Below are 60,123 nucleotides of genomic sequence, written 5' to 3'. Positions count from 1 at the left end.
GCCACCAAAAGAAAGCTCTGTTTGTGGGAAAAAAGGACGTCAATTTCATTTGGGTACAGCGTCGCACGACCGCGCAATTGTCAGTGAAAGTCACGCAGTGCTGAATCGCAAAATAAGCCCTGGTCTTTGAGCACCTAAATCCTCTGGGGCTTAAGTGGTTAAATAGCTAAGGGACGGTGTCATCCAATGACGTCAGCGTCAGTGCATGTGACCTAGTATGGTTCAAGAGGGGGCGACTGGCTCGTCCCCCCCCCCTTTCCTGGCCTGTTGGGCTGCATGCTCAGATAAGGGACTGGTATGGATTTTAGGGGACCCCACGTCATTCTTTTTTTTACATTTTGGTATGGGGCTTCCCCCACTAAAATCCATACCAGACCCTTATCTGAGAGTATTCCGCCCGGCAGTCCAGGCATGGGGGGCGAGCAAACTGCCCCCTCTTGAACCATACCAGGTCACATGCACTGACGCTGACGTCATCCGGTGACACTGGCCCTTAGCTATTTAAGAGATGTCAGACGGCAGAGCAGACAGTTCGACCAGACCGTCAGTTACTTTTTATTGTTTCGGGCGCGGCAGTGCGACGGGCATCATGATTGACGATGGATCTATTTCGGGGGACTTTTTAAAAAAAATGTTATTAAAGGAAATGTCAAAAACTTGTGCACTGTCTTTATTCACTTTTTACACTTTTTTAGTGAATGGGTAGGGGTGCTATGTACCCCATACTCTTTCACATGGGGGGGGGGGAGGATTTGGAGGCCCCCTTGGTAAAGGGGGCTTCCAGATTCTGATAAGCCCCCACCTGCAGACCCCCACAACCAATGGCCAGGGTTGTGGGGAAGAGGTCCTTGTCCCCCATCAACATGGGGACAAGGTGCTTTGGTGTGGTATGGATTGGGGGGGGGACCTCACGCTGTTTTTTTCAGAATTTATTATTGTCGGAATTCTCATGTTTACATTTCAGCTGATGAGTCATTGACTGTAAGGATGCAGTGGCCAGCTTCCCGGCCTGCTCCATATCAACCAGCTATTCTTCATACGGAATTCAAATCAGTTTATAATTTCTCCAGCCGATCTTAATTTGAATTGTTCTAAAAATTTGGAATTCATTCGAAAATTATTAACCAAAATAAATTAAACAAAATGAATTCAGAAATTAATCAATGAAACAAAATGAGTAACATAACAAATCTATCCAAAACTAGATGAAACAAATTTTTCTGTTCTGCACATGCCTGCATCCAACATATTTTCAGCAGCCCTCAACTTTCCCCTCTGTCCTAGGGAATTTTAGTCTCTTTGCCACTTCTGGTCTGCTTCAAATGTATATATATGCACACATTTACTATGTGCCTGCAGCCCTCGTCTGCCCACTTCTGTTCTGGGGGCTTCAGCTTTTTGCAGATCTTGCAGCTCGTAATGCTACATGCAAGGTGCAGACCCTGGGGCTGTAGCTAGCGTATGATGGGATTCATACTTCTCACCTCGCTGTCTGCATCTATTGACACAGACAGCTGAACTTGGCCCACCCCCGCTCCCTCCTCACTGGCTGTGATTGACAACAGCAGGAGCCAATGGCTCCCACTGCTGTGTCTACGCCAATGCGAAGGAAGAGAGCAGACAGAGCCTCTGCTCTTGTTCACATTGCTAGATCAAGATCAGGCTCAGGTAAGTAAAGGGAGGAGCTGGAGGCCGGAGGGCACTGCAGATGGTGGTTTACCTTAATGCATAGAATACATTAGGGTAAAAAACCTTCTGCCTTTAGAACCACTTCAAGTGAGAATTTTAAGGCAGAGGAGACGTGTGGTCTCCATATACTGAATAGCACACACAAAGATCAGGAACATAAAGGAGAAAAATAATCCCAAACATAGCAAAAAAAAAAAACCTCCATTGGTAATTTCATGATCTTCCATGTCAGTCCTGGTATGAAAATACCCAGAAATGACGTAAACGGCGACCCGCAATACAGCTAGAGGAAATCCCCAACAGCTACAAGCATGTTGAGAAGTGGCAGAGGCTGAAAGAGAGGAGCGCGTATAACTAACTTCTCCCCACAACAGCCCGATAACCCGATAGCAAGCATTATCACATTTACACAAATATAAGGGACAAAGGCAGACCACCCTTACCTAGTAACACCAATTGGGTAAGTGGAGCACGCATGCAGAAACCTTCTGCCATTGAGGATGGATAAGAAGAATAATAATTTAATGAACAATGCACAAACATTAATTACCTCCTTGATGTGAATGCTGCTGTATGGTAGTGAATTGATAAGGATGTATATCCAAATCACTCACATAAACGGTCGCCAGATACCGGAAGAGATAGGACAATGGTCCATTCCATCTAAGGCCACACAAACCCAGGAAAGGAAAACAAATTGCAGATATACTGTAATATTTATATAAGTAGAGAAATTATATGCATAAACTGTGTATTTTTTGTATTGTAATAAATGTTATTTTTTTTCAAACCTGTGGTTCTTAATGTTCATAATATATAGGCACATTCAAATCCCCATTTCCAGGGTATGGTGGATACCAATCCTGGCCACACTCTTACTCTAAATTTATTTCAGGGGACGTTGCCAGTTGTTAGTCAGACCATCTCTCTCCATATAATCTCCAGTGATTTCACAATGTTCATTCAGAAAAGGAAGGGGATGGTAAATGACATATTGGCTAGCCCCTCTGCAACACAAGTGCAAGTCCAGGCAGTAGTGGAATTCGGCACCACACAAAGTGATTAGGGTGCGCACGCCTATGTTCATCCGACTTATATCGCAGGCAGTCAGCATAAACCAGATGTCAGATTTGAAAGACTCAGCATGTTAACAAAAAAGAAAAAATGTACCACATAGTGTAGTAATCACAGCATAAATATAGTGTGTCACATCCAACTGCTTACCGGACACACTAAAGTTAGAGCAGACAATCCTGGAATGTATAGTCTTGATGGCAAAGAGCAGCTGAATCCTCATACCAGGGAGATAAGATTCTCATCCCACATCACATCAGGCATCATGGAGTTGAAAATGGATTCAATGCACTCCCCAAAAAGAGAATAGGCTCATAGTGCAGTATACTTCATAAAAACTTTTAAATGTAGTAACTTACATGTAAATCCAATAAGAACAGTAGGTGCACAATGAAAATCTGCGGTAATGGACACTATGTTGTGTCCCAGGAACTGAAGGAGGGTCAACTGACGCGTTTCGGCCAATGAGCCGTCGTCTGAGGTACCCTCCTACAGTATAGACACGCCTCCTATAGGAAGTTAGTTTGATAATTTGGTTTAATCTGGTTTATCCTGACTGCCTGCAATATAAGTCGGATGAAGTATTTTTCCATCCATACTGGTTACAAGCACATTGTGTCTGGTAAGCAGCCTGTTTGGACATTTCCAAGTGTTGTGTGGTTCTTTAATGGGTTCTTGGTGGTGGTCTCTCTGGATTCATTTCCAATATCAAATTTACTACACCATGAGATGCCTTTTTGTTTAAAAAGAATCAAAACCAGCTTCAATTGATGACAGGCTTGTTATTTCTTTCCTTCTGGTAAGCAGTTTGGATCGCACTTTTTTATGAAAATGGATTGACTTTTAAGCGCCGCATGCAAATCCAATTGTATCATTTTTACTGACTGTCAATATCAGATGCTGGCAGCTTTTCTTTGGACTTCTTATTATCTTTAAGCACGGATTATTACCATTTTTACAGGTGAAACTATCACAGCTCTGGTCCTTAAACTCCGCAAAGAATTCCCAGATTCATGTGTAATACTTTCTATATAATCTAAAAATTCAGCTGTCAGGGCTTAAGGCTCCGTTCACATTTAGGCGTTTTGGGGCGTTTTTGGGGAGTTTTTCTGCTCTAGGATCAGCTCTCAAAACGCCCAACAAGACAAATCCTATTCATTTCAATGGCCCCTGTTCACATCTGAGCGTTTTGACGATGTAAGCAAAACGCCCAACGCTAAAAAAAAGTACATGAGCTTCTTTTTGGGCAGATTACAGGCATTTTCCATTGGTTTCTATTCAATCTAAAAACGCCTGCACAAACAACGCCTGTAAATCGCGGTAAAAATCGCGGCAAAATCACGGTAAAAACGCGCGAAAACGCTACGCTCAGGTGTGAATGTAGCCTTAGTGGTCTGGAAAAAGCAGCTTGCAATATGAGTGCATAAGTACATAAAAAAGTACATAAAAAAGCAGTGCTGTATGAATTATAGTGATACTCTTCAACAAGTATACAAATGTGCATAAACAAAACTGAGTTTTAAATCAAATAAAATAGATCACAATAATGTGAATAAAAGTCCATAAGTGTAAATGAAATAGTTCCAGTGTTATTACTCCACAATCTCAGTGAATCACCATCTGTGTGTTGTCTACTCTTCACCAAATATAGGAAGTGCACACTCACCAGAACCAGTTGCTGTCTAAGTTATAGGACAGCAAAAGCACATTCAGTATTCAATGGTCTTCCTTATGAAGTTACAGTATGTCTGATACTCTATGGATGTGAGAATAGAAGAAGATCCGCACTTAGGATAAGGGAAGAATATCAAAGTGATGGCTGCAGCCTACCTCCTGACTATAATCCAGCAGATATTTAGTATTATATAGTGCTGGATTTTTAATACTGTGATTATACCTATTGCTGGGCTGAATCCCTCACCTACACTATATCTGTTATTTACATCTATAATAGGCAGCGCCATTTACCTCTCCCCGTATCAACTCTATGGATGTGGTAGATCTTGCAACCTCACAGGTGAAGTCATCAGGGAAACTGCTCAATCTCATCAAGCCAGACAAAAGTATCACCGACAAAAATGGACATCAATTTTATTTGGTACAACATCGCACAAGCTTTAACTGACAATTGCACAGTTAAAGCAACGCAGTGTCATATAGCAAAAACATGGCCTGGTCAGGAAGGGAGTGAAACCTTCCTGGGCTGGAGTTGGTCAAATGTATGGGCATCATTAAACTTAAACCTCATTGGAGGGGCTGCCATCAGACTAGGGAAATTTCTAAATTAGAAATGTGGTGGGCATATGAACTTAAATGCTTTTCCCCAATGGGGTTAAATGTTGAATGGGATTTGAATTGTTTTATTGGCACTAAGTGAGTTCTTTGTGGGTAATTGATATCACATTCTAATTCTTTCTCTTTTGTGACATCTAAATAATTGGCCCACATTTGTATCTCAGATTTTTGTAAAAAAAATCCACATATACACCTAGTTATTTTAAATATTTTTTGTAGAATATATACTTTTTTATATTTTATTTATAGTTTTCTATTCCATATTCTTTAGTCCTTCTTGGACTATTTTTATTCAATCCCAATCCAGTTTTTCTGACTTGGATGTGAGTAGACGTAATTTTATTAAATAAACAGTTTTTTTTTTTCCTTCCTGGTCTCCTTAAAAATGGCGTCCGGATCACTTCCTGTTCCTTGATCTATTTAATAATGGCACCGGACAGGAAGTGATATATTAGACTACAAGAAAATGGTGACGGCACCAGAAATTACATCAAAGAATGGCGCCGGGACAGGAATGGATGTTCTGACTGTTCCGTGAGAATTACCTACCCGTGAAAAAAGCCTACCCTCGTCACTTCCGGTTGCACGGCACTGTGTCTAATGCGGCGTTTACATTAAAACAGCTGTGCTGCAATACGAGTCATCTCCACTCCTGTCCCTGTCACTTCCCTCATCTCGGCTACTAAATATTAAAGCGGCGGCGGTTGTATGAGAACATAAATCACGGAGCCGAGACCCGCTTTTATATTTACTAGCCAAGATCAGGGCAGTGACAGGGACAGGAGCGGAGATGAATTATATTGCAGCACAGCTGTTTTAATGTACGCGTGGCGTGGGTAGGTTTTTTTCACGGACACCGTGATAATTTCCTACTAGTGCGCATGCGCACTAGTCAGGTCCTCAGCTGTTTCATTAGGTATCTGGGGCTGTGAGCATGCGCGCTGCTCAGCTGTTCCTGGCCGGAAGTGACGAGGGTAGGTTTTTCTCACGGGGTAGGTAATTCTCACGTTACACTGACGCCCATGCTGTTCCCAAAGAATGAAATTTGATCATCCTGTGAGGTTTACATATAAAAAGAAGTATAGTGAATGATATTTTTATGCTTCTGATGATGCGTGTAGTGCGAAACGGCAGTAGAGCATTATTTATATGCCAGAGGTCCTGCCACCATTCTGAGCTCAGTTGGGTGGCATACAATGTAAGTTTATGGGGTTTTTTTTTTTCATGCTATAGGTGTTTATTACACTTTACAACACACAGCTCTTCATTGTAGTTTATTTGGTTTTTGGTTATTGATTTGCGCGGGTTTAGAACCTATTGGGTTCCTATATTTTCTTTCTATGCACGTTTATGTGTCTCATGTTTTCTTATGCACTTTATATGGACTACTTGCACCATTAGTTGTAGAGTCCAAACACCATTCCCCGCTGTTTGTGGTTTGGTGGTGTTTTTAATTTGTTTTTTTTTTTTTATATATATTTTAATACATACTACACTATGAGCAATTTTTTCTGGTGTTGGTGATCCTTCTGTCTGGCTTGGTGAGATTGAGCAGTTTCCCTGATGGCTTCACCTGTGAGGTTGGAAAATCTACCACATCCATAGAATACTTTCTATAACTTGAACAACTCCAGAACACAACAAGATTGCCAGGAGGATAGTTAATGTATCATTACAGATACTCGAATATGTAATACCAGTCATATTTTGCCTGTTAGCCAGAGTTTCACTGGACAAGTAACATTTTTCTATTCCTACTGATAACAACCAGACCTAGACCAGTAACCATAACCTCTCCTAGAAATATTCATAGAATCAGAAGGCCTTTTGTTTGGATCAAGAATTATGTGTTTTGAGTAAAATGCACACTGCTATTTTGTGATATAATTCTTTGTTGTTGGCTGTATTTTTCTCTTTTAATACGTTTTTATTTCAGAATATAGGGTATGAGATAAAGAAACTGAGAAATGTTAACATTACATTATGGATCACTAGGGTTATAGCCACCAATGACGTACAGTGGGGATCGAAAGTTTGGGCACCCCAGGTAAAAATTTGTATTAATGTGCATAAAGAAGCCAAGGAAAGATGGAAAAAATCTCCAAAAGGCATCAAATTACAGATTAGACATTCTTATAATATCTCAACAAAAGTTAGATTTTATTTCCATCATTGACACTTTCAAAATTACAGAAAACAAAAAATGGCGTCTGCAAAAGTTTGGGCACCCTGCAGAATTTATAGCATGCACTGCCCCCTTTGCAAGGCTGAGACCTGCCAGTGTCATGGATTGTTCTCAATCATCGTCTGGGAAGACCAGATGATGTCAATCTCATTTTAAATGCCCAGACTCATCTGACCTTGCCCCAACAATCAGCACCATGGGATCTTCTAAGCAGTTGTCTAGAAAACTGAAACTGGAAATAGTTGACGCTCACAAAGCTGGAGAAGGCTATAAGAAGATAGCAAAGCATTTTCAGATGTCAATATCCTCTGTTCGGAATGTAATTAAGAAATGGCAGTCATCAGGAACAGTGGAAGTTAAACCAAGAAAAATATCAGACAGAACAGCTCGCAGGATTGTGAGAAAAACAATTCAAAATCCACGTTTGACTGCACAATCCCTCCAGAAAGATCTGGCAGACACTGGAGTTGTGGTACACTATTCCACTAAAAAGGGATACTTGTACAAATATGGTCTTCATGGAAGAGTCATCAGAAGAAAGAAAGAAGAAGAAAACCTCTTCTACGTCCTCACCACATAAATCAGCGTTTGAACTTTGCAAATGAACATATAGACAAGCCTGAAGCATTTTGGAAACAAGTTCTGTGGACCGATGAGGTTAACATTTTACTTTTTTGGCCAGAATGAGCAAAGGTATGTTTGGAGAAGAAGGGGCACAGAATTTAATGAAAAGAACCTCTGTCCAACTGTTAAGCATGGGGGTGGATCAATCATGCTTTGGGGTTGTATTGCAGCCAGTGGCACAGGGAACATCTCACGAGTAGAAGGAAAATGGATTCAATAAAATTTCAGCAAATTTTGGATGGTAACTTGATGCCATCTATTAAAAAACTGAAGTTAAAGAGAGGATGGCTTCTACAAATGGATAATGATCCTAAACACACCTCGAAATCCACAGGGGATTACATCAAGAGGCGTAAACTGAAGGTTTTCCCATGGCCTTCACAATCTCCTGACCTCAACATAATTGAAAATCTATGGATAGACCTTAAATGAGCAGTGCGTGACAGACAGCCTAGAAATATCAAAGAACTGGAAGACTTTTGTAAGGAAGAATGGGCAAAGATACCTCGAACAAGAATTGAAAGACTCTTGGCTGGCTACAAAAAGCATTTACAAGCTGTGATACTTGCCAAAGGGGGAAGTACATGATGTTAACTCTGCAGGGTGTCCAAACTTTTGCAGACGCCATTTTTTGGTTTTCTGTTATTTTGAAAGTGTAAATGATGGAAATAAAATCTAACTTTTGTTGACATATTATAAGAATGTCTAATCTGTAATTTGATGCCTTTTGGAGATTTTTCCATCTTTCCTTGGCTTCTTTATGCACATTAATACAAATTTTTACCTGGGGTGCCCAAACTTTCGATCCCCACTGTAAGTGTAACAAAAAGTCCGGAAATGTTTAGCCTAGTGAGCCTTAATCATAAAAGTTGTCCATGGTCTTGGCAGGTAGCAAAATACTGACCAGGATATGTCACTAGGTAAATACGAAAGACTATGTTGAGAAAGGGCGAGAAAGAAAACAAAAGGATCTTCACAGTAGAGAGACATAATGGAACATGAGAAGAAAGTAGCAGTGGAAAGAGATAGTAGAAGGAAAAGGAGGGTGACGTGGACACTAAGAACACCCATGTAAGGGCCGTGAAGCTTCACATCTATAAAGAATTGTAACTTATTACTGACATGGAGGGATGGGCATAATATATCCATGAGGTCCATATTTTAAGTGATAGTAGTTAGCTTTTTATTGATGAAGAAAACATCAACTCGGTGAACTTCTGCAAAGTAAGCAAACTGCATCTTCTAAGTTTTCGCTATAGCCTACATTGCCACTAGTAAAATGTAGGTTGTCAATTAAAATTAGGACTTGGGGAGGTCTTGGGTTTTAAGATGTAATAGAACATATCAGGCATTCCTAGGGATAGAGCAGGTAAACAGAGATTGCAGGAGCTTAAAGTGTCACTAAAGGCAAAACAATATTTTTTAGTTTTGGATAGAATGGAGAGGGATTAAAACATTTTTCTGTTTTTATTGCTGTCTTAGTCCCTATTATATAGAGTCATCCTTTTTATTTGTTCTGTTTACTAAAAGTGAAAGTAAATGAAAATACAAATATTGGGTTGACATCGGAGTGTGGAGTGAAATCTTTCATTAGAGACCCTAGTTATCGTGACCCTGGTGACACAATGAGATTCCCTCACTTTGGAGGGATTTCCAATCACTTCCTGTTTTGGCTATGAGATGGAAGGGGAAGGGAAATCTTGCCAATGGAACAGATCATGGCAAAAAAAACCTGAAAGGGGTTATATCCTTTACTTACTACCAAAAACGAAAAAATAAGTTTTACCTTTAGTAACACTTTAAGAACCTTCGTCCAGAACCATGCGAGCATGGAGCAGGTCCACCATGTATGCAAAATGTCTCATGGGGATGAACATCTATGAAAAGACATGTCGGAAAGAGATGGATGCAGATAAGCTAAGGATGATGGGACCATGTACCACCTCTCAACAGATTTGAATGCAGATTAAATTGTTTTTATTTTTAAAGAGCAAGAGGCTATTGAAGACCAAAAGTCTACAGACTAAAAAGTGGAATTTGGTAAGTATTGAGAGTGTAAAAATTTACAATAGTAATTTCCATGTCAAATGGAATAGCGGCTGGCTATTTTAAGGAAACAAATAAAGGGTGTTTTTTGTGGAATACTATCAATGCGCCTCTCTCTCTCTTTTTTTTTTTTTTTTGCTCTAAAGCTAGCCCGGAACACTTGGGGATAGTTTCTGTGCAGAAATTTCGGTTAGAAGATACAGAAAATCCTGTACCCTGTTTCTCATAAGCCTACTGGTGGCTTGTCATAAAGTTTAAAAGGTAAAAACACAATTATGTTTACGGGGGAAGTTAAAGCACATTATGCAAGATAATTATGCAAAACAATTGTGAATTTTGAGGAAGCCATCATGGAGGTTAAAGTAGAAGGTGGTGAGTCAAATGATCAAAGACACATTTCACACAGGATACCAGAAGCATGGGTGTCTAGATGTTCGATGAGGGGGAGAGAAAAGAGAGTGAAGAAAAGGAAAGTGAAAAAGAGAGGTGCAACAGAGAAAACGCAATTGTCTAAAAACAAGAGTAGCTGGGTTATGCCTAATCAAATTGTGTTGTTGCACATGAGCACTACCATAAAGTGGGGGTCACCTAGGTCATCTGGGGCACAGTTGGTGTTACAGATGTCTAATGGGGGGAAAGGGGGGAGGGACAGGGACAAGAGAAGGGGGTTTGGGTGAGGAGGCAGAGAAAGGGAAGCATGCAAAATTAAAACAGCTTTCAAAGGTAGTCTGATATATGTACTGAATCAGTTTTTCTTTACTCCCCCCGCCCCTTCCTCTCTTTGACCCGCTTTGCTTCCTCCTTTCACATATTATTCTCTTGCCCTTTCTGTTTCTGCTCTTCTCTCTACTCTCTTACGATTTCTACATGAGGAATGTCTTGTTGCTCTGTATTGGTATTGTTTACATGGTCTGATGACTTATTTCACTTTGCCAATATCTTTTTAATGCCGAATGTGTAACAATCCTACAGGCTCACCTGAGTCAGAGGACTGCTGGCCGGAGGTAGGAGTGGAGCCCAGTGGCAAAGACCGCAGGCAGTTAGTAGGTGCTGGATACCGGATGGACACTGCGTAGTACTCTGATGAGGACACAGGTTCACCTGAGGTGCGGAAACTAAGTGCTAGCTGGTTTTCACTAGAGCCCCAGATGGTGGGGATAGACTGCGCTGCAAGCTAACACCAGGACGCGGTCCTCAGGATCACCCAGCCAGGCAGAGTGTAGGTTCGGTCCGAAGGCAGAGGAGCAGACAAGGGATAACCAGAGAGAAGTCAGACGAGCCAAAGGTCGGGGCGGGCAGCAGTAAGCGAGGTCAGACAATCCGGATCGGCAACAGAGGTAGCAGTTCAGTAGGTAGGGACAAAGCAGAAGAGTAGTCGGTAGTCAATTCCTGGTCAGCATTGGATTTGTGGTAGAAGATAAGAGCAGCAGGTGAGGAGTCGCTTGATCAAGGCTCAGGAGCTCAATAATCAGCAAACTGGAGTGCAAGGGGCTGGACTTATATAGGGAAGTACCAGGTGTGGGGAATCAAGGGTGATGAGCAAGGCTTGGCAAGACTAAGGTTGAAATAATAGGCTTCAGGGAAGAATGTTCAGGGAGAAATGTTCAGAGCGGACGGTAGCCTAGTAAGCAGGGCTACTGCCTGGGATGTGGCTGGTCACAGGTTCGAATCCCAACAGAATGCTGTTGCAACAGCGATATCTCTGCAAGATTGGTTGTTCCTCAATATGTATTAATCCTTGCTTATTGTTTGTGCTCTGTATTGCACTTTCTCTTTCAATAAACACATAACAACTTCCGGCCCGCGCTATAGCTGAAATACGGCGACAGCGCGGGCTCTATTTTCCGGGAGGCCGTCTTTAAAGGGCCTCCCAGTGACAGGCTCCCTGCTCCCTTGGACACAGCCAATCACAGATCGTGGTAAATGGCCAGTCACAGCGGCCATTTACCACGTGATCGGACCATGCAATGAGAGATGATCTCATATGTAAACATATGAGATCATCTCTCATCTCCAGCTCTCCTTCCTCACACAGAGACTGCGTGTGAGGAAGGAGCAGAGCCGATCAGCGCTTAGGGGACAAAGAAAAATGTAATCAGGGCACTGATCACCAGTGCCCTGATTACAAAAGAGGTAAATAAAATAACACAAGTGCCCACCATCAGTGCCCAGAGTGCCTGCCATCAGTGCCCACAATCAGTGCCCATAGTGCTGCCAGTCAGTGCCCATCAGTGCCTGCTCATCTAAGCACTGATGGGCACTGACTAGCAGCACTATGGGCACTGAGTGTGGGCACTGATGGTGCTGCCCATCAGTGCTCATCAGTGCCGCCCATCAGTGCTCATCAGTTCCACCCATCAGTGTCCATCAGTGCCACCCATCAGTGTCCAACAGTGCCACCTCTCAGTGCCCATCAGTGCCACCCATCAGTGCCGCCTCTCAGTGCCCAGCAGTGCCACCTCTCAGTGCCCATCAGTGCCGCCTATCAGTGCTCATCAGTGCCGCCTATCAGTGCCACCTATCAGTGCTCATCAGTGCGGCATATTAGTACCTCCTCATCAGTGCCACCTCATCAGTGCCCATAAGTGCCTCCTCATCAGTGCCCATAAGTGCCACCTCATCAGAGCCCATCAGTGCAGCCTATCAGTGCCGCCTCATCAGCGCACATCAGTGAAGGAGAAAAATGTATTTATTTTCAAAAATTTTTACTCGCAGAAAATAAGAAATACTTTTTTTTTTCAAAATTTTCTGTCTTTTTTCTTTTTTTGTAAGAAATAAAAAACCCAGAGATGATTAAATACCACCAAAAGAAAGCTCTATTTCTGTGAAAAAATGATAAAAATTTCATATCTGTATAGTGTAGCATGACTGCGCAATTGTCATTCAAAGTGTGAGAGCACTGAAAGCTGAAAATTGGCTTGGGCAGGAAGGGGGTGAAAGTGCCCGGTAGGCAAGTGGTTAACCACTTAAGCCCTGGAAGATTTTACCCCCTTCCTGACCAGGGGGAATTTTGCGATTCGGCACTGCGTGACTTTAACGGACAATTGCGCGGTCGTGCAACGCTGTACCTAAACTAATTTGACGTCCTTTTTTTCCCACAAACAGAGCTTTCTTTTGATGGTATTTGATCACCTGTGCGATTTTTTGATCACGCGCTATAAACAAAAAAAGAGCGTCAATTTTGCAAAAATAACAATATTTTTCACATTTTTATATATGAAATTCCCCCCCAAAAAAAAGTAAAAATCAAAATTTTTTAACATTTTCGGCCAATTTGTTTTATGCTACATATGTTTAGTAAAAAAAAAAAAAATCGCAAAAAGCGTATTTTGATTGGTTTGCGCAAAAGTTATTGCGTTTACTAACAAAGGGAAAGATTTTTGTCATTTTTGTTGTTTTTTTTTAACGCGTAATGGCGGCGAGCTGCGATTTTTTTTGCGATACTGCGACATTGCGGCGGACAGATCGGACTCTTGACTGACATTTTTGACACTTTTGGGGTTACCAGTGACATTTCTACAGTAATCAGTGCTATATATGTGCACTGTTACTTTAAAAATACACTGGCAGTGAAGGGGTTAACTTTATTTGAGAGGGAGGGGCTGTGTGTGTCCCTAGGGGCGTGATTCTAACTGTGATTGGCTGTCTGTTGAGCTGTAGTTACACTGATCAACGGTCCTACATAGTAGAACCGTATGATCATCATTCATACACCGGGGAGAATGACAGGCGGCTTGTTTACACAAGCTGCCTGCCTTTCTCCCTCTCCCCCGACGATCGCAGAGTGAGCGGCGGACATTGGGTCCGCCGGTCACACGCGCGGGGGGGACCGTGACCGCATGGGAGCGCGCCGCCTGCGGCGCGCGCTCGCTCGCTTCCCAGAGCCTCACAGGCTAGTGACGTATATTTACGTCACTTTGCCTGTGAGGGGCTGACCGCCGCAGTAAATCTACTTGCGGCGGTCGGCAAGTGGTTAACAAAAAAAAAAAAATATGTACTGAATCAGTAACTTTATAACAAGGAATACCAAGCCATAAAGCAATGTATCCTAAGCAAAAATCAAGTAAACAGAATGATCATTAGGAGACCAAACACAAGGGGGCAATGGGGAGGGAGTTGAGAAGAATGCATGTCACACTTAAGAAAGGAGCGTAAATGCTCCGTACTAGCTCTGCGCATGCTCAGAAACACGTTGTGTTTTTCCCTCTCCGGTGACGTCACACGCCAGCCGTCGTTGCGGCCCAGCTGCTCTCCATCTGACTTGCTTCTGGGTTTACACTACACTCGCCGGTGGGACTCCAGGGCAGGAAGACATATGGATGCTTGGATGCCTTTTCCTTCATCTGCTGGATCGTCACCTTTAATAAGAGCTTTTATCCCTTCATTTATGTGAGTGTATATTTGGCTGATTGACTTTTTATAACATTAAACTGATACACTTAGAGGCGTTCTCCTGTGTTTACTTTTAACCCGATCTAGAGCCGTCCTCACTCTTGGAGGAGAGCTATCCCCCTGATGTCCGACCACCTCTCATCTACTTCAGCCTGTTTTATGGGCATTGTTATAGACATTAATTGCATTCAGCCAAAGTTGTGGAGCTTCTGAGCACTAGCATTTTACCTTTGTTATAAGCCCAGTCAATCAATAGGTTTATGTTAATGAGCTCTAGATGAAAAATAAAAAACACTGAATCGTGTACAATTTGCACAGTAACCTTAGAAAATCTTTATATGTCAAAACATTTTCAACAACAGTTTTAGGATATAGCTTCCAGGCATTCCTGGGTAATATATTATGGCGGCGGGCGATGTATGATTGACACAATTATGTTATGGGGTAATTTTAAAAAAAAGTTGTTTGCTTTAAATTTCCAGCGATGCAAGAGAAGTTACATTTTTGTGCATGTGATTGGATTTTGGAAACAAACCTAAAGTGTTTCTGAAGTCTACATTTTTTTTAAAATAAAATATCAAACATGTTTTACTTACCTGCTCTGTGCAGTGGTATTGCTCAGAGCGGCCTGATCCTCCACTTCTCGGGTCCCTGGTGGCGATCTTGGTTCCTCCTCTTCTTTTTATGTCCCCATAGCAAGCAGTTTGCTAAGGGGGACATGCAGTGTGTGCTCACCCCCGACCTGTGTATCTTTGGAGCCGCGCTCCATAGACTTACACAGCCGGACTTAGGCCCACCCCACACTTCCTCTTCACTGCATTTGATTGACAGCAGCAAAGGCCAATGGCTCCTGCTGCTGCTTGAATGCTGTGTGAAGAGTAAGAAAGGGGAGAATAGATGCAGCCGTGCACAGCACTAATCTACTCTCCCCTCTCTTCTTCTTCACACAGGGGAAGGGGGCACAGGGAAACTGAAAATGGTACTTTGACGTTAAATACCGGTGTTATGACAGCAGATAGCTGCCATAGCCCCGGTATTTTCTTACACGGCCAGCAGTCCTCTTTCACATAAAAGGGGTCCCAGTGGCGAGTTTCGCAGCGGGATCACTTTTATGGGTGGCAGGAAAGGTGCCCCCCTTCCTGCCCATTTTTCCCACTTGCCAGAGCCGTCGTTAGCGGGGAAAATGATCTGGTCCTTTGCAGTCCCAGGCAGAAAGTCGAGTGAGGGCAAGATGGCCCCCACTCGACTCTATGGCCTTGGAGGACCAGAGTGACATCATAAGTTGCTTCTGCCCAACGGCCTTAAAGCGCACGCCATTTTTCTTGCTGAAAAAAAATTGCTTTTTTTTTTTTTTTTGCTTTTAAGGGTAGATGTGAGATCTGAGGTCTTTTTGACCTCCTGCTAATTTCTTTTGCAAGGAATTGTAATAGGAATAAAAGTGATCAAAACATTTTTTTTTTAAAGGGACATTGTAAAAAAAAAAAAATAAAACACAAAATAAATAAGAAAAAAAAATTTAAAGTGCCCTGTCCCTCCGAGCTCGCGCGCAGAAATGAACGCATACGCAAGTCCTGCCCAGATATGTAAACCACACATGTGAGGTATTGCTGCGATCGCTAGAGAGAATGCATTAATTCTAGTCCTAGAACTCCTCTGTAACTCTAAATTGGTAACCTGTAGAAATGTTTAAATCATCGCCTTTGGAGATTTTAAGTACCAATATTTGTCGCCATTCCACGAGCGGTTTTGAAGCAGGACATGTTGGGTAAATATTTACTCAGCATAACATTATATTTTAAATTGCAGAAAACATTGGGCATTCAAAAAAGTGTATTTTTCCCCAAAAATGTTGCATTTGGAAGACTGCTGCGCAAATACCGTGTGAAATAAAGTATTGCAACGATCTCTATTTTATTCTCTAGAGTCTCTGTTAAAAAAAAATATATAATGTTTGGGGGTTTTAAGTAATTTTCTAGCAAAAAATACTGATTTTAACTTGTAAACAACAAGTGTCAGAAGTAGGCCTGGTTCTTAAGTGGTTTAACCTCTGCCTATTTCATAAAACAAGCAGACCCCTAAAGCATTATAGAAATTCAAAAATCCCAAATTTGCTTAATCTTGCAAAGGTGATAATCCCAAAAAGCTTGAAATAGAAGCCCCTACTGTTAAGGAATGGTGTGGGAGGGTCGAATATATTTATGAAATGGAACATATGTGTAGTAGAGATGAAGAACCATTCAACAGCTTCTCAAAAAAGTGGATAAAGTGGAGAGACTTGAAAAAAATTAGAGAATACATGCGGATATTGGAAAACCAGGGAAACTAGTAGGATTAGGATATGTCAGAGGTATATAGAAAGATGGGCAGGCTTAAAATTGTGGAATGGGGTAAATGTAAGGGGAACTGGAGGGAAGGGGGTAGGTGGGATTTAGGGGAGGAAAAATAGATATTAAAATATGTGTAATTGAAGGAAATTTGTTTCTTCTTGATTGTTTTGTAGAATTGACTAAAATTAATAAAAATTATAATAAAAAAAAAAACTCGACTTTCTTGACATTTGTAAATCACTCCTATGATGCCAGTTGCTATGATGTAATTGGGGCTGTGTTTATTTTGATGTATATGTTAGAACCCTACAATATCTTGTTTGGTTTTATTACATTTATTGCATTAGTTTTGACTGATTTGGTTAAATAATAATACTCTGATAAAGCAAAGTTCATACCCACAAAGCAAATATTTGCTCAGAAAATGTCCAGTCAGGTAATGCTAATCAAAGTGCATAGGTTGATCTGACAGATCAAATCCAAAGTCTTCTTGCAAAGGTGGAAAACTATGCAATACAGGATTATATCAATGATATGAGTTCAATGAGAGGCAAGGGTAACATTTTTTTTTGGATGTAGCTTTGAGTGGGAGTGTCCTGAGAAAGAAACTGTTATAATGCACAAATTTAGTTGAACATTTCTTTTGCTAACAAGAAGACAGTATTTTAACAATGAGTACTACAGCAAAGGTAACAATTTTGCTTTTCAGCTTTATTACATACCTCTCATAACTTTTGCTTTATACTCTTAGAGTTAGTTATGACATGAGAAAATTGCAGTAAATGTTCCTTGGCAAAAAAAAAAAAAGAAAATCCTGAAATATAAATCAGGTCTTAAATTTGTATTAAGTAATATTGCTAATTAAGTACATATTCAACATCTTCAGTTCTTAATAAAGAATGTTTTTTTCTTACTTTCTCCCCTTTTTGGCTCTCCTACCCCTCCTTCCCATCCCAACCAATTTTATACACTCTATCCCTCCCTACCACTGTACCCTTTATCCTGGCTTCTTTCCCTCTTCTTTGTCTCCCTCACCTATGAAAGCTTTCCCCTGGTCCCCTAATCTTTCTAATATTACCTACCACACATGCAGTCCATACCATACCTTTTCTGTACTCATTTCAAAAAGTACGCTATAGGTTAAGGCCCGTACACACGAGTGGAAATTCGGCCGGGAATTTTCGTCCGACGACCGATCTGCCGATTTTCGGCTTGTTAGTATGATGCTTCCTACAACCGACTCCGACTTTTCGGCTGAAAAAATCCTGGTGTGCAGGTTATAAAATTTTTGCCGACCATCAAAACACGTCCGATTTTCGTCTCATTAGTACAGATTTCGATGGGGAAAAAAAAGACTGGGCATGCTCAGTGATGAATGAACACATAGAAAGCAATCTAACACATGACATCACTTCTGAAGTAGAATTCTGTCGTGCGGGAAAATTCGTGTGCAGTCTAGAGCACATTCCAACCAACAGACACAACTCTGGACAAAAGACGGACGACCGGTCGGCGGAAATTCGTTGCGTGTGTACGAGGCTTTAAGCTCTACAAATTCTTTGCTGGTACTCTCTTTTTTTTTTGCTTTTACATGACTGAGTTGTATGATTCCCACTGTGCTAATAATAAATAAAACCATTTCCACAAAATTATTAATTTTTACTGGAATAATGTTGTTTTTCTGTTTTGGAAATGTTTTTTTTTGATGTGCTAATTATCTGTTTAAGCCACCAAAGCCATCTTGTGGGTTTGCAATCAATATCACCTTTATTTGAACTAGAGGCACTTATTTTTAACCCCAGAAACCTTTCTAAATTAATATCTTGAAATGGAACGATAAGCACATTTTTTTTGTATAATATAACAAAAAAAAAAAAATAGGGGAACAGCAAGTATTTGAATACTGTCAAACTAATTCAACTAATAGATCCAAAAGTAAATACACATTTCTGTCACATTATGGTGTCCTTTTATGAAACGGAGATGAGCAGTGATCCTGCTGATCACAGCTCATTTCCGATCATTCTCAGTTTATGAAACAGAAATGATCGCAGGAGAACATGTTCTCCGCTGATCATCTCTTCACACGGGAATCTGTCATTGACAGACACAGAAATGGCCAGGCTATGAAGCTGCGATCCCAGCACTTCACTGGTGATCTGTGCCAGAATTCACACTCCTGGGTTCACCAGCCTGGAGCTTGTGAAGCAGGGAGTGAAGACAGAATCGGGGAGAACTGAGGGGGAAAAAGGAAGATTATAGACTTCCTTCTTCCTCGTTCAGACCCCCCAACACAGTAATCATGTCCCCCTGCCATATTTATGTATATATATACATGTATATATATACACACATACATGTAGATATATATTTAATGTGTATATATATATATATACAATGTATGTGTGTGTGTATTCAGTGTATATATATATATATTTATGTAAGGGGACTATTATTTGGGGATCCTGTACTCAGCAGTGATAATTTATCTCTGCTTGTTAAAGCGCGCGAGGGATTTTCATACTACTGTAATCTCGCTTTGTCTCACGAGATTACAGACGCTCCATTGACTTCTACACAGATCTCCGAGAAAACCGTTCTCCTCTGATCACCCTGGGTGAACTGAAGTTCTCCGATTCATAAAATGGGTGCCAGATGTGATCATTTTCCCCGGAGAACTGTAGAGAAGCCAACAGAGAAAAAAATTCACCCGTTCATAAAAGGACACCTATATCAGGTGGTTGAACTCACAGACTCCAAGATGCCAACTACTGAGTGGTAAACATAGCTGATATTGTCTTACTGCTTACTGTACTTTGAAGTTGTTCCTTCAGTAACCAATTACACTTTCATTACTAGCCACTCCTAAAGCTGCTTGTATCCTGATCTGGGAAGTCTTTGTGTTGCCAATTTTGTACAGCAAACCCACCAGTCACCTAAACCTAATTCTCTGGCACAACGTCTACAGGACAACCTCTGTAATTCCACAAAGCATACTTACCATTGACAGAAACTACTGTATTTAACTGGTTTGTCATTTTACCATGGTGCATTTTCACTTTAAGTTTTCATTTCTGTCTATGTTCCCTTTTGAAAAAAAAAAAAAAAAAACATCATTCTCATATCTATTGATGAAAGGTGTCACTGGGATAAATAATTTGGGGAAATGTATAATTACACAGTTATCACTGGATCAGGAGCAAAAGGGAAGATTTCCGATAAAGACACCTGTTCTGGTGACAACTGTCAAAGGTGGGATTTTCTTTATTTGTGGAAAGATTTTTTCTTATTTCCTCTTGTGTCAAAGGGAAAATCTCCACACTTGGGGGGATAGACAGTAATAAAAACTTGACAGATGTTCCCACCAAAAGGTAAGAAAAATGTTTTAGCTGGAGTTCTACTAACTGCTGTGACTACTGCAAAGTAAAATAAAATTGGTCACTATGAGCTACTGCAGCCTTTTTATTTTAAATACCCACACCTCTGTTATTTTATAATTTTTTTTTTTTTTTTATTAGATCAGTTGAGAGTGTAACAGATTTTTTTTTTAACTAGTCTGTAATTTTATTGGTTTTCGTAAGAATGTGGACGTAACTGGTATACTGAATGTAATGTATGCTGGTTTCTAACTGTCATTTTTTCAAATCCTTATCTGATATTGAGAACAGTCTGCTACAATTATTCTATTATTTGTTTTCTTTGTATTAGATAGAATCTTTTGTTGTTTACTATAGACAGGGCTTTATCCCAAAAAAAATCAATATTGTGAACATTTACTGCTATACTAGCAGACCTATCAAACTCCGATCAATAAAGGGGCCCCAAAGGCAGCCACACCTTCATCCATGGATCGCAATTTGACAGATATTCTTTTGGTAAATCTATTGCATATTAAACAGGCAATTTTGCCAGATATTAGCGAGAAACATACTGCAGTGCCTATTTGTTCTGGAACACTATTCCTGTAATCTCTCTTTTCAATTTTTTTTATACCACACTTTAAGTTATGCAAATTTGTTACAGAGTGGCAGTGGTGCTCTGTGGAGGGCGAGGAGGAGGCACTGGTAATATGGGGGAAGAGGGAGGCACTAAGTGCTCAGTGATGAGGGAGGCAGGGCACTGATGCTCTACAGCAGGGGTCCCCCAAACTATGGCCCTCCAGTTGTTCAGGAACTACAATTCCTGATATGTCTAGTCGTGTCTGGGCATGTAAGAGTTTTACAATGTCTCATGGGACATATAGTTCCACAACATCTGGAGGGCCGTAGTTTGGAGGTTCCTGCTCTACAGAGTAAGAGAGGAGCACTGGTGCTTGGTGGGATTACAGTGGAGAAAGCATGGGGAAGGAAGGAGTGTTCCAGCACCAGGTTGGCAGCAGAATGCAGTCTGGATTTGCAGGAAACTGGGATTTTTAAAAAAAAAAAAAAATTCTACAAAGTGTGGGACTGTTGGGAGGTATGGCTGTGACCACAGCTTCTGCTTACCATTGACTTCTTTTTGGTCTGCTAAAGGTGTCCCCTGTCCACTGAAGGTGCATTTTTAATATTTACTGTATGTACTGCAGCATATAACGCTTGTCAAGAATAGTAAGAGGGACTATGTTTTTTTTTTCCTAGTTGTATAAAAACAGGCAGTGCACACCTTATAACTACTCTCTATCCAAAGCGTCTTTGTTTAAAGTGGTTCTAAAGGCTGAAGGTTTTTTACCTGCATGCATTCTATGCAGGAGCCACTGAGAGGGAACTAAAAAGAAGAGGACCTGGGCTGCTCTGTGCAAAACCATTGCACAGAGCAGGTAAGTATAACTTGTTTGTTATTTAACCACTTGCCGGCAGTCTTATAGCAGTTTTAATGCTACAAGGTGGCCACTGTGTGCAGGATTACATATATATATATATATATATATATATATATACTTGATCCTGTACCTCTGGGTAGTGGGTGCAAGCACGCACCACCGGCAGTTCGCCCTCGCTGTAATTATTTACAGCGGGAGCCGACGGGCGGGCACGATGGACCTGATGTCCGCCGACACCTGCCGATCACTATGTAAACAAGGCAGATTGCCATTCTGTCAGTAGGGAAGACATGGATCCTGTGTTACTGCAAAGTAGGGACATGGATGCATGTCTTCACCTAGTACAAGCACCTTCCACAGAGTTAAAAAACACCAGCTAAGCACACTTTTAATCCATTAATTGCCCCCCTGATGTTTAACCCCTTCCCAGCCAGTGTCATTAGTACAGTGACAGTGCATATTTTTAGCACTAACTGTATTAATGTCATTGGTTCCCAAAAAGTGTCAGTTAATATACAATTGTCTACCACAATATCGCAGTGCCACTGATTGCTGCCATTACTAGTAAAATAAATAAATAAATAAAAACATCCCATAGTTTGTAGAAACTATACCTTTTGCGCAAACCAAACAATATACGCTTACTGGGATTTTTTTTACCAAAAATATGTATCAGAATACATATTGACCTAACTTTATGAAGAAATTCGTTTTTTTACATTTTTGTATTGGATAGGTTTTATAGCAGAAAGTAAAATATTCTGTTCCCCCCCCCCCCTCCCCAAAATTGTGGGCTTTTTTTTGTTTATAGTGCAAAAAATAAAAATTGCAGCATTGCAGCATTGCAGCAGTGATCAAATACCACCAAAAGAAAACTCTATTTGTGGGGAAAAAGGACATACATTTTATTTTGATACAGTGTCGCACGACTACGCAATTGTCCGTTAAAGTAACGCAGTGCTGTGTTGCAAAAGATGGGCTAGTCAGGAAGATGGGGGGGGGGTAAATCTCCTGAAGGTGAAGGTGTTATAAAAAAAAAAACTTTATTATCACTTAAGGGGTGACTGGCTTCTCAAATATTGCTTAGAACAAAGAGTCAGAGTTAAAATTTAAACTGCGTAGGTATATTTGCTTTAATATACACAATATCAAATTATAGAGTCATATCTACTGTATGTGGACAAGTTAAATTTAAAAAAACAGCTGCCTGAACCACAGAGACAAGTTATAGGGAGTCATGAAGTATGTTTTATTTATGCTTCTACTTCTTTACACACAACAGTCGTTTTACAAACCCTTGTAAGGGGGCTTGTGATTGACTGATGATTGGAGTCAAGAAGTACAAGTCCCTGCCGCCTGCGCCTTCTATGATAGGACGACATCCCATCTGCTGGCAGTCGTTGATTTCTGCCATCTTTTGCCAGAGGCCTTTCCATGAAATCCCCAGCCATTAGCCTTTATATTCAAAAGAAATGAATATCCACACAAATGATATAGTTTCTGCACATTACGGGTGTTCTTGAAAAGAACAGTGAAAAATCACATCACATGGGCATACTATCCTGGGTCACTTGACATCACTTTGACAATCACACATATGGTGGACATACCGCAGCAGTCATCATGTGAAAGCAGCACATTACACGTCACTCTTAAGCCATTTTTCGTTTTGCAAAGTCTCACTCCTTCTCAGATTCATTAATACTCACTCAGAGGGCTCTGACTTGCCATAGGCTCTATGCATCCAGCTCTTGACTCCAAGCATGTTGTTCCAGAGACAGGACTGTTGCATCTACTCCTCTAACTCTGTACACTTCCCCCAGGACCTCCAGGGGGATAGAACTCACTGCAGAAAACATTTGGCCTGCCCTAAAAGGCCTTTTGCAGCCACTCTTAGCCTGCACCAACCAGAAAAATACAGCTGACTGGTGTCTAATGGAGCCATGTCAGTACAGACAATGCAAATAGGGCAGTTCTCTGTGCACTATCACAAAGGGGTTGAGGCCGCTCCAGGTGAGAGATAAGTATCCAATCTGTGCTGGGTGCACGTCTAGTCCATGGACCATGGAAGTAGCGATTATATAGGAAATGGTTTCACAGCACTCCAGTGTCAGCGGATAAAAAGTCTTTATTTCTCCAAAAACATGACAGCACAATGAACAGATTCCTCAAACAGCAGATGCGTTTCACGAATCAGGTTCGCTTATTCATTGCTTAAAAACTTGTGCTTTCACTGCGATCCATATAGTGGTCACCATAGCTAAAACGAATCATTAATTAATTGGAAAACCAATTAACTCCTTGAAGTATCCACCCGGATTGCAGGAAAGACACAATGCAACCATACTTATAAAGATTTCAGCGCACCAATGTCCATGTTCATTGAATTACCAACACACAAAATAAATAAATTAAGTAAAACTTGAATACAGAGGACATGACCCAGTTGTTGCAGAGTGCGCAGAGGGTAGACCTTATATATCAACATAACCCCATTAAAGGGATGCAGATATCTCAATCTGTCACAAGCCCATCTGTGCAATCTGAGACAATAAAGGGAAGAACAAGGGGAGAAAAAGAGGGGCAATTAATACAAGCCACACCTAAGTGAAACATACATATTACATTGAAAACATCATAAAGTCTTCAACTAAAATGGACCACAATAAAGAGAGAAAAAACTGGGAAGAAAAAGAGACCACAATAAAATGGAAATCATCTATCACCCGCAAAAGGCAAAAAAACCCTCCATATACCTATTCATAAAAATGTGTTACATCATATTCAAAGTTTAAACCTTTCAGTATTCTTGTTTGCGATCTAAGTATCCAGAAGACCTCTCTTCTACATAACATTTTGAAAATATCACCTCCTCTGTGTGAGGTCTTTACCTGTTCAATAGCCTGTACCTTGACTAGTGATAGATCACCTGCATGTGTAAGATTAAAGTGTCTGGCTACATTACCCCTGATATCTCTTAAATGCTGACGAAACCGTTCCCTGAGTTTGCGTGTGGTTCTACCCACATACTGAATAGAGCAAGCCCCACATGTGATCAGATAAATGACATAACTCGTATTACAGTTAAAAAAACTATTGATCTTATATGTCCTGTCACATGTATGTGAAAAAAAGTTCTTTGTGCCCATTGCAATCCTTATCAATGTCACTTGTAAAGATAAGGGGCCAAGCTGTTACCTTTCCTAGAGCCCCATTCTGCCCTAATCTATCTGCGGTTCTGCCCATTTCACCACTGTGGAATACAGAACACCTGTCTTTTTGTTATAGAGATGAGGAAGGAGATGGTGTTCTGTATTTCAAATCAGAAGCGAGCAACCTAGAGTTCACAGAGTTAGTGATATTCTAGGACAGGGGTCTTCAAACTATGGCCCTCCTGTTGTTCAGGAACTACAATTCCCATCACGCCTAGCCATGTCTGTGAATGTCAGAGTTATACAATGCCTCATGGGACTTGTAGTTCTGCAACAGCTGTAGGGGAGTAGTTTGAAGATCCCTGTTCTAGGACATGCATTGTATAAATTACATGATCACCAGGAAAATATAAAAATAAAATAAACGAAAAAATACAGCTATTAAATCCATAAGGGCCAGTAAGCTGCAATTTAATACATTTTTGTTTGATTGGATAACATTCAACATAAATAATAAAATTAGGTAAATAGAAAATGTGTTGTGGAAGCTAAAGAAAATCTAATTTTACAACAGTTGTCCTCATATTAAACATTTCTGGTGTTGCCAATAAGTGTTCAAATGCCTGTGCTTTCAGAGACACAAGGTCTAAATTGAAGACTTAGATCAAGTTTTACTTTAGAATGACTCTTTCTACTACTGTACCAAATAAGCTCTCTTATAGCAGTGTGTATGTTTTGCTTTTAGGTTATTAAATGTAAAGCTGCTGTGGCTTGGGCCCTAAACCAGCCACTGGAAATTGAGGAGATTGAAGTACAACCACCAAAAGAAGGGGAAGTCCGGATTAAGGTAAAGCTTTTTTTTTTCTACATGGGCTACCTATTTAGCAGTCTTTCTTTAATATTGGTATCCTGTATGGAGATTTGTAGATGGACTTCTTGTTTCCGTCACTGAATTTCTTGTTGTGCAATGTACTGCTCCTTTTTGTCCCAGAATCTAACCATAGCTGCTAAAGCACTCTGATTAAACAGTGGGAGCTTGGGTTTGGACATGACCAAGTGCTCCGCTCTCCTACTGCCTTCCTAATCTTTCCTCCTTCTGCACTAAAAACCTCCTCCCATAGACAAATAATGGAGGACATCATCCAGTTTGGCACCCTTCCCTATTCCTGTTTTCTGTGTGTCTTTTGGTATTTGGCCTTTGCTTCTTCTGGTACCCAGCCAGAACTCTTCCAAGACTACCTTTTGGTCAATTTTACATAGAGGAATGATTTGGAAAGCTCAAAAAGTCAGCAGAGGTTTGAAAAAAGTGCAGCTCTAAAAAGAAAACCGGATATCATACAATGGGTAAAGAAAAAGAACCACACACTGCACTAATTACCATTGTATCATTTATTTAGTCAATGTGCAGTCAGTCCACCTAAGTTTCTCTGCTGACACATTTTGCTTAACAAGTGCTTTTTTTTAGAATAACTCTACATTGATGTGATGTGTGAGTTATGTATATTGTACTATGATAGAATTGTTCACTCACTGATTTGCTTCGAATTAAGTCTCATGGGAAAACAAATAATGTGTAGTGTACTGTTAAAATAGGGATGGAGGCACACCACTTTTGTGCACCACATTACAACCTATTTTTTTGTTGAAAGGTTTACCATGATATCATCTTACTAGCAAGTAAGTACTTAAAGATACAATCGCGCAAACAATTACACACTAATACGATTCAATTGCAAGCTGAACACTAAAAGGGTACATCGCTTAGCCCAGTCTTGAAAAATGAATAAACACAGTCTAGCACAATAGATTAAAACATAAAAAAGAGAAATAAAATAAAAGTGCCATAAGGACCAATAATAGTAAAGCCCAAAAGTGCCTTATTGAGCAAGTTCAATTTCACACAGTCAGTGAAGAAAATGGAAAGATCCACTTCAGGTGGTTATTACCTTCACCCACAGGAATACACTACGCTCACCTCACTCCAATGACCTCTGTGTTACTAGCAGGTCTTAAGTGCTTGTCCCAAAAAGAGGGATACAGAGGAAGAACAGCGATGGTGATCTCTCGAACCCCAGCTCAATCCCAGCCTCCCAGGAGGAAGAGCCACAGTAGACAATGTCACCCACTGATATCCTGTCCTGATGACGTTTGATCGGCGCTTTATTTTATAGATTTTGCTGATATTCAAGAGGACCTCTGTGTGAGTTTACACTAAAAAAATTTTACATGATTTTAAGTAACAGTGAGCACTTAGATACTTTTTATTCACTTATGTACATTGTTGAGCTGATATTCAGAAGTCCCTGATACGATACCTCTCGCTACATCCCGCTGAGTAGGACAGGAGATACCATCCGTCCGGTTATACAGGAAGTTTCTATGCAAGAGGCTGGGATTGAGCTGGGGTTCGAGAGATCACCATTGCTGCACTTCCTTTGGATCCATCTTTTTAGGATAAGCGCTTATGACCTGCTGGTAACACAGAGGTCATTGGAGTGAGGTGAGCGTAGTGTTTTCCTGTGGGTGAAGGGAATAACCACCTGAAGTGGATCTTTCCATTTTCTTCACTGACTGTGTGGAATTGAACTTGCTCATTAAGGCACTTTTGGGCTTTACTATTATTGGTTCTTATGATGCTTTTATTTTATTTCTCTTAAGTACTTATGCCCCAAATTAGTACCTTGGGGAAAAAATATATATATTTTTTTATTTTTATGAACAGTTTAAAAAAGTGTCTAAACAATGCTAAAGTGTATGTTATGATTCATATTCCAGATATGTGTATGTTGTACCATGTACTTAAAAAGCATTCTGTTCTCTTTGGATGAAATCCCTCGTGATCTTGCCAGTCCCCCTGCTTTCCTATTTCAAACTGACCATGCGAGGCATAGAGACACAACAGTCCTTCTAGTATGGTCAGTTTTCTGACTCTTCACTGTGAAGATCAGTGCATTGTTCTTTTCTCTGCCTCCTGTTGACACCCCCTACAATCTCCACCCCAACTTCTCCAAGCTTCTAATGCAGTTGAGAACAGAGGCCATGTGATCACATATAAAAAGGAATAAAAACTCTTTTATATTATTTTTCATTCAATAATTTTTATTGAAACATAATACAGAGGGAATACAACAGATGAAATGGGATGCAGTGTGATTACAATTTAGACAGAAGTTAACAATGTCTAATAGGAGCGACTCACTGTATAGAGGGCAGCAAGAGTCACTTATAAACCTGAAATGACAAATGCATAAATCAAATTTTACTTAATCATTTATAAGATATATCTTGACACTGAAGAACTACACTTATTTTATATATATATATATATATATATATATATATATACACACAATTTCTATTTTAAACTTGTTGTTTTACAAGGTGAGGGTTTACATTTGCCTTAAAGCGGAGTTCCACCCAAAAGTGGAACTTCCGCTTTAGGGAGTCCTGACCCCCTGACATGCCACATTTGGCATGTCATTTTTTGGGGGGGGGGGGGGGGGGAGCGGGTACCTAGTTTTGACAGGTACCCGCTCCCACTTCCGCTCGGAGCGACGCGGCGCCCTGAACGGAAGTTCTCCTCTCCCCCTCCCTCCCTGCAATCTTCTGGGACACGTCAGAGGTCCCAGAAGATTGCCGGCCAATCACGGTGCGCAGCGCGACTCGCGCGTGCGCAGTGGGTACCCGGCTGTGAAGCCGCAAACTGTCACAGCCGGGTGCCCACAGCAGTGATGCCGGCGCCGAGGGAGAGGATCGAGGCTTCGGGCGGCCGAATCGCTGGACCGTTGGACAGGTGAGTGAATGGCTGGAACTCCGCTTTAAGTTATACAGTACGAGCATAAAAGAAGATACATGAATGGTTTCTGAACAGTATTGGGAAAATATTTCAATGCAATTTATACCATACAATGTAAATCTACAGTGGGTACGGAAAGTATTCAGACCCCCTTAAATTTTTCACTCTTTTTTATATTGCAGCCATTTGCTAAAATCATTTAGGTTCATTCTTCTTCCTCATGAATGTACACATAGCACCCCATACTGACAGAAAAACACAGAATTGTTGACATTGTTGCAGATTTATTAAAAAAGAAAAACTGAAATATCACATGGTCCTAAGTATTCAGACCCTTTGCTCAGTATTTAGTAGAAGCCCCCTTTTGATGTAATACAGCCAGGAGTCTTTTTGGGAAAGATGCAACAAGTCTTTCACACCTGGATTTGGGGATCCTCTGCCATTCCTCCTTGCAGATCCTCTCCAGTTCTGTCAGGTTGGATGGTAAACGTTGGTGGACAGCCATTTTTAGGTCTCTCCAGAGATGCTCAATTGGGTTTAAGTCAGGGCTCTGGCTGGGCCATTCAAGAACAGTCACGGAGTTGTTGTGAAGCCACTCCTTCGTTATTTTAGCTGTGTGCTTAGGGTCATTGTCTTGTTGGAAGGTAAACCTTCGGCCCAGTCTCAGGTCCAGAGCACTCTGGAGAAGGTTTTTGTCCAGGATATCCCTGTACTTGGCCGCATTCATCTTTCCCTCCATTGCAACCAGTCGTCCTGTCCCTGCAGCTGAAAAACACCCCCACAGCATGATGCTGCCACCACCATGCTTCACTGTTGGGACTGTATTGGACAGGTGATGAGCAGTACCTGGTTTTCTCCACACATACCGCTTAGAATTAAGGCCAAAAAGTTCTATTTTAGTCTCATCAGGCCAGAGAATGTTATTTCTCACCATCTTGGAGTCCTTCAGGTGTTTTTAAGCAAACTCCATGCGGGCTTTCATTTGTCTTACACTGAGGAGAGGCTTCCGTCGGGCCACTCTGCCATAAAGCCCCGACTGGTGGAGGGCTGCAGTGATGGTTGACTTTCTACAACTTTCTCCCATCTCCTGACTGCATCTCTGGAGCTCAGCCACAGTGATCTTTGGGTTCTTCTTTACCTCTCTCACCAAGGCTCTTCTCCCCCGATAGCTCAGTTTGGCCGGACGGCAAGCTCTAGGAAGGGTTCTGGTCGTCCCAAACGTCTTCCATTTGAGGATTATGGAGGCCACTGTGCTCTTAGGAACCTTAAGTGCAGCAGAAATCTTTTTGTAACCTTGGCCAGATCTGTGCCTTGCCACAATTCTGTCTCTGAGCTCTTCATGCAGTTCCTTTGACCTCATGATTCTCATTTGCTCTGACATGCATTGTGATCTGGAAGGTCTTATATAGACAGGTGTGTGGCTTTCCTAATCAAGTCCAATCAGTATAATCAAACACAGCTGGACTCAAATGAAGGTGTAGAACCATCTCAATGATGATCAGAAGAAATGGAAAGCACCCGAGTTAAATATATGAGTGTCACAGCAAAGGGTCTGAATACTTAGGACCATGTTATATTTCAGTTTTTCTTTTTTAATAAATCTGCAACAATGTCAACAATTCTGTGTTTTTCTGTCAGTATGGGGTGCTATGTGTACATTCATGAGGAAGAAGAATGAACTTAAATGATTTTAGCAAATGGCTGCAATATAACAAAGAGTGAAAAATTTAAGGGGGTCTGAATACTTTCCGTACCCACTGTATATCTAAACCTACTGTATGCTCATTTTGTAACCAAGCTTTTTTTAAAACCAACTTTTTTCTTGTTTTTTCTTTTTTTAATATGTTTAGATGATAAGCACAGGAATTTGTCGGACAGATGACCATGCAATCAACGGTAAATTTCAAGGGTTGGATTTTCCTATTATTTTGGGCCATGAAGGAGCTGGAATCATTGAAAGTGTTGGAAAAGGAGTAACTGGATTAAAGCCAGGTATTTAAAATGTTTTAGAAACATACAGTTTGTTAACAGTTAAACATATTTATAAAAAAGGTGTAAGATTGTTCAAATAATCAATATAGAGCAAAATGACACTGGCAGCGCTGAAAGGGAAATAGTTGCAGGAACACAGTCACAGTGCCAAGCATACAGGTGTTGTAACTTCACAGTCCATAGATCATCATATTTGTAAAGTCCAAATGAAGTGCAATATACTCAAACATTTATTTGTGTACTTCCTCCAACCACCAGTGCACCTCCACCGTCACTCTGTGCCCACCCCGTAAGAATGGACACTCACCAGAGATAAGTTAATATACGCCTGAATAAACCACTTATATGGTAAACTTCACCAGAAGCCATGGATCAGCTGCATATCAACTCCGATTCTCTCCGTGTCCCAATATGAGTTAAACTCACGCCGGTATGATCATGCAAGTAAAGCACAAGAGCGGGGACTCATAGCGTAACACGTAAATTTATTAATCACACAGTAAACATGAACCCCAATCCCTTAGAGTGCTACTCACAATATAAAGATATAAATCAGGCGTGTAATATGAAATATCCCGCTTGTCCAATGCTACTCACATATACCCTGCCGCAGGTTACCAAAGCAGACAGGAGACTGTAGCGTGACGTCGGGCGTTACCAAGGTGACCGCGTGCTCGCGCTATCAAGCGTTTCGTCATCAAGGACTTCTATGCAGAGCGTGGGCACGCGGCACGATTACCATACTTTATACAACTCTGGGCGGGGCGTCAGGTGCTCCCAATCTGTAAGCCAGATGACACGGAACCACAAACACTTCCGCCCTCACTCCAGAGTGATATCCCTCAGCAACACTTCCGCCAGTCATACGCATCACCTCCTCTCCCGGCCTATAAACCACTTTGTGCGCGAACAAAATATGGGTGATGCTGGCTTTACGAATCATTGGAGGATCATTGACAAAGGCGGACGGCTCCATATATAGAAATGGCAATATACAATCATGTTGGCAACATACAATGCTGTACATAAATAGTATAAACCCCACATGATTCAAATCATATAAATATCTTATGTAACATAAAAACATTGTACATAACAATATATAATAATGTAGACAATAATAGAATAAAAAACATACAAGCTGTTAAAAATATCTTTAACATGTTACCAAATTGATAAAATAATAATAAAAGAGAAATTAGCACCAATTGGAGGAAAAGGCTATTATTCGATAAGAACATCATTGTAAAAACCACTGAGCTGTAGGTGACATCAAATAGGCTTAAAATTACTAATTGAAACGCAGAGACTAAAAACATAAGAATCATATATAAATATGCTAGTAATTACTAATAAAACAATTGATATCCAAATCAGTGTTTAACCCTTTAGGGTGCAGAGCATCAGTGAGGAAGATCCAGTATGTCTCTCTTTTAGAGAGCTCCCTAACTCTATTGGAGCCTCTCCATACTGGATCCACCCTCTTAATACCCCAGAACTTTAGATGGGATGGATCCCTATTGTGATGTTGTCGGAAATGTAGGGATACATTATGATCTTTAAAACCCTTTCTGATATTAGCAATATGTTCTGGTTTTCGAACCGCTAATGCACTTTTTGTACGGCCAATATAAATTAGGCTGCAAGGACATTCCAGCCCATACACTACATGAGTGGTGTTACAGGATATAAAGTCCTTTGTATCAAAGGACAAACCATTCGCAGATGATACAAAGGACCTGAAATTCCTCAAATGGTTGTTAACCTGCCTGCAAGATCTACATTTGCGACAGGCATAAAACCCCTTTTTATCATCCCAGAACATTTTTGGCCTAGAAGGGGGTCCAAAATTTTCTGGACCACTTGATCCCCAAAAGTGGGTCCTCTTCTATATATAAAAGAGGGAGAGGGGGGGTAGTACTTTTCCCAGGACCTTGTCTATACAGAGGACACCCCAATGTCTTTTGATAACTTCTTCAACCTCTTTACACTGGGCATTATATTGTGTAATGAACCCCCATTCATGGCTGGTCCTTAGTTCCATAGAATGCTCTGCCAGACATTCTTCTTGGGATAAAATACCGATTTCTGCAATTGTTCTATCTAAAACTAGGCTATTGTATCCTTTTTCTTCAAACCTGCGTTTGATAATCTGGGCCTGGGAATTAAAATCAGCATCTACGGTGCAATTCCTTCTTACTCGTAAGAGTTGACCTCTTGGAATATTTCTAAGCCACTGTTGGTGGTGGCCACTTTGAATGGGAAGGTATCCATTGCGATCAGTAGGTTTAAAATAAACCTTGGTCTCCAACCTATGATTGCTAAGGGATACTTCCACATCCAAATAATGTATGTTTAACCTACTCCAATTAAAATCCAGCTTGATGTTATTATGATTGGAGTTAAGTGAATTTGCAAAGGTTTCCAATGGGTTTTCTTCACCCGCCCAAATAAAAAACAAGTCTGGAAAATAGGGTTTCTGTCCGTCCAGATTTGACGGATTGGATGTCAGCGGACAGTGCTATAGATGTTATGTGCCTGATTTATGCATCAAATGGGTGAGCGCATATTGTTATGTATACCCTAATAAAGGTTGTCTGAGGATAATGCACTATGGGCCTGTCCCTTTTGTTTCATATCCCCTAATACATGTGAGACACCACACTATCAGGACTTTGAGAGGATCGTGTAACAACTGCCCTGCATCTACGCCTTGACTGTGGAAGTGCTGTGAGCTGTACGGCTTTGAGAGAGGTGGTAGTGGTCCTTAACCACTCACTGCTCCAAACCCACCATTGTCTGGTAAGAGGCAGTATGTGGTGGCTGGGAACTCACTCTGTTTTTGTCAATCAAGCACCTGGGTGGATGTCCTATAAGTGTTTCTAAACATCCTTTATTGCTGCAATGATGAACTATTGCTGACCTCTAATAACATCCTGTATACCTGCGTACATCAAGCAATTGCATGCGTGTGGACTATTGGGATTTGTTTTCACTTGTTTTTAGCGCAACTCTCTTTTGATACATACAACAGAGTGTACTATGTATCATAGGGCCCCTTATATTGCAAGTCAATGGCAGCAAAATATGCCCCATTGTCAGCTGTGGGAAAAAAAGGCCCACAATTAGTGGGGTAGGGGGGATTCTCTGGAGTCAGTGGTCCCTTTGAAAAAAATCCCCTTGATTACCCACATGGAAGAAAAATATATTTAAAATATATTTAAAAAAAAAACATTCTTAATTTTTTTTCCCCAAATATATTGGAAATATATTTGAAATGCTACAATTTTGGCCATATTCAATATATTTCTAAAAATTTTTCCCTAAATATATTGGAAATATATTTTCTTCCATATGGGAGTATGAGTAAAAATGCCCAGTTATGGTTGTTGGGAAAAAATACCTGATGTAGAAGGAGGAAAAGATGCCCATATTTGGTGGTAAGTAAGGGAAAATACAGTATCTCACAAAAGTGAGTACACCCCTTACATTTTTGTAAATATTTTAAAACACTGAAGAAATGACACTTTGCTAAATTGTAAAATAATGAGTGCACAGCTTGTATAACAGTGTATATATTTTCTGTCCCCTCAAAATAGCTCAACACACAGCCATTAATGTCTAAACCGCTGGCAACAAAAGTAAATACACCCCTAAGTGTAAATGTCCAAATTGGGCCCAAATTGTCAATATTTTGTGTGGCCACCATTATTTTCCAGCACTGCCATTACCCTCTTGGGCATGGAGTTCACCAGAGCCTCAAAGGTTGCCACTGGAGTCTTCTTCCACTCTTCTATGATGACATCACGGAGCTGGTGGATGTTAGAGACCTTGTGCTCCCCCACCTTCTCTTTTGAGGACGCCCCACAGATGCTCAATAGGGTTTAGGTCTAGAGACATGCTTGGCCAGTTGATCACCTTTACCCTCAGCTTCTTAAGCAAGTCAGTGGTTGTCTTGGAGGTGTGTTTGGGGTCGTTATTATGTTGGAATACTGTCCTGCTGCCCAGTCTCCAAAGGAAGGGGGATCACGCTCTGCTTCAGTATGTCACAGTACATGTTGGCATTTGTGGTTCCCTCAATGAACTATAGCTTCTCAGTTCCAGCAGCACTCATGCAGCCCCAGACCATGACACTCCCACCACCATGCTTGACTGTAGGCAAGGCACACTTGTATTAGTACTCCTCACCTGGTTGCTCGACACCATCTGAACCAAATAAGTTTATCTTGGTCTCATCAGACCACAAGACATGGTTCCAGTAATCCATGTCCTTAGGCTGATTGTCTTCAGCAAACTGTTTGTGGGCTTTCTTGTGCATGATCTTTAGAAGAGGCTTCCTTCAGGGAGACAACCTCTGGATATGACGCTGAGCACATGAACTCAACCTCTTTAGTCGACCATGGCGAGGCCTGTTCTGAAATGAACCTGTCCTGTTAAACCACTGTATGGTCTTGGCCACCTTGCTGCAGCTCAGTTTCAGGGTCTTGGCAATCTTCTTATAGCCTAGGCCATCTTTGTGTAGAGCAACAGTTCTTTTTTCAGATCCTCAGAGAGCTCTTTGCCATGAGGTGTCATGTTGAACATCCAGTGACAAGTATGAGAGAGTGAGAGCAATAACATCAAATCTAACACACCTGCTCTCCATTCACACCTGAGACCTTGTAACACTAATGAATCACATGACACCGGGGAGGGAAAATGGCTAATTGGGCCCAATTTGGACATTTTCACTTAGGGGTGTACTCACTTTTGTTGCCAGCAGCTTACACATTAATGGCTGTTTGTTGAGTTATTTTGAGGGGACAGCAAATTTACACTGTTATACAAGCTGTACACTCAATACTTTACATTGTAGCAAAGTGTAATTTCTTTGGTGTTGTCACATAAAAAGATATAATAAAATATTTACAAAAATGTGAGGGGTGTACTTACTTTCGTGAGATACTGTATATCTGGAGTGAGAAAATCGGTGGAAGGACAAAATATCTAAAGTTGGTTTTTAGTGGGAAGAACATTTCCAGTGTTTGTGTCTAAGAGGGGAAAGAATGCCCTAATGTTAGTGTTCAGTGGGGATAATGAAAAGGTAAAAGCCTTCATTGGTGTCAGTGAGGAATGGTAGGGGGTCATTAGTGCTCAATAGGGAGTGAGGGGACTTCACTGTTGCTCAGCAGGGGGTGAGGAAAAAACTGTGCTAAGCAGTTGGTGGGGGAATAATATTGTCCAGGTGGGAAGGAGGGGACAATAGGGCTTAGCAGGGGGAACAGTAGTGCTCAGCGAAGAGTGAATGGAGCAATAGTACCCAACAGGGATGTGGGGAAAGGAACAATAGTGTCCAGTGAGGTCCAGGAAAAACAATGGCGCCCAGTGGGGGAGAAGAGAAGCAAACATGCCCATGGAGGGTGGAACAATAATAGTGACATTGATGTCAGTGGAAAACACTTGCCTTAGACAGAAGTACGTATCTCACACTGCTGCTGTCTCCCTTCTTCTCACTGCCAGAATTTTACAAACTCTGTCAGGCAGGAGATCGCTTGGCCATGCAGAATCAGCATGCACCTGGAGCCATGAGCTGGACCAAGCTCTCCAGCACTTATCTCCAGGGCATAGCCTGCATTCTTGAGTTGCCAGGATTGTGTTAAAATTCCAGGACAGTATTGCAGAATCCAGGATGTGTGTGGTTATAATAAACATGTTTAGGCATCCATTTCTAGCAGGAACAGGGAGTTTTATACATATAATAACTAAAAATAGTGACATATACAGTTCAGATGTATCAACACCAGAAATTCCTCCCAAAGTACAGGGGAGTCATTTTCCTTAAAGTGGTAGTAAACCGCAGCTTAAAAAAAAAAAAAAATCCCCTGCAAGACAATGTCATAATGTGCTAGTATGCATCACATACTAGCACATTATGCGAGACTTACCTTAAAATAAAGCCCTCTAGCACCATGCTGTCACCACTGACAAGGCTTCCATCTTTCTCCAGTCTTCCTTCCAGGTTCATAGCCTCAAGATACATGAGTGGCCGGGGTGGCAATGATGTCACTCCCACGCATGTGCATGGGAGCCCTCGGCTATGACACGGAGCTCTGAAGGTCACAATAGTGCAAGTTTAGGAGATATTTACTATACCTACAGGTAAGCCTTCTTATAGGCTTACCTGTAGGTACAAGTAAAAAAAACTGAGTTTACTACCACCACTTTAATATTGAAAAACATAGACAACAACAGTACAATGCATTTCAATTATATTACATAATCCTTGGTCAAACAGAAGGCCTTCTGACTCTTTGAACATGTCTTGGCAGTTTAGGTTCTTAGTCTCCAGTATGGTTGTTATCAGTATAAAAAGGAAAATGCCCATCGTTAAATAACATTTCTGAATAACTGCTTAAAAGGTGCAATATTACTGGCATTCAATATGCCTCCATCAGACAGTTCATAGGTATAAGGTCTTCATCAGCTTTTGATTCCAAGCAGATTGGAGAAAATGGATTGTCAGACAGGTTTACTAACCCTAACTAAAGGTCCAGGCCCTGAGACCCTTTGATTGTGTTATGTCTGTGAATGCCCTCTTCAGGGACCAGAAAAGATGGATGCAATTGGCAGCTGCAGCTCTCATTTTCCATTAAAATTATGAAGGATGGCTAAGAGTAATTTATGAGAGCCAGTGACTCTGATAAATCAGATTAGACTTACTCTGCAAATGATCCTGTTTATTTTACAGTTGCTAATTGTCTGTTTTGTTATAACTTTATATATTTATTTGCATCATTTTTTTCTTTTTTTTTTTTTAAATAATGATTTAATATTATTATGCTAAATCCCTGAATGCTCTCATCAAAATTAAAGACTCCTTTCCTCTGTGAGGGCTACAGTGTTTCAAAAAGCTCTTGCATTCCTGTCTGGGTATTGCAGCGAGTATTACAGAACTTTATTTAAGCATGTTATTTTACAGAATTGTAAGAGAAGTTGCCATGAACAGTGCATGTTTTCATAAAAACATAAGAGTGGCCACCATTTGTGTGTGTAAAGGGTTAACTGTTGAGTTGGTTGGCCCCAGTGACAATCACTCTCAGTCTATTGGTGTTTCGATTTTTGTCCAGACTGGAAAATCTCTGTGTAGGGTGAGGCTGTGAGTGTAGTCGTCACAAACATAGCCACCAACCATGGACAGTTCATGTCTAGTCCTATAGCAAAGTCATAACACAGGGCATAGTTTTAGAGTTTGGCCATTCGCTTTGTAGAAGGTACCACGATTGTACTTGTATTGGTCATGCAAAAAGAGCTTTTTCTAGTAATTTCTTTTTTTCATTCCGTTTTTTGGGAAATAGCTTCTTCTAGAATGAAGGATAAGACTTTCCACTAGATTGTAAATAGACCATCCACTAGACTGTAGATTTAGTGCAGTGAAAAGATTTCTGTTCAGTATGCTCAGTGCTTTTCTTTACAATATAAAATTCAGCTTCCACATGAGTTGATTGAAACTGGCAGACAAGCAAGCACAAGAAAACAAACCAGTTTTAGAGTATGGTTCATTTGAAAAGTAATTATTTTAAATTATGGGGTAAGTATAGAGATAGTAGTTCTTGTATGAAGCATTGGGATAATGTAGCCCCAGTTATCATAAGCATCCCTAATAGTTACATTGCACAAATGTTTGTCTGGAAGGAAAGCATCATATTTATCAACACTAAAGAGAGGTAACTTCCCCTTCAAAGTAAAAATAAGATTGTGTATGATCAACTTTTGTTTCCTCTCAAGTGAAGAATCCAGCAATATTGACAAATGGGTTTCTGCTGGATGCTTTCTTTTGCTTTAAATCTTGCTTTAAAGGCAGCATACATTTAGGATAGATTACTTAAAACAAATCAAGCAACAAAGCGTGAATTTATGGCTAAACATAGGCTGATCGATGGCTGTCAAAGCCAAAGGGCCAGTTCTGGCTATTTATTCATTGTCAAGTGCACCATAGTTTTATAAGGCATAATAGACTTAGATCTAACAAACTTGATTCGGTACATTACCATGTCTTAAAAAAAAATAAACAATTTAAAATTAATAGTACTGGTTATAAATTTGAGCTGAAATTACACATGCAATGTAAAAATATTTGTTATTGTTTTTAGGAGATAAAGTTATTCCACTTTGCCTTCCTCAATGTGGAAAGTGCAGCTCTTGTCTCAATCCAAAGAGCAATTATTGCTTTAAATCACAGTAAGTATGCAAGAAATAGAAAATGTTTTTACTTTGGAAGTGTGAGGGTTTTTTCTATTTTAACATCTAAAATATTAAGTTGCCTGGTTCTCAGATGAACTCAATATCTTGCAACATGAATGTTTACCCGTATCGGGGCTATAGGACAGGAAAACTGGTTTTGCAAGACACAGAAATCTGAGTTTGTTCCACCCATATTGCAGGGACATCAGTGGACAATGGGTTATAATTGTCCTCAAACGCCACCTGTTTAAAGAGAAATTCTTTTCAAAGTGAAACTAATTCGGACACTATGTATGCTGTTTATGGGAAAGACAATTACATATCTTCTTCTGTTCGCAAGGCATTAACAAACTAACCTATTTTATGGAGGAGGAAATCAATTTCTGACTCGCTGTTTTCTCAAATGGCCTGGACAAGACTCTTTTTTGTAGAATGTCAGTTGGCATTGTTCAAGACTAATAAACTAAGAGAAAAATCTACAAGGGCTGTTTAAGTAGTCAACATTCTGAAATCTCTATAAAGTGTATTGGAGTCCAGCAAAAGTGAATTGGGTGCATTTTAGTATTTTATAGGAAAATATTTAATACCACTGGGACAATATTAGAAATCATAACATGATAAGAATAATATTACCATGCTTTACCGTAATCCTATAAAATAAGTGTGTTTCGTAACCTATATGTTTTCAGAAGTAAGATGGAATATGATGCAAAATGTATACAATATTTTTAGGATTATTAGTTAATATCTTAGCATGGATCACTGGTTAAAATTACACCTCTTCATCCAGTGTTACATGATAAAGATGATAATACACTAAAGATTAATATCAGAAATAATGCCACACACACTCCAAGAATATAAATTTATACCCTATAGGTAAAGTCATATTTAGATTTATCTACGGATAAAACATATTGTCTCCCATATAAGATGGAATTAAACCCTTTCGCTGCCAGGCCCTGTGCTCCACTTTTAAACTTAGCTGGCCAGGCAATTTTTGCAATATTTCCATTGCTTTTCTATTTTTCCCTTACAGCTTTCAGAGTTTGTTAAAGACTCCCCAAATCATATATTTTCTGAAAGCACATGACCAGTAGAATACAAATAAGATGCTACTGATTTTAAGGGCACAATGATATTTGCGTAAATGTTTATCAAAACAATATTTTCGCTAAAAATACACTAAAATCATTATTAGCAGATAAAAACACAGCCCATTTTACAAAATTCCTACTAAATATAAAAGCTAACTTAAATTTTAGATTGCATCTATGATAAATGATTAAAATCGAACATACCCAAACATGAAAATATCCATATTTTTAAAAAAATCTAGAGGTATTCATTGTTCCCTTACAGCTTTCAGAGTTTGTTTAAGACCTCCCTAAACCATATATTTTCGGAAAGCACATAATCTGTGGAATAAAAAAAAGGTGCCACTGATTTTAACGCCCTGCTATATTTGCGCAAATGTTTATCAAAACAATATATGCACTAAAATTCTCTAAAATAATTTTTAGCAGATATAAACAAGGCAACTTTTACAAATTTCCTGCTAAATTCCTACTAAATATAAAAGCTTAACCTGTATTGAGTTAATAAATAACAAATATTTGTAATTTTTGCCTTTTTGCAAAATGGTGAAAATTGAATGTACGCAAAAATGTAAATAACCACATTTTACTAAAAATCTGAAGGTTTTCATTGTTCCCTTACAGCTTTCAGAATTTGTTAAAGACCCCCCCCCCCTCCAAACCATATATTTTCTAAAAGCATGGGACCAGTAGAATAAAAGGAAGGAGCTACTAATTTTTAGGGCCCCACGATATTTGCACAAATGTTTTCCAAAGCAATATTTTCACTAAAAATACACTAAAATCTTTATTAGCAGATACAAACACAGCATATTTTACACAATTTCTACTAAATTCCTACTAACTATAAAAGCTTAACCAGTATTGAGTTAATAAATAACAAATATTTCAAATATAAAATTGTACCTTTTTGCGAAATGGTGAAAACTGGACTTACACAAAACTATAAATAACCAAATTTCTCTACAAATCTGGAGATTTTCATTTTTCACTTTCAGCTTTCAGATTTTTTAAAAGACCCCCCAAACTATACATTTTCTAAAAGCAAAGGGCCAGTAGAATAAAAGGAAGGTGCTACTGATTTTTAAGGCCCAGAGATATTTGTGCAAATGTTTACCAAACAATATTTTCGCTAAAAATGCATTAAATCATTTTTAGCAGATACAAACACAGCAAATTTTACAAAATTCCTGCTAAGTTCCTTCTAAATATAAAAGCTAAAACTGTATTGAGTTAATAAATAACAAATATTTGTAAATTTTAAATTGCACCTTTTTGAGAAATAGTGAAAATCGGACGCACGCAAAATTTTCTCTAAAATCTGCAGGTTTTCCTTTTTCACTTACAGCTTTCAGAGTTTGTAACCCCCCCCCCCCCCTCCCCAAACCATATATTTTCTGAAAGCACATGGCTAGAAGAATAAAAAGAAGGTGCTACTGATTTTTAAGGCACCGCCATATTTGCGCAAATATTTACCAAACCAATATGTTTTTTACACACACACATATATATATATTTTTTGGGGGGGGGTCTTTGGTGAGATATCAGAGGTCTAAACAGACTATCTCTTTTTTGAGACCTCTGCATCAGCGGAGTGGACACGGACCTGTCATCCACCTGCTCAACAGGAATCAGCAGACAGATCCCCACTGAGCAGGTGGATCCGCTTGACGGAGCCCGCTCCATGCTTTTTAAAAATGTTTTTCTTTTTTACTTTTTACAATTTTTTTATAAATATATATTTATATATATATGTATATATATATATATATATATATATATATATATTTTTTTTTTTTTTTTTTTGGGGGGGGGGGTTGGGGGTTTGGTGAGATATCAGAGGCATAAACAAACCCCCATATCTCTTTTTTTTAGACCAAAAAGGGGACTTATGAAAGTACCTTTCTCTGCACCACTTTACATGAGTGAATAAGGCGTCTGTATAGAGAGTCCTTATCCATATATAAACTGACAGTCTGACATTAACATTGGGGGTTCCTGTGTCGCTCGGGAAGTTCACCCACTGACGAACGCCCCATAATGCACTGTGCGATTGCAGTGCATTAAGTGCTTTAATTGGCCAAAGCATGCGCCTGACCTATATGCTTGACAATAGAGATTAGGCAGGTAGTTAATGGATAGTGTGTTCAGTCAGTTTAGTGCAGTCAGTGTAGTGTACAGGCATACCCCAACGTTTTGCATATGTTTTAGTCCTCGGTCCCCTCTCGGGACTCCACAAGTTTGGTTTCCCTGTCACTTAGGGTTGGTGAGCAGTGCTATGTCAAGCTGACCAAGATTTCCCATAGACGCCATGTTAAAGATGGGGAGCAGTGCCATGTCAAGCTGACTAAGATTTCCCATAGATGCCAATGTACACTGAAAGCTGAAATTTGGTCTAGGCAGGAATGGGGTGAAAGTACCCTGTATTTAAGTGGTTAAGGGGAACCCTATGACAATTAAAAAAAAAAACAGCGTGAGGTCCTCACCAAAATCTATACCAGGCCATTTGTGTCTGGTATAGATTATGAGGGAAACTCCATGCCAAAATGTAATAAACAAATGGCGTTGGGTCCCGCCCCAAAATCCATACCAGACCCTTATCCAAGCATGCAGCCTGGCAGGCCAGGAAAGGGGGGGGGAGGAGCAAGCGTGTACCAGGCGGCGTGCCCTCAACATGGGGAGGGTGCTTTGGGTTTCCCCCCAAGGCACCTTATCCCCATGTTAATGGGGACAAGGGACTCTTCCCGACAACCCTAAGTTGTGGTTGTGGGGGTCTGCAGGTAGGGGGTTTATCGGAATCTGGAAGCCCACTTTTAACAAGGAGGCCCCCAGATCCCGCCTCCTCCCCCATGTGAATGGGTATCAGGTACATCGTTAGTGTCGCCGGAGCAGCAGGGATGGATCAGGGGTGCTGGGGGTTGAGGGGGGGGGGTGATTGGACTGACGGGGGGACAAACTTTGATCAGGCCCCAGCAGCACCTAAAGCTGGCAGGAGTGACAGAGGAGAGAAGATAGCTGCAGGGGATCGTGTTTGTGGGGGTCGGATCTGGTATGGGTGGGGGAATCAGTGCTGAGGCAGAAGTAGGGGGATGAAGGGGATAGGAAAGGAGAGTGGGGGGAGCAGTTTTAAGTGACAGGGAGCAGACGGAGGTGGAGAGACTGGGGACAGGGAAGCGGCAGCAGGGGGGGCAGTCACATTGGAGACTAATAACTCTGATCAGCGGATTGTAATCCATTGTTTAGAGTTATAGAATTGTTCAGCAGAGTCTGGTGAGCAATTCTGTTATAAGTTTATAGTTACTGAAATGACCATGAGCTTTTAGGAGAGGGAGAAATTAGGTCCGTATAGCGTATGGAGCTGGCAGTAAAAGGGTTAAAAAAACCTATTTTATTTCCTAAAAGACCTAATATAAATATGTCTAGTCTTAGAGTGCAATCTGGTGGACAAGTTAACCACCTGTGCAAACAATAAGTTAACCAATTGTCGACCGCGTTATAACCAAATGACGGCTACATTGTGGTTGTCTAGTTCTGGGATACCGTCATATGATGCCAATCAATGCCTACTAGTGCTGCCAATCAGTGCCCAATCAGTGCTGCTAATTTGTGCCTATAAGTGCATCCTCATCAGTGTCACCTATCAGTGCCCATCAGTGCCACTTATCAGTGCCCATCAGTGCTGCCTATCAATGCCACCTATCATTGCCCATTAGTGCAGCCTGATCAGTGCCTCCTTATCTGTGCCCATCCATGCCACCTCATCAGTGCCCATCAGTACAGCCTATAAGTACCCATCAGTGCAGCCTCATCAGTGCACATCTGTGAAAGAGAAAAATTACCTGTTTTTATAACAAACTATGAAAACGATTTTATTTTATTTTTTTCTAAATTTTCGTTTATTTAGCAAAAAATAAAAAACTCAGTGGTGAATACCACCAAAAGAAAGCTCTATTTGTGTAAAAAAAAAAAAATATACAAATTTTGTTTGGGTACAGTGTTATACTATTAATCTTGCTGCAATATGTGATTGTTAGTGACTTAAAGAGGAAGTAAACCCACTTAAAAAAATGTGAAAAAAAAACCTGTAAAGACAAAGGCATAATGAGCTAGTATGCATCACATACTAGCTCATTATGAAGTACTTACCTAAAAACGAAGCCCCCTCAGTGCTGACAGGATGGCCGACATGTTAGGCCGTCCTGCTTCCTGGATCTCGTCCTCCGGCCATCTGATTGGGCGGGGGCGCAATTACATCACTTCCACGGGTGGCCGTTCCTTCAGAGTGCATGTGCCGATGATGTAATTGGCTGCATGCAATGTAAATATCTCCTAAACGGTGCAAGTTTAGCAGATATTTATAGCACCTATAGGTAAGCCTTAATGTGGGCTTACCTATAGGTAAATGTAAACAAAAGGGGTTTACAACCTCTTTAATAGTAAAATAAATCTTAATTTATTTTTGTATTTTAGTAGTCCATACTTTTACATGATTAATTGTGCCTAAAATAGCTACGTAGAGCTCACATTCAGGGAATACCTAATTGAGTCGGTGTAATTTCACGTATTAATTTTATTGGAGGCACTGTCAATATCAATATCACTGACTTAAAGTAGTATTATAGGAACTTTTTATTTTTATTTTGGATAGAGTAAGGGAGGGTCAGCTTTTTTGCCATCTGTGTCCCATTGGGGAGATTTCCATTCACGTCCTATCCAACAGCCAAAACAGGAAGTGAGAAGAAATCCCTGAAAATTAAGGTAATTCCTTGGGGACCCCCCGGTAACCAGAATTACTGTGCCTATTGGAAGATTTCCCCTCTAATACTTTTCTGAAGACAACCCAAAATGTGGGATTTTCTTTTACTTTTATTTTTAATAATAATGTTAAATGGGACAAATAGAGAGGGAAAATTTCCCTAACAGGGGCACAGACAGCAAAAAACAAAAACAAATCCCCCTCCACTCCAAACTAAAAAAATATTTTGCCTTTTGTTGTACTTTATTTAAAATTTGCGTAGTCTTTTAACTTTAAAAAGGAACAGTATTCTGACGTTTTCATATAAATGTTCACAATCACAGGAACTTAATTTTAGAAATGGAAGAGTTAAACATAAATAAAGACAAAAACAAGATAAGAGGTCTATTTATTAATGTTTTCACCCACAATTTACACAACTTTCACTCAGGGTTCACCCATTGAATCTTGTGTGAAAATGGGTGAAAACTTGGGTAAAAACATTGATAAATAGAGCCCGAGATTTTCATATAGGTTTATTACTTTCTTAATGCCAGTGTGCTGTAGATCTTACATGGCCACTGATGGTTTATACCAAAATTATGTTGCTACTTTTCAAGCAACTATATACTTTATGTAGAATAAAAGTAAAACAAATGTGGAATCTTTAAAATGTGACTTTTAAAAACACTAAAAAGTACAATGAGCTCCATTCACAGAATGAACTTGCATGAGATGTTTAGGTGTCAGGACAAATTTTGCCTAAATTTCTCATGTGATCCTGAAACTGTCATTTTACCGAAAAACATACAAATACAGTAAATACCACACAAACAGGTGTTAGAATTATTTCACAGAAGGAAATTAAAATTAAAATATGAAATGCATACAGGCATACAGTATTTGTGGAATGTGTACTGGTTGTTAAAGAGCGGTGACTGGCCACTCCATAACAACCAGTAAACATCATGGTTGTTAAGAAGCCAGCAGTCGCTGTTTCTTTAAAAACCAATAAGTCACCAGCTGTTAGCGGGCAGCTGAATCTAAAAAAAAAATATTGCCAGCAATAAAAAACTCTGGAAAAAAACAGCATGGAGTCCCCACCATGCATACCTTTGGTGTGATGTCTCCCCCAAAATCCAGACCAGATCCGAGCAGTTTTTGACAAGTCCTTTATTTAAAAAATAAAAAAATGACCCGCCCCTTGTGACATCATCAGCCAGGTGTATGCTGGGTAAATGATGATACAAAGGGGCAGGTCACCCAATGACATTACTGGGTGACCCCACCCCTTGTGACATCATCGGTCAGGGGCATGCTGGGTTGATGATGTCACAAGGGGTTGGGGTCACCCGCTGACATCATTGGCTGGCCCCCGCCCCTTAGTTATTTAAGAACTGTCAGACGGGGGAGCTGGTACATGGCAGGAGGCACAAGGGACCCTTTTCTTTCTTTTTTTGGGTTGGCTGTGGCAGCGGGTGGTGGTATTATTGATGGATCTACACCAGGGACATTTTTATTAATATTTATTTTTTATATAAAGAGTCTGGTATGAATTTTGGGGGGACTCCATGCCTTTTTTTTTTGGTGGGGTTCCCCTCAATATCCATACCAGACCTGAAGAGCCTGGTATGCATTGGGGTTGGGGATCCTACGATGTTTTTCCCGATTATTTTTTTTAGATTCAGCTGTCAGCAGTTAACCCCGCTGACAGCTGATGACTCATCGGTTGCTAAGGATGCAGCAGCCGCCCACTTCTTAACAATCGCATGTTTTCACTGCTAAAATATTAAAAAAGAATAGCGCGCAAATGCCCCCATTATCAGTGGGTCCTACACTATCCATGAAAAAGAGATGAATCCAGCCTTTCTAACCCTTGGAGATAATACTCCTTGCTGGGAGAGATGTGCAAATGCACTACAGGGGACTCCTCCTATATCCACTTGATGGTGGACACTGATTGAGTACAGGTGTGTGTGGGGGGTGGGGAGGGCTGCTCAACCTCGATAGTCTGGTCAGACCGAATACATAATAAACAGGCAAAAAATTTGGGGGAGCGTACCCATGTATTTCCAAAGCTGCTGCAGCTATGAACCAAAAGAATTTGGATTTCATGGATAGTGTAGGACCCACTGATAATGGGGTACTTTGACGCAGTAGTGGGCTTGAGCACGATATGGCCATATGGTGGGACCAAACCCCCATTTTTATTTATGGACTCTCTTCAGATTTGGTAGTAATTTCTTTTGCATTTGCGCGCTATTCTTTTTTAATATATATGTCTTTTGGTTCATAGCTGCAGCAGCTTTGGAAATACATGGGTATGCTCCCCCAAATTTTTTGCCTATTCACTGCTAAAATACCACAAGACTTCATAAAATAACTCACACTGTTAGTAGCTTTTTTCTGTAAATGCCAAAAAACTGGCAGTGGTATTTTACTGCATTTTTTATGGGGAAACATACCACTTTGTAAATGGAGCCCATTGTTATCTATAAAAAGGTATCTCATGTTTTATCAAAAATTAAAAAGAGTTATGCTTTAACTATCAAAAAGATTGACAAGAAATGTGATTATTCTGTTGTTATAGCAATGAACCTCTTTAAACAATGGTATGTCAAGATTTAACTATTGTTTACGATCTTTTGTTTTTTTCTAACTTTAAATATAGCTTTTCTGAATCACAGAATGTAATGCTTGACAAGACATCAAGGTTTTCATGCAAAGGAAATGTTGTATACCATTTTCTGTGGTGCAGCACCTTTTCTGAATATATTGTGACGCCTGCTGAGTCAGTTGCGAAGATTGATGACAGAGCACCCATGGATAAGGCCTGTCTTTTTGGATGTGGCTTTCCCACTGGATATGGATCTGCTGTCAATACTGCCAAAGTAAATCTATTCATGTTTAGATTTGTTTGATTTAACTCAATTGTAAGCCTCATTTAATGCTTGTATGTCTATGAAAGTGTCAATACATTGCTAACATACTAAATATTTCCTACATGAACACACAGAACACAGAAAACAGTGCTATTGAAAATTCAACAGGTGTCCCCTGGGGATGAATCCAGAGTGTCATTTTTATATTCCTTCAATGCCAATGTCTAAACTGTCCTATATCAAAGTTTACAGTATATCTCATCAATTACGTGAATAAGGTATATTTTTATTGATCAGTACCTTTGATCATTGGTATCATATCATTTTTATGTTGGGCACATGACTGTGAGAATTTTGCAGCTTTTGAAACAGGTGGTCAGAAGAGGGTAAGAATATGCTACAGAAGGGGAATAAGAAATTAACGTTAGGTTAATGTTGACCTCAGGGGATTTATCTATTTATCTTAACTTAAGTTAAGATAAATAGATAAATTTTTACATTGCCATTAGGAGTTGGGAGGTTAATGTTGAGCAGAGGGAAGGGTACGTGTTCAGGCTGGAGGGTTGAGTGCTAGGGTTTGAAAAAGGGTTAGGTGTTGCATGGGGGATTAGGAATGAAGGCATTCCTTCAAGTTAAGGTTGGGTTGTGTTCAGACCTTGCTGAGCATTGGGAATTTTGGTGCAGAGACCCCAAGAAATATTACCAATTAAATTCCAATTTCATCAAATAACTAAACATTTACTTTAATGGCATAGTGCAAAACACTGAATTGATTTTTGTCTGGACAGCTTATACAAATATTAAAAGGAAACATTTAACTTTTTGTTTAATAAACAGGTGGAGCCTGGTACTACTTGTGCTGTATTTGGATTGGGTGGCATTGGGCTGTCAGCCATTATTGGATGTAAAGTTTCTGGAGCATCAAGAATTATTGCTATAGATATAAACAGTAGCAAGTTTGAAAAGGCAAAGCTGTTTGGAGCCACTGACTGCATCAATCCCAATGATTATAAGAAGCCAATCCAGGAGGTGATCAAGGAAATGACAGGAGATGGAGTACATTATTCTTTTGAATGTATCGGAAATACAGATGTTATGGTAAGTGGTTTTAAATGTTATTTGTCATCTTTAATCAAAGGTCCACTGGGCAAATTACAGATGAAATTATATTTTGCAACCAGTTTAAAGTGATTCCCTTTTTTCATTTTTTTGGAAGACATGTTTCAGATGCTGGCTGTGTTTTATCATAATATATCCCAACAGCATCCCAATGACTGATTCTAGCTTTTGGAGGTGATGGCAGGCAGGGGGAGCAGGAAGATAAAGCCCATATATTGTATACTTGTAGCAATTAAAGTGAATCCTACATGAAAATGCAAGGTACTACTATTTAGCACAGACCCCTTTCTAAGGTGAAGGGGTAAAAACGCTAGAATAAAAATACATGGGGGTAAAACACTTTAGTAATTTGCCTCTAACATTCCAGAGCACAATGTGATGACAATGCATAAAGTGCTGTAACTCATTGCAGTCATTCACTCTTTAGTTCAAATCAGTAACAATTTACTTGTAGTTTATGATTGTTTGGTATGCATTACTGCAGACTAAACTGCTTTACTGGAGACCAATACAAAATATAAATGTTTTAAGGTAGCAGTACATACAAAATACTCATTATTTTATTTCAAGGTATTTTTAGAGCTCCATGAGTCTGAGCTTGGAGGGTGGTGTGGTGCAAACTGTGAGAATAATAAGGGCAAACCGAGGTGATCAAAACATCATTATTAGCAATACATGGGCTGCAAAAAAGAAACCTTGACAATACCTGGGCAACAAATGGGCAATTATAAATAACAAAAAAGTACTGCTAAATCAAACATACACTAATAGTGCAATAATGCATCTATAAACTTAAATAGAAATAAAGTGCAAAAAATCGTTGTACAAAAGTGCAAATGTGGTAAATCCCATAAACCCATAAGAACCAATCAGCAAAGGTTCTAAAAGTGTGCATTAGCAATAGAGTTCAAAAGTTGACTTCTTATTCTATTTCACATATGAGTGTCCCCACACTCCTAATTTCTTGTGTGTCCACCACCGAGTGACACCACATAGATGAACCTCTTACTGGATCCGGTGGACCATAACTTGCAATACTTTCAAGAAAGGATCCACTGCAAAACACAAATAAAAAATAGGCAAACAATTTAAAACCGCATGACTGCAGTAAAAGAAAAATTGCTTTTCCCAACACTTTGTCTTTTACTGCAGTTATGCTTGTCACAATCCATGAGCACCAACAATCAATCTATACAACACACAGGGGTTGGCAATAACATTGACAAAAATTGGAGGAAAGAGAACAACATTTTGGCACTAGCAATTTACTGGATATCAGTGAGCTCCATTATGACAATGCTGAATAGTCTATGTTGGACATTTTCAGCAGATTCACTTAGTCTTGCTTTATCACTTCAGAGAAAGGTTGACACATATTTGAAGGATATGGAAATACGTGGGTACGTTTCTATCTGGGAAATCTTTCAAAGCTAGTTACATGGCCAAATTAAATAAATTCTTTATTGTTTAACATAAATTATAGGTATAAAAACATACAAAGGTGCAACACTAAAAACTAACAGAAAGTCCTTGACAGGAAAGTCAACAGAAATAGGTGTAGGGTCCAAAATAGAAAGTCTTGGGAAAGATCCTCCACCGACAGATGTACACACACTGAATCTTGGTTGGTGAATAGTGCTGCGCTGCCTATTGGGTGATGTAGTGGATTATCATTCAAAGTGCGGTGATTCAAACTTTTTGGAAATGTATGCTTACCAGGGCCATCTTACCGAATGGGCACGCTGGGCAGTTGCCCAGGGGCCCTACTTGCCCGGGGGCCCTACCTGCCCAGGGACCCAGCCCCAGCCAAACATTAGTCCCGATTCCTGTGTGCATCCCACTGCCTAACTTAGCAGGCCTGTTGGCCCTGCGCTGCTGTAAGGCCACCTGGGGCGTGGAGGGGGAGCCCACAACTGCCGAAATGCCTGTCCTCCTCCACAGGAACAGGCACACACAGGACAGTCAAGTCTGACTCCCGTCTGTGTGTGTTTATCGGTCCCAGCCACCAAAGCTGTCATTAGCCTGGCACTGCTGTACCAATAAATATTGCCTTATCAATAATTTGGATTTTTATTCTTGTGGGTGATTGTGTAGGCAGGGCCCCAGTGCACTGCATTGCCCAGGGCCCTTTAATGCTCTTAAGATGGCACTGATGCTCACATTCCTATATAAAGTATTTATAATAATACATCTTGAAAAAATGCAATAAAAGTGCATGAAAACCACATATAAAATCCACCAAAATGCACCGTGCAATTAGTTAATCACAAAAATGTAAATGCTAATAGATACAAAATAATCACATATATAACCATATGTTGTCTAAAATAATAACGACATGTACAAAAAAGTACTTAGTATATATCCAAGGTTTATCCCTTCACCATTAGTATAGAGTGTTCATTCTATAATTCTTTTCTTCATCCAAGTGACACCACTGTGCTCTTTAGCCTCTCACCTGAATATTACTTGGAATAAGCCTGTAGTATTATATCCCCATTGGAGTTGCTGTATATTCTGTTTGCCACTCGATGTCCTCTGTACTATTCCCCAATGCTCTGTTTGCTATGTGGGTAATGGGTACTTTCAGGAGCTTCTAGAGGTCCTCTCACCATGCGGTGCAGAGTGGGGGTATACAAAGGATATTCTCATTGTGTAGTATGTTAAAAAGATTTATTGAAATAAAGCAGCTTTAACTCACAGATAAAAATAGCGGAAGTGACGTAGACACGGAAATGAGCACGGCGCTCGTGAACAGTTGCCGGATGAAGGATTTTTTTGATGTGAGTTTAAAGTTATGCTCATCTTCATTATGATTTTCTTTATCCTGTTGAACTAGAAAGCAGCACTGGAGTGTACTCATCCAGGATATGGAACCAGCGTGGTAATAGGTGAAGCTCCCCAAAATACAAACATCACATTTGATCCTCTTCTGCTTCTCACAGGGCGCACATGGAAAGGCAGCTTCATTGGAGGTACATTTTACTATAAAACATTGATGAAATTAGCTATTTTCAGATGTTTTGCACTTTGTAAAATGACAAGCATAACAAGAAGCCATATTTGTGAATATAAGTTTGTTTGTAGGTGTTAAATTATTTTAAAACAACTTAAAACAAGCAAAGATTTGATATGCTATGGTGCTGAATTTCTATTGGTATAGTCATGAAATTCAAGTGAGATTTATTACTAATCCATATATTGCAATACTATTAATAACTTTGGTTGCAGAGCCCAGCCGACTTCTGTCTTGTAGCTATTGCAAACACTCTTTTCATGCTGACATTTTTCAGAATTGGTCCTGTTGGTCAATCAGTCTAGGTTTGTCTCATTGATGACTGCCTCTCTCAGGGGAGGATTTACAACTCATGGGGCCCCTGGGCAATAGGAAATAATGGGGCCCCCATGTCCCCCGCCCATACTCAAGTCACACCCACACAAAGTTCCACCTACATATTGCACTGCCCATGTTACTTACGTTCATCACAGAATTTCTTTACACTATGTTCAAAATACATTTTCCCTTAGTTGTGATGGTGGCGGCAGCACCCAAGAGCAGATTAAAAAAATCAGCTGGGGTGATGACATTGCGGGATCGATGGACAGATGGAGCTCTCTTTAACCACTTCTGGACCGGAAGATTTCCCCCCTTAATAATCAGGCCATTTTTTGCGATTCGGCACTGCGTTACTTTAACGGACAATTGCGCAGTCGTGCGATGCTGTACCCAAATAAAATTGATGTCCTTTTTCCCCACAAATAGAGCTTTCTTTTTGTGGTATTTGATCACCTCTGCGGTTTTAATTTTTGCGTTATAAAAAAAAACGACAATTCTGAAAAAAAAAAAACAACAACATTTTTTACTGTCTGCTATATAACATTACAAATAAAAAAAATAAAAAAATAAATTTTTTTTCATCATTTTAGACCAATTTGTATTCTGCTATATATTTTTTGGTAAAACAAATCCCAATAAGTATATTTTGATTGGTTTGCGCAAAAGTTATCACGTCTACAAACTAGGGGAAATATTTATGTCATTTTTATTTATTTATTTAGTTTTACTAGTAATGGCGGCGATCAGCGATTTTTAGTGGGACGGCGACATTGTGGCAGACAGATCGGACCCCTAACTGACATTTTTGACACTTTCGGAGGGACCAGTGACATTACTAGGGGAAAGGGCTTGTGAAATGAATACAGAGACCCGTGTTCCTAAATAGGAGGAACACAGGAGCTCTGCATTGATTCCAGAGAGAACAACGGTCTGCTGTGTTTACAACAGCAGACCACCGTTCTCTCTTCACGGGAAGCGATCGAGGGTGCCCGGCGGCTCCGTAGATCGGCTTCACCGCTGGCAAGTGCACGTGCAGGCCCCCAGGATTGTTCCCGCAAACCGCTGTACAGATATGGCGATTCCTGGGAACCTGCTGACCTGCCACCGTATAACTGCGGCGGCTGGTTGGCAAGTGGTTGAGAAAAAATAAAACAATAAAATAAACTTACATTAAAGTGGTTGTAGCTAGAGATGGAAATACCTATAAAAGTGCTGCGCCAGAAATACTTAATATATAAACAGGTGATATTGATGGTGTAATAAATATCAAAAGAGACTAAAATAAAGTCCATAAGTGTCCAAATAAAGGTGAAAAGACAAAACTTTCAACAAGGTGGTAAAAAAACAAAGGTGGTAAGAAAATCATAAAAATGTTTTCACAGATACCGCTGTGCATATATCCCACCACCGGCTAGATTGGTCTCTCACCTCACCTCAGCCAAAGACCCATAAAGGGTCAAAGATCGCATATCTCAGCTGTAGCAGCCTGGGGATTATCCTCTCCTAGCTCTCTTGGACAGCCCAACATAGATCACTCAGGTGGGGATGGATGAACTCCAATCAAACTCAGAAATCGGTGTATATATAAAACAAAGGGGACATATATAGTGCTCTCCGTCTGAACACCAATGTCTTTATTAGATATAGTAAAAGGTACTCACATTTAGCGGCACTCAGCGGTGCATGCAATGCAGACAGATACACATGCAGCTGGGACAAAGGGAAAGTACAACGTCAGGTACACAGGCTCCGCCCCCTATACGCGTTACGTCAGAGCTAACCAATAGCCTTCGACTTCTGAGTGCCGCTAAATGTGAGTACCTTTTACTATATCTAATAAAGACATTGGTATTTAGACAGAGAGCACTATATATAGCTTAGAGAGAGGTATCCTGTGGTTGCTTTAGGGGCAGTTAGAGATTAGCTGCAGTCACACAGAAATCGCTTTGTCAATGTCCACAAAAGTCATTTAAAATGCTCCAATGTCGTTTTAGGGTCTATTACAGTCTCTTTACTATAGGGCCAGGTATCCTGTGGTTGCTGTAGGGGCAGTTAGAGATCGGCTGCAGTCACACACAAATCGCTTTGTCAATGTCCACAAAAGTCATTTAAAATGCTCCAATGTCGTTTTAGGGTCTATTACAGTCTCTTTACTATAGGGCCAGGTATCCTGTGGTTGCTGTAGGGGCAGTTAGAGATCGGCTGCAGTCACACAAAAATCGCTTTGTCAATGTCCATGAAAGTTATTTAAAATACTCCAATGTCGTTTTAGGGTCTATTACAGTCTCTTTACTATAGGGCCTACTAGGTATCCTGTGGTTGTCACAGATGTGTGAATGGACCCTATATGTATTAGACAATGTATTTACTGGCTGCTGTCAGTTCTGGCTGATTTATGAAAAAAATATATATATTTTTTGCTGTAAAAAAAAAAAAAAATTTAGGGCAACTTTTTCAATTGCAATACTTCTAATACTTTTGTTATGACATTGTCCATGTGCTGGGACTATTTGTGCACAGCTAGTACGTCTTTTATGGCTGAAATATGACCTAAGGTTTTCAAAGTTCGCCTCCCATTAAAGTCAATGGGGCCCGCCGCAAACTCGCGGTTCGCAGACTTTTGAGAAAATTTGCGGCCCCAGCCAATGTTCATCCATCACTAGTTGTAACCACTTTGTAAGTGGTAATTAGCAATTATTGATATCATTAGGACAGAGCCTGGAAAACCTGGCTTGAGCTGGCAGTTCAGAGAGTAAACATTCCAAAGTCTAGTGTTTTTATAAATGACTGTAGTTTTCTATCATAAAGCAATTTAGCAGCTCTGCGTTTGAAACCTGGATAAAGGTGACCTGAAATGACTCCCTCAAACGCTCACTCTCAAAGTTTACAAATAACGCATAAATATTGTATTGATTGTATTCATACCAGGAATCTTTCTGAATGTATATAATGACTACTTTGATACTAACAGTACAAACCATGACAAGGCACCCCCGTATTATCTGCATTCCTAACAACAATTTTGAGAGCCTCCATAGTAGGAGCACATATATAATAATGGATAGATTGAGGGTAGGTATGCCTGGAGGGAGCCCACTCCTCCTTAAAGGCACATGGGCACACTGGAAATCCAGCAAATAGCACAATGGCAGTGAAGGTGTCCAGTGCGTCCCCTCACCAATTAAGGTGGAAGGCATTGACATCTAACAAAAACGCTTGTAATCAGCCAAAAAAGAAGCTCATGTACTTTTTTGAGCTTCTGGCATTTTTTTTTTGGAGGCAAAATGCTCAGATTGAACAGGGGCCATTAAAATGAATGGGATTTTGCTTGTTGGGCGTTTTGAGATTTCAGAGATGAGAGTTTTTCGAGCTGAAATATGCTCAGGTGTGAAAAGGGCCTAAAGGTTGTGACAGTTGCCATTCATTTGTACTGTTGGCTAATTGGTGAGGGGCGCACTGAATACCTTCGCTGCGATTGTGCTATTTGCTGGGTGTCAAATACATATGCTTCAATTCACTTAGCAATAAATCATATTAGAAGTTGTGAATACAAAGCAAAATCAAATGAAAAGAGTGATATATTATTTTGCTTATCCCAGTGCATTTTGTGACCTATAATCTCTTCTGTGCTTTAAACCACCACACTGTGTGATTCCAATCTGCTTACCTCTGCATTGACATCTTAAAGGAGAAGTATAGCCAAAGCTTTTTTGGCTATACTTCTCGTATGGATCACAGGAGTGCAGTTCATTCTGCACTCTTATGACCCATTTTCAGCCAACGGCTGGCTAAAGTCCACTGCCAACTGACGTTACTGAGCCGGTCCAGGCTCTAATATGATCCTAACAATATGATCGTGATTCACCCAGCAGCCTGGACAGGCACCTGGCTCAACCACTCAGCGATCCACCAAGAGACTGAGCCAACCCCTCCCAATGGGCCCTGGAGAGAGAGCAGTGAGCAGTAAACTGCAGACTAACAGTCACGGCTCCCTTCTCAGAGCGGAGGGGGAGAACTGAGCTATTGGCGGTGTTTAATTATTTAGTTCTTACTGCAGAACCAGAGTGAACAGATGTAGTATTGGATTGATGCTTCATCCACCTAGGTGAATATGTTTTTTTTTTTTAAATCCGTATCCAGTTTAATTAGAGGAGGTCAAACAGAACTGGCAAACAATGGTCTAATGTTGCTATACACCTCTGCTTCCTCCAATATTAACCAGAAGGACTCTACAATATTCTCTTAATAGTGTTGTATATATCCCCTCTGTTCAAATTATCAGAATGTTTTATATGATTCAAGTCACTTTTCCTTCCTTGTACAGAGCAAAAAGCCAAGTGAAAAAAATGCACTCCTGTTCCTTGCTGTGTCCTTGTGTGCCTGACTGGCCAAGTACTTCTTGGCGACCAAACTGTGCTCTCAGGGAGCTGCAGTGGCAAGAAAAAGAACCCAGGGGCCTTTTAAATGTTAGGCATTCATAGTCTCCAATATATCATGCCTGAGGTTTCTGTGTTATTATGCCCCAACATTCTCCACCATGCTCTCCTATTTATTTTAGCAATTTTTTTTCTGTACATATTCTGCCTACCCTGTTTTTCTTTTTCTTTTTCTTTCATTGAACAATATTTTAAAATGCTTAAGCCTTATCTCTAAAAGCTGTAAATAACAACTTAACCACTTGCCTACTGAGCACTTTCACCCCTTCCTACCTAGGCCAATTTTCAGCTGTCAGCGCTGTCACACTTTGAATGACAATTGTGTGGTCATGCAATGTTGTACCCAAATTAAATTGTTATCTTTTTTTTTTTTTTTTTAACACAAATAGAGCTTTCTTTTAGTGGTATTTATTCATGGCTGAGTTTTTATTTTTTACTAAAAAAAAAAAGAAAAAAGACCAAAAATTTTGAAAAAAAAGTTTTTCTTAGTTTGTCAGCAAATTTTGTAAATAAGGAAATTTTCTCCTTCACTGATGTGCACTGATGAGGCGGCACTGATGGGCACTGATAGGCTGCACTGATGAGGTGGCACTTACGGGCACTGATGAGGCAGCACTGAAGGGCACTGATTAGGTTGCACTGATGAGGAGGCACTAATATGCTGCACCAATGGGCACTGATAGGTGGCACTGATATGCGGCACTGATAGGTGGAACTGGTGGGCACTGATAGATGGCACTGGTGGGCAGCACTGATGGGCACTGATTGGGGGGTCACTGATGGGCACTGATTTGGGTCACTGATGGGCACTGCTGGGGCTTTACTGTAATCAGGGCACTGATGATCAGTGCCCTGATTACCTGTCCTGGTTACCCTTATGAGGGGGAGTCGCTGATCAGCTCTCCTTGCCACACACTCTGACTGTGTGAGGCGAGGAGCGCCGATAAATTGCACTTTCGCATTTACATGTGACCGGCAGTGATTGGACACAGTTGATCACATGGGTAAAGAGCCGCTTCATGGCGCAACCCCCAGGATCGGGGGTTGCGCCATGTCATAGGAACACGAAGTGGTCATTCTGGGGCGCCATCATATGACGTTGTCCCAGACTGAGAGCCGTACGGATCCACCGTCATTTGACAGTGGGCGGCCAGCAAGTGGTTAGAGTCCTTACTCTTTGAAGAACTTTACCATTTTGTAACTTTTAAGTGTGTGACATTGGGGTTGATTTACTACAACTGGAAAGTTCAAAATCTGGTGCAGCTGTACATGGTAGCAAATCAGCTTCTAACTTCAGCTTGTTTATTTAAGCTTTGACAAAAAAAGCCGGAAACTGATTGGTTTCTATGCAGAGCTGCACCAGATTTTGTACTCTCCAGGTTTAGTAAATCAACCCCATTGTGTATTATTCTTAAGTCAAAATTGTTTCAGCAATGGCGTATGTTTCCATTAAAATCACATCATCTTAGCTACTGTTGTGGGTTTAAAAAGTTAACTGCTGATGTGAGGATCACTCTCAGTCCATTGGCACTTAGCTTGCTGTGTTGCCAGCTGGACAATGTCTGTTCAGAGTGAGGCTGAGAGTGCCATATACTGTACATTTGTGCTTGCTTGATACATAACACATTTATATAATTTGTGTATTTGTTATCTCATAGTCCTGTACTAATCAAGAGTCTGACATTTTCAGGTCTTAAAACTAGGGACCATATCCCCCAGTTGGTATCTAGCTACATGGCTGGCAAATTTGACGTGGCAGGTTTAGTGACCCATACTTTGCCTTTTTCCCAAATAAATGAAGGATTTCAACTTCTAAGATCTGGAAAAAGGTTGGTATTTGTATTAATAAATTACATTTAGAATTTTTTTTTTAAAAATTAACTTTTTTTAAAGAATTGCATTTGTGGGTATGTCAGAGGCTGTGGGCTAGGCAACCAAGGTCTACGCTTAGCCACACCCTTTGATGTTGATACTACCTCATAATGTTAAAACTTTGTATTGCTGTCTTTTTTTTGTTAGGAGCAATTTCTTTTATTCTCTGTGACAGTGATGAGAATCACTGTTAAAGAAATGGCCTAATGCACAAAGAAATAATTTTCTTGTAGGGTGAATATATACAGAAATTTACCACAGATCACCCTTGGATATCTGTCAGAGTCTAGGCGGAGGAGCATTCCTAAATATAAAACATAATTCTCTTAAGCAGAGTGGTTTCTGGTTAAAGCTCAACTATTGATCTAACATCTCAGGACACGAGGATCACATTTTTTACTTTCTTCCGGGGTGGAGTATTTTATCTGATGGTGTGAGAAGGAATTTTCTTGAGGATTTTTACTGAGGGTTTGAGAAGAAGTTTTTTTGGGGTAGAAGATTTTCATTGGCGGGGCGGGAAAAGGGGGGCTTTTAGGATGTGTGAAGTTTTGCTGACATGGGTGAGCAGGGTTTTTCTTGGGGGGGGGGGGGGTAAGCATTGTGGCTGATGGGGGTAAAAGAGGTTTTCTTGAGTGGGAATTTGCTTGGAAGTAGGTGATGTGGGTAGGATTTTTGCTTCGAGAGGTGAGGGGGTGTTTAGTTAGGGATACATACTCCTGACCCCTGTACTCTGTACATTACATACTTCTGATTCCTGCATGCTGTACATTACATGCTCCTTACCCCCTATACTCTGTACAGTATGCTAAATTATATTAAACATCCATATTTTGTATATACAAGAAACATGGCATATGTGTGAATATGCTTAAGTTCTACCTAATTATGCCTCTTTAGGTGCTCTCACTATTAGTGTCTTATAAACCCACCGAGCGTGCATGGCGTCTGAATCATGCTGTTTTGAAGCACCACACAGCAGGTCATCATCCTCAAGGAAGCATGTGACAAAGCCAGCTAATAAAATCCTGACTATAGTAATCACTACAGTTGCTCTTCTACAGCGTGAAAGTTTAATGCCTCGTACACACGTACCGATCGTCGGCCGACCGATCGGCCGTCTTTTGTCCAGGGCTGTCCTGTCCGCTGAAAAGTGCAAAAGACTGCACACGAATTTTGTCCGCCGACTGCAGAAGTGATGTCATGTGATGGTGAACTTTCCCTGTGTTTTTTCTTCTCTGAGCATGCCCAGTCTTGCAAATCTGCTGATTGTCGGCCGAATTCTGTACTGACTGGCGAACAATCGGCCGTTCTGGTGTTGGCCAACAAAAATTTGAATGCTTGCACGACAGATTCTGTTCGGCCGAAAATGCGCTGTCGGCTGTCGGAAGCATCATACTAACAAGCCTACAATCGGCCGATCGGTCGTCGGCCGAATATTTACGGCCGACAATCGGTACGTGTGTACAGGGCTTAACAGTGTTTATTTTGCTGGTTTTCTAAAAAATGGCACTAAAGAACACATACTGTATACTACCTCCTTAATTTCTATTATGTGCAGTAAAAAAAAATGCATGATGATCTTACAGTGAAGGCTTGGGTCACATTGGAATAAGAATAATCTTGATTAGTAATTTGTTTTTCATGTACAGTACACTATTTTAACATTTTCTATTCTATTTTTTTTTTTTTTTTTTATAGCATCCGCACAGTCTTGTTATTCTAAATGGAAGAGGTTTCTTGGACCAGTATCACCCATAATGGACTACATCAAACAAATAAAAATCTTTTTGACAATCTTTACTTGCATGTCATTTTATTTACTTGATTTCTAAAATGTACTTTAAAATCAATCAAAAGGCAGCGCTAACAGGTATATAAATACATATGATGTGAATAATAATAAATGAATCCGTGTATAGTGTAATCAAAAATTATAAAATACATACAAAATAAAGTGCATAATGTGATAAAGTGCATAATGTGATCAATAGATACAGAATTCATATATATTAAAGTGCATAAATAAAGTGCAATCATGAATTGTCCATAGTGCAA

The 60,123-nt window shown here is 40.2% G+C and overlaps 1 protein-coding gene across 1 annotated transcript; it reads left to right on the top strand.

Annotated features, from left to right (window-relative positions):
- The first annotated feature begins 17,195 nt into the window (after nt 1-17,195).
- On the top strand, nt 17,196-59,871 carry LOC309555813 (alcohol dehydrogenase 1-like). Its single transcript, XM_082257979.1, has 9 exons — nt 17,196-17,321; nt 25,328-25,429; nt 30,229-30,370; nt 38,500-38,587; nt 47,094-47,313; nt 48,142-48,402; nt 51,263-51,398; nt 57,887-58,025; nt 59,767-59,871. Exons 1-9 carry the CDS (start codon nt 17,304-17,306, stop codon nt 59,789-59,791), a joined length of 1,131 nt encoding a protein of 376 aa, XP_082114105.1. The 5' UTR covers nt 17,196-17,303; the 3' UTR covers nt 59,792-59,871.
- Nucleotides 59,872-60,123: the final 252 nt, after the last annotated feature.

The sequence above is a fragment of the Pelophylax lessonae genome (assembly GCF_965119305.1).
Source record: "Pelophylax lessonae genome assembly, chromosome: 1".
In the NCBI taxonomy this organism is placed as follows: Eukaryota; Metazoa; Chordata; class Amphibia; order Anura; family Ranidae; genus Pelophylax; species Pelophylax lessonae.
The sequence above is the reverse complement of the archived record's forward strand: the minus strand, read 5'-3'. Positions and strand labels throughout refer to the sequence as shown.

Bases quoted from the DNA above. Each gene is read 5' to 3' on its own strand.
- LOC309555813 (XM_082257979.1), top strand. The intron at 38,588-47,093 runs GTAAGTATGCAA...CTTTAAATATAG, and splicing joins AATTATTGCTTTAAATCACA to CTTTTCTGAATCACAGAATG. The intron at 51,399-57,886 runs GTACATTTTACT...TGACATTTTCAG, and splicing joins GAAAGGCAGCTTCATTGGAG to GTCTTAAAACTAGGGACCAT.